Genomic DNA, 72,089 nt, shown 5'->3' on the forward strand with positions numbered 1-72,089 from the left:
TAATTCTATCTATCTATCTATCTATCTATCTATCTATCTATCTATCTATCTATCTATCTATCTATCTATCTATCATCTATCTATCTATCTATCATCATCTATCTACCTACCTACTTACCTATCTACCTACTTTCCATGTTTCCCTGAAAAAAAGACCCTGTCTTATTTTTTTTTTTTGCCACCAAAAAAGGCACTAGGTCTTATTTTGGGGGATGTCATCCACTGACTAACCTCACTTGTGTGCATCTCCTTTTCACTGTCAGAGGCCTTCAGGAGCTTCTTCTGCAGCTGGCAAGGCTTTCCTGAAGGCCTCTGCAGCTGATACAGAGCTCTGGATTGATTGGGAGCTTTGTTATCAGCTGCAGAGGCCTTCAGGAAAGCCTTGCTAGCCTTGCCAGCTGCAGAAGAAATGGGCTGGCAAGGCAGGTATCAGGGTGTGCAAGGCCTGGTTACAACGGTCCAAAGGTAAGCAATAGGGCAGCTCCACCACCACTCCCATCCCCACTGTAGCTTAATTTTTACCTGTGCATTCTGGAGTCAGTGGGATCTTAATTAGGGGAGGGCTAATTTGTGGGGAGGGCTTATATTGGGTGCATGTGTAAAAATCAAGGTAGAATTTACTTTCAGGATAGTCATATTTTCAGGGAAACAGGGTATCTAGCTATCTACTATCTATCTATCATCTAATCTATCTATCAAATTTAGAGACTTCCTACAAGTGATTCTTGTGATGTCATGGGACATGTGATTGTTGTGTGTGTGTATGCATGTGTGTGCATGTGTGTGTGATAATAGTGCAATTTTGTCTTTCCTGTGCTACATTTCTGTGTCATATACTGGAGTGGGAAATTTGTGGCTCTCCAGATGTAGCAGGATTATAACTTCCAGAGATCTCAGCTAGCATGACTAATGGTCAATAATGCTGGGAAATGTAATTCAGTAACATACAAGGACCAGAAATTTCTCACAAAACTCTATATACTATTCACATAAGTTGGTTAACTACCTCCTTTCCATGGGTCTGACCTGCTCTCCTAGTGGAAGAATTTGCCTGTAAAATTTCTTTTATGATCTCAACACCATTTCTTCACATGGAAAGGGCTTGTTAACTGTTTTCTAACTCTCCAGAGAGCTACATAATACTGAAGAAGACCAAAAATCTCTAGATGAAACAGCTCATGCCCATATTGAAATCCATGTGCTATCCACAGTGCTGCACCCAGCTAATTCTGTTTGGTCTTTTCTTGTCTTAGAGATCCATGTCTTGTCATGTCTACATCATTAGCCAAGTCAATCTTCTCCTCGCCTTCATTCTACTGTGATTTATATGCAGCATTTCTCATTTTCCAAAATAAAACAAGGTGGCTTCTGCAAGTCTTCAAAATCAAAAAGAGAATTTAGTACTCTGATTCACCTATTTGTTTTAGGGCATATTACCTCTTTCATGCTCCAAACATGACTTACCCAATCATTAAAGTTAATCTAAGATAGGTGGCTATACTATGTATACTATTTATACAGGAATGCGGTGGCTCAGTGGCTAAGATGCTGAGCTTGTCGATCAGAAAGATTGGCAGTTTGGCAGTTCAAATCCCTAGCACTGCATAACCGAGTGAGCTCCTGTTACTTGTCCCAGCTTCTGCCAACCTAGCAGTTCAAAAGCATGAAAAAATGCAAGAAGAAAAATAGGGACAACTTTGATGGTAAGGTAGCAGCCCACCAAAGTTGTCCCTATTTTTCTACTTGCACCTTCTGTATTTAATCATGCCGGCCACATGACCATGAAGATGTCTTCGGACAGTGCTGGCTCTTTGGCTTTGTAACAGAGATGAGCACCACCCGCTAGAGCCAGAAACGACTAGCAGGTTTGTGCAAGAGGAACCTTTACCTTTACTATGTATACTTATTCTATCTGCAGTTTGGAACATTATCAACCCACTTTTTGCAACATTTTAAAAGGGCAACATGTTTTTAATAGCAAAACTTTTAGGAATTATAGCCCATTTTATCATATCTTCTTATGGTTGGTTTTGGTCACTTTGAGTTTTAAATCCTTACATCATTATCTATTGCAATTCTTTGAAACAGTTGCTTGAAAAGTGCAGTGATGATGTAGGGAACATACCAGGATCATTCCTGCTTCTCTGAAAGCAATAAAAAATTGAAAATTCAATATGTAGTGCAGCTCCGTTCATTTAATTGACATTTGTTTCCTCTATAGAATATGATGTTCTTACACAAGCAATGTGACTCGGCCAGCCTAACTTTATGAATGCTTTTTTTTGTCCCACGTTTTCTCTTGAGAACATGAAACTCTACTCAACAGGAAATATGTGGTTTGAGATGAAAGAGAATGGATGAGCTACAGTGGGCTTTGAAATCAAATGAGGACTCGAACATGGGATTTTCCAAGCTAGGTTTATCACTTGGGACCACTATGCTACACTGGCCTTATCTAATAATCTAGCATCTTGCAAGGAAATCTAATCCCTGAAATCGCTGCAGAGAACTAGGCTCTTTTCAATATTTAATATTTCCCCTGTGTACTCTTCCTGTAAGCTCATCCACATAGGGGTATCCACATACACATATACTTATAAAATCTTGTTTAGGATTTGATGTCAAGAAATCATGTTCATTATAATGTCCACATCTTGTGTATTTTTGAGTTCCAGATTTAATCACTGCACTTACCCTGGGGATCAGCATATCCTAAGAAAGTTACCTGACCCCGATTTTTATTTTCATATTAAAAAGTTGGTCTCAAAGTTGCTTTTTTTTTTTTCTTCAAAAGGCAACTGGACTGTTTTTACCTAGAGGGAGAAGAAAACATTTTCATTCTCATCCCAAAGCTTCATCGGTTCTGATGACAGGGCTTCTTGACGAAGCTTCATGGATGAGAAGCTAAATGTTTTCTTCTTCTTCCTCAAGGAAAAAACAAACCAGTTGCTTTTTGAAGAAAAAAGCACCTTTGAGGCAAATATGACCTTGTTGACTGATAATCTCCAGACATTAAAAGCTTGGCTTTTCTCTGGGCCCTGTGACAGGAAGCCTATTGGGGGTGGGGATGTAATGTGGATATGTGGACTGTCTAATGTACTCAGTTTCTCTTTTCTTTATTGGTATTTTCAACTTGCTATTTTTCATCCAAAGACAAATATCATGAGGGTAGTCATACAAATGAAATGAAATAATGAAACAAAACAAAATGAAACAAATGAATGAATGAATGAATGAATGAATGAATGAATGAATGAATGAATGCACTTAGATGCTGAAGCAATCTGCCACCCTTATATAAACTGGTGTGTTTGCAATTGTAGCAAAACTAGTGTGTGATGATTCCCCTGAGAATTTGAATTGCACACACTAGGAACCGAAAGGATAGTAATGAATTACTTACTTTCTATGAATTAAAATAGTCTTTCTGCACAAGCAAGTTTCCTTATACAGATTTCTGTTAAAAAGAGGAAAGAAAGAAAAAAAGAACCCACATACCAATCTCATTATAACCAACCCATAATAGTGGGAAGGATCAAAAAGAAAAAAAAATTGATTATATTGGTAGAAACTCAAACTTTGAAAATACATTATATCTGCTTCCTTGTAAGACTTTAATCCACCTTCTGACCAAGGAAAACTTTTTCAGCTTCAAAGATGAAATCATATCGATGTTCCATCCGGTGATTTCTATAGAAACTCTAAAAATGTATCAAGAGTATGTGAGCAATCATGAGTTAAACAGAATTTTTTATCTTAGATTTTTTTAAAAAAACTACTTTCAGGTCAGAGTCCCCCAAAATCATTGTCTCAGCACTTTTGCATAACAGTTAATGACCATTTTTAGTGTAATCATAGGTGCACTTACCTTTGAAAAAACTATGGTCCTCAGGGAAATTTCCTTCTGTAAGTGTGTGATAGGATCAATATAGTACATTATTGTATTGCAAAATGTCCTGTGAAAATTTGGTTTTGAAATACAAATACAATAGAATGCTTCTATTGGCTAAGTGTGATTGGACACACAAGGAATTTGTCTTGGTGTAAATGCTCTCTGTATACATAAAAGAAAAGATACATTCATCAAGAATCATAAGATACTATACTTAATAATAACAGTCATAAGGTACAATAAGCAATCAAATCATACTAGGAAACAGTCAATATAAATCATAAGGATACAAGTGACAAAGTTACAGTCATACAGTCACAAGTTGCAGGGGAAGGGTGGTAAGGAGTGATGAGAAGATTAACAGTAATAGTAGTGCAGACTTTGTAAATAGTTGGACAGTGTTGAGGGGATTATTTGTTTAGCAGAGTGATGGCATTCTGAAAAAACTGTCCTTGTGTCTAGTTGTTTTTGTGTTCCTAGCATAGTTTTGAGGAAAGAGTTGAAACAGTTTATGTCTGGGATGTGAGGTGTCTGTAAATATTTTCACAGCCCTCTTTTTGACTTGTGCAGTATACAGGTCCTCGATTGAAGGCAGGTTGGTAGTAATTGTTTTTTCTGTAGTCCTAATTATCCTCTGAAGTCTGTGTCTCTTCTGTTGGGTTGAAGAACCAAACCAGTAAATGCATTATAAATATTTTTTTAAAGCAGGCAATGGATGGATTTTCGTGATTGCTTTGCTATAAAGGGATTCAGGTCCGTATTAGGTTGAGGACATTAAAAGTAGGGACTCTCAGCCTTAGTAATTGTTCTCAAATAGACAAGTTGGATTTCCTTACTTTAATACTGCAAACCCCTCCCAATTCATTTTACAAACATATATATCTGGAAGATCCCAGTGTCAACTTCCGAAATGGCGTCAGTCGAAGCCATGCTTATCTGTGCTGTTTCTTAGTTGTCACACATGTGGAGTGGAAAGTGGGCCAGCAAGAGAGATGAGGGATGAAACACAGAGGGGTTTGAGGAGTAGGGTGTATTGCCTAGCTGAACGTAATAGTGACCAGTTCCAGCACAGAGAGCAAGGTCATAATGCCAAACAGCTGCTGGTATCGAAGGAGACATTGTTATTGATTAACCTATGTGACCAAGAACATCTAGAAGGGACGGGGAGTTGCAAGCCTTGTTATGTTACTGAAGGATGGAAATCCTGTAGAGCTATGGTAGCTTCACTTCACTAAATGAAGTGCCAAGCCTATGTACTCAGTAAAGGGTCTTTTGAATCTACCTGGTACATAAGAGTCCTGATTGAATTGGATACATTGCTTAGAACAGTGACACCCAGGTTCGGAAAGCCTAATCTAAATGCTTCTATTAAAATAGCATGTATAATTTATTTCTAAAATCCATTTGCCTAATTGTTGATATCAAATTTTTTTGAATGGATGGATTGCTTTTAAGAGATCGCATAGATAGATAGATAGATAGATAGATAGATAGATAGATAGATAGATAGATATCCTATGGATGCCTATCCTCTATCATTCAGCAGTGTCTTATTTCCCAACCAATTACCAACGTGATAGGTCATTCCATTACTTGCTGGAAGAGAAAGGTTTGCCCACCAACTATCAGAAGTAACAGGGACTCTTCTCTCAAACTGATGCTCTTGCTCTTGATCTCAATTATGAGTGGACTGGAAATCTGATTGCCTCATGCTTTTCTAGGACATTGTATGGAACATTTTGTTACAATGAATAGATGAGCTCTTCTTGGATAGAGGCCAGTTTGCACAAGTTGTTTGCATGAAAACTGATCCTGTTACAAAGAAAAAAAGCCTACCCTAACAAGTAGTTACAATATCAAAATAATAGTAATACAATGGTATGCTCCAAAGTTACCACAGGACGATGTTATTTGCCACACCCTTATCATTCCAGCTCAAGGTGTACACACCTCTGCCAATCCGAACAGCCCACTCTTGAAACTTCTAATCAAAGAGATTAGAAATTAAGAAGTTTCTTCCTTTGAAACATGATTTATGGGTAAGCCATATTGAATGAGTTATTATTTGCAAGGATAATTCTTCTTTCAGCCTAGGATTTCCAGTGAAGATATTAACTTGTCTTCCATGGAGATTAAACTGATATAAAGTAGTCCTACATTTAATATATTCTTCTTGGATTGATGGGTAATAACAGCTTCTCTCCAGCTGTAGAAAAGTCCCCAACCACCCCAGGAAAGGTAAGGACAAGTCAAACTCATCTCGCCTTGTGTCAGAAATGCAGAAACGTGGGAATTTATTAATTTAAATTTAAATAGATTAAAATTTTTAATACAACATAAATTTATACAGTTCTAGCCCAATGCTGGGCCACATTGATGGTAAGGATATTTCAAACCAGCAAGTCATTCTATATGCATCAGTCCCAGGGGGCCCTGTAAAAGATGGATAGTTGTTTGAATAGTGCCATATTTACAGTATATATCCTTGTCCTCTGTGTTCTAGGCAAAACACTGTGCAGTCTGTTTAAAGATCTCCAAATTGTCCATTCCTCCTCTGAGCCTCCGGGCAACTCCTCAGTCGGTTCTATCCAATTAAGAAGATGTTTAACTAGAATTTTCTATCTTTGTAATTGTTCTTTTTGAACATCCCCTTATCTTTGAGGTGTTTTGTGGTGTAACCATCTCAAGTTCCTTCTTGATTTCAATCTTTTTGTAGGGGGTACTTGGCCAATAATTGGTTTGCTGGATGATGTAATACCTTTCCATAATCCATGTTTTGTGACTTATATAGGAAACCAGCTTGTTGAAGAATAGTGCCTGGCAGGGTCATTTTGCCAAGATATATAGTTTGTCAACTATATATGGGGAGGAATGCAGGAATGCGGCATGTATCCTAAACATCCTATCCACCTGTGTAAGGTGTGCAAACTGGCCCCAAACAGGGCAGGTGTATTCTCCCACCGAGTAACACAATACAAGGGTGGCCATTCAAAGAGTAATGGTGTGGGTACCCCAAAGAGTTCCAGCTAGCATTCTGAGGAGATTATTACAGGTAGATATATTGTTATAAATTGCAACAACGTCTTTAAAGGTTAATGTTTGGTCCAATGTAGCACCAAGGTAATGTGGCTTTTTATAATGTGCCACTCCATCCCAGATAATATTGAGCCTCCATCTGGCCTGCCTGTTTTGGGGGATGGAATGCACAGTCATTTCTTGATTTTCGGTAGTTAGGTTTTAGCCCATTCTCATTGTAGTATTCTGACATATTCTTAAGAGCCAGAAGTTAGTTCCCTGAGCAGTAGGTGCCAAATCATCAGCACAAATGAAAGACAATGTATCAGGACCAATAGGTTGATCATTGGTGTGTATATGGAATAACAGAGGGCAAGAACATTCCTCTGTGGAAGGCCATGTTACTAGGCTCTCCAAAAGTTCTTTTTTCCCTAGAAGGTAATGAAAAATAATCAATACATTTAATCAGAGCAAGATCATGGGCGATATTATATAATTCCAAGAGAAACTTTCTGTGATCATGTCATAGGCCCCAGATAAATCCAGAAAAGAAGCTCCCATGATTAGACCTAACTGAAAGCCATCCTCTTGTGTGCTGGATGAGTTTAAATATCTGGCCTGTGAGGAAACCAGCTTATTGAGGAATAAGAGTTGGTTCAATGACAGGAAATATTTTATTTAATAGAACTCTCTCATAGAGTTTGAAGGAATGGCAAAGGAGGGAAATTGAACAAAAAAATCTGTGGGTCGTTCAGTTCTTTTCTGGGTTTCAGAAGTGCAATAAGCTGGGCTTCCCTCCAAATCTTCAGAATATAATTTGAGGCCACACATACATTAAAAAGTGATAACCACCATTGCTTGGCAAAATCTTTATTTGTTCAATATGAATATCATTTAATCCCACAGCTTTATCATTCTTCATATCATGAATTGCTGTTTCTAGTTCTTCTCTATCAGAGTGAGGTCAATATACTAGCCTCCTCTTCCACTGCCCTTAGGAAGCTGTCACATCAAGCTGACAAGTCAGGATCCTAAAGGCTATAGTTGAAAATTTTAGTTATGATTTTTATTTTCCCAACATTTCCCATTATCAATACTATAGATATTCAAACTTAGAAAGCTCAGACACGCTAACATTTTTGCTTTAAATTAATTCATTGCAATTGCATCATTCAAACGCATATTGCTGTTTTTGAAACAATCAGCTTCAACTTTCAAAGGGATCTTTAAAATATTTTTAAGGGAAAAAAAAACCTTGAGTCTTAAAATGCTGCCAAATTTTAAAAGCCATATAATATAATATTAGCTTTAGTATGAAGGAAAATGGCAATTCATGAGATACATAAAGTTTCCTAGTTCATAGCAAGAAAGTTGGCTCTCCACTTCAATTTACAACTCACCATCCTTTCTTTTCAACTAATCTGACAGCCTTTCAAAGAAACGGCTTTAGCCACAGGTTAAGTTTGACAACACAACATAAAGCCAGAGAGTAGCATCACTGGCCATCCGGTGTGGCCCATCATCAAGATCATTACTATGATATTTCACTTAAAGACTTTTTGTTGTTAAAAAATGGGTTGTGTATTAAATTACTGTTGTCGACTCCTCCCTTATAGAGTTTTTAATTTTTATGAGTGCACCTGCCAGTATTGAGATAATAAGCATGTAGCAATGCATGTCAGCAATTTTGAAAACTTCCCACACAAAAGAGAACTTGCCATATGGCAAAGCCAAAGATGTAGGGAGGACAAAGAACTTAGAATAGAGCTAGAAAGGGAGTGATCAGCGTGGCTGGTAACTTCAAGAGAAAAGCCAGACTCCAACCAGTATTTAAAGGACAAACATAGATGCTTCATGGACATGCTGGGAAGGCATAAATTAACTTTAGAATATGGGGATATAATCAGAAGAAATTTTCCTTCAGAAGAAACCTGAAAGGCCTGGAGACTTATTGAGGAAACTGATTTAAATAAGGTCCCAAGAGGGAAAGAGATGCGACATTGTGAGTGCTTGGGTACCAGTCAAAAAAGCTTTTATTTGCCTTGGCAGGACATAAAAGAATAACAACAACAATGCAGTGTGCTATTATTGAGTGTTTATTGTTGATTTTATTGCAATTTTCAATTTGCAACTATTGTAATAGACATATTTTAATCTGTTGCAAGTTAATTTGGGAGATATAGTTTGGTGTGTAGTGATTAGGGCAGCAGGTTGGACACTGGGAGTTCACGGAGTTCTAGTCCACTTTAGGCACAAAGCAGCTTGGTGACCTTGGGCCAGTCACACAGTCTCAGCACTCAGAAGAAGGAGACAAAAGCAAACCACTTCTGACATCTTGCCAAGAAAACTGCAGGGATTTTACCAGACAGTTGCCAGGAGTCAATGCTGAACTTGAAGGTGCACAAAGTAAATCTGGAGATCCATTTGATCAAAAGTGGAGTATATACATTTATAAAAGGGTCAAATGGAAGTACCTGAATATTTGGACTCAATATATATATTACTGTATAAGTAAAAATGAAAAAAGTATGCAGAAAAACCTTTTGAGTTGTTATTCTATAGCAACACCACTTTACATCAATTAGAATAGAATAGAATTCTTTATTGGACAAGTGTGATTGGACACATAAGGAATTATTGGCTTTATAATGTACAAAGGCTATCCCAGGCCTTCGAAGTGGTTGTGGAATGCTAAATAATCAATTTCCTTACTATTGTTTTATATAATCGCTGCAAATTTTTTTAGTCCTCATAATAAACACCAAAAGCCGAGAATGTGAATGACTGGCGTGGAAGAATATTAACGAAGATAACTGAACTGAGAATAAATGGAAATTCAATTCCCAATGAAAAAGTAGTAATAACTATATATCAGGCACGAGTGGATTGTACTAAGACATCTCCATTATATTAAATTTGTATTTCATTCCACTGTGGATGCTCACGTATTTCAATTGTCATTAATTTCTACATTGTAGAAATTATTTTATGAAATATTAAGCCTCATTTATAAACAAGAAGGTAAATTCTGTAAATGAAGAGCAATAACAGAAAAACACTCTTTAATTGCCCAGATTTGACCAAAGCTAGTATGGTGTAGTGACTAGAGTGTTACAATTCAAGATGCTATCAGCTTTTCAAATGCCTTCAGATAGAAGGCAAGTTTTCCAGTCCCTGGAAGGTGGTGCAAGTGTTTTACATAAACAAAATCTGCACTTAAAATAGCTTTTTTGCCACCTTGGTGCAGATACCAATCAGTTAAATTTAAAAGTGCAGAAGGCAGAAGCAGCATGGGAATCACAACAACATTGGCTCAAATCCAGGAACATTTTATTTCTCTGGAATGGAAACAACTCATCCACTCTGAACATAAACTGCAGGTGGTAATTGTACATTCTCTCTCTTTAAAAAAGAAAAGCAAGTGTTTAATTCCATAAGTTCCTGTCATAAGAAACCACCTTTTAAAAAAAATGTACAACTTTTTTTTCCTTTCCTTTTTTCTTTTTAAACAAAGCATCAATGTTAAAATGGGTTCACCGGCTTCTACCACATTGTCGTCTGTGTATACCATGCAAAATGCTACATCTGCTTAACACATTTTACACATTAGCATTACAAAAGATTCAAAGGTTCATTGGTTGATTGATATTTTTAAGACATGGATTGTGACACATTTCGTTCCTCCCCACCCCTGGGAACTTATAAAAATAATTTAGTTCAAATGGACTAAATATGGGACTGTGTTCTAGCTTTGTACTTCAGTCAATTCCATAAGCAAGCCAAGCCATTGGCCGCGAAGACCAGCTTGTGTGGTTCTTATAGTCGTAAGGTCATAGGGTTAGAAGTACCTCGGGATTTGTAAGAAGTCCAGCCTCCAAGCAGCAATAAGGAGTCTCTAGACTTCAATGATCCACCATACTCAATGCTCATCCAGTGTCCTCTTACAGATCTCTTTAAAGGAGAATATTTTGTTCCTGACATCAGATGGTTCCTCTCTGTTATTAGTTCCATTTAAATCAGCAGATCTGCAGCAACTAAGAATTAGTTCTGGCTGAGCTCTAAGAGTAACCTACAGCTGAAGAACATCGTTTCAGTCTGGGCCAATTTCACATGGATTTAGTCCTTTGTCCTTGGCTTCTTTGTACATCCTTTGGAAGTCTTTGAAACGTGGGGCACAGCCTAACCTGACCTCCCCAAAGTGCATACTGCCTGTGAAGAGGAAGTCTCCCTCTCCTGGTTTTACCCCACATTGAAGCAGAGTCTTGATCTGTCCTTGCCACCGACCGTTCTCCTCAGCAGAGTTGAAGATCCTTGTTTTCTGCCGGTAGATTCTGTTGATGTTTATACTTATAACAGAATCTTGCTGATCCTCCTCATTGATTACACTTTGGATAGTACCTCTGACAACTAGGAAGAAACACAAGCAAAAAAAAAAAAAAACCACACAATTAGATACAGAGCTACCCTGATATCTACTTTTATGTGAGCATTTATCATTGTCTTTAACAGATATGGGATTCTGGTTAACAAAATATTTACTCAGTGGGATCCTGGAAGAAAAAGAATAGCAGGATCAGATGTTAAGATTCCTACCTGAAAATAAGCAAATGCTGTTGTGTTCTTAAAATTAAATTCAAAATTAAATACACCATTTATGCATTAAATTATACATTACTGCATTGAAACCTTAAGTTCTGTACATATGATTCTAAGTTTATGCACATAGAGTAATATTTTGAAAGGTTTTGTTCCCTGTTTCAGGTACCTAAAACACATCCAGGAAAAGCAATTTTATAGTTTTATATGAGTACCTCTTCAGCTTCAGCACATTGTTTGTTATTAATGACTCCCCAAACTACAACGTATTAAAATGAAAAACAAAGATGATGCAAAATTGGATTAAGAAGTCTGTTTTAAATCAATTTTTCAAAACTAAACAAAAACGAATAATGTTGCCAAAAATATTGCATTCCGAATATATGAGTTCCTAACTCTCATAATCTCCAGCCAAGATCTATCTTACAGTAATGCACCGAACCAAAGTTTAACTAGCTTCATACGTAAATATCATTAGATATTTCAGAGAATGTTAAAAAGTTAATAATTAGTGCTGATTTGTAACCTGATGTCCAGATCACAATTTTTGAAATGTAATATTCCTATAGCAGCTTTCCTCAATGTATTTAACTCTAGGTGTCCTGGGTTACTACTCTCCCAAATCAACCAGATTGAGAGCAAATGTGAGACATCAGTTTGGGAAGCAAGGGACACAATGGCTCAACAGTTAAAGACACTGAGCTTGTCAGCTGGAAGGCTGACAGAGACCCGAGCACTGTGTGACAGGGTGAGCTCTTGTTACTTGTCCCAGCTCCTGCCCACCTAGCAGTTCAAAAACATGCAAATGCAAGTATGTAAATAGGTACCACTTTGAGGGGAAGGTAACAGTGTTCTATGTGCCAGATGACCATAAACATCTTGGACAACACTGGCTCCCTCTGCTAAGAACAAAGAGGAGCACCACTCCCTAGAGTCAAAAACAACCAGACAGGGAAAGTTTTACTTTTACCAGTTTGGGAATTGTTCTGGTATGGCTATCTAATAAGACTTAATATTGATGTTTGGTATGCATCAATCTTCCAATGTAAGTCAAATTATCTCTTCAGTGGAAAACCAGAAAAATATTGGGAAATTTGGCTCTTTTAGGAATTGTCAATTGTTAAATCATCAGAAAAGAAATATATCATAAACTACCCTTCTTCATTTTTTTGCTAACCAGGTATGTTGGACTACAATTCTGACAAAAGCTGGAAATTTTGGGAAGTGCTAGTCCAACAGATTTGAAGGATTCACAATTGAGAAAGGCTATGATCCATGTTTAATCTACTAAGGCCTACTGCAATCATCTTGGGGTTTAGAGCCACATCAGTTCTTGATTTCAGTTGTGTCTAAAACAACATTCAATCTATCCACTACAAAAGATCACAAAATAGGGAAACGAGTATTTTCTTCATTAAATGTTCAATCTATGCACTGCAAACATTGACAAAATACAGAAACAAATATTTTCTTCATTTGCATAAAGTTAAGAATTCATCTGTGAAACAAGCATGAAGAAAGGAGCAGTGTTTAGCTTTTGGGAAGTTTCAGAATACAATTGCAAATATCCATGTGTAAAGGAACCTAAAAAAAACGAACCAAATCAAAACACCTGGAGGGGGCAAAACACCTGGAGAAGACCAGTTTGCCTATTAGTTAAACAGGATAAGCCTCACTATTAAAATAAATAAATGCCTACAACCAAACTTACCCTAGAAATTTAAATCACATTCTATTAATGGCCAGAAACATTTACATTGAATTCTTTGGCATTCTGCCCTGAAGAAACACACACAGCAAGCTACCACCTGTCTAGGCAATATTTTCCATCAAGACGGAGCAAGAGCAATCCCACCACAATGTCTGGGTGTTGCATCCTCCTCCCTGTTCAGAATATGCCCCTATTATATCCACAATACTAATAGACTGTATTTATATCTGCAGCACATGTCCAAGACCAGACATGCCCAGCTGTTTCATTACAACATTTACTTTGGATTCCAAGTGTGGGAAAATTTCTTTAATGCTATTTCACTACCATAAAGAGGAAAACAGTTACCCCACTGGTCATACTAAGGAAAACCACTTGTCTCTTTGGGGGCAGACGTAACAGAAAAAAGGATACCTTTTGCTGGCACAGATCACCGTGTTTATGTCTATTTGAGATCTGAGCATTTCAGGCAGGCAATCTTTGCAGGCAAAATGTACTTGGAGAAAAAAAAATACATAATTCTACTGGATCTCTGCTAAGCATACTGATAAAGTCTAACCGTATTGTAGCACTTTCTATCCAGAGAGTCTACAGAAGATTTCTATTGGATATCTACGTGTCAAACTATTTTTCTTAATGACTCAGAGAAGGTTATCTGAATTGACTCTGTTTTGCTTTCAGGTTTTATAAAACCCTTCTCCCCAAATGATATTTTTAAAAAGTAACCCTTAATGAAAAATTAATCATTTCATTCTGTACATTTTGAGAAATTCCTTCCTTTCTTATAGGTCAGGAATCCAGTAAAATAAAAGACCCTGTTGTAGTTATTTCCTACAGAACCAAGTATAAACTTCATCTTTAAAAGCAACAGCTTCCACAGAAACAGGGATTTAGTTTTTATCAAGGGTCTATTTAGAAACATCAAGAGGATAATTCCTATTACTCGCTGCTAAAAACCTTTGAACTTCCACCACTATTACCACAGCCCGTCTCTTTCTTTGTCCGTGGTAGAAAAGAACTAGCCAAACACAATGATTTAATTGAAGCTCTTCAGAGCTAAAACCCCATAAAGGCTTTTCCTCCCTTGTCCCCTTTGTACTTCTTGGATACACTTTGTTTACTCCAAAATGAGCAGAAAAGGGCTCCCTTGTTGGTTACAATCTGGGGCTTTCAGTTTGTTCACTGTTTGGTGAAGTTTCTGTAGGCCAAATCCAGCAGATTATCACAAGGGAAGAATGGGATTTTACAGAACAATGGTGAACTCAGGAGTTATCCAGAAATCAAGGAAACTTACCAAAGTCACTGGAGCAGACAGCCAGGAGAACTTCCGTGTCACTGCAAGGTCGGCAGGGGGCTGAGAATGAAACAAAGAAGGGCATTTTAGTATCTCAAGAAGGATAAAAGTTCTACCCAGGAACATCTTAAAGGTCAACCATAATGCACCATTCAATTCAGTCAGCAAATGTGTAGTCTACTTCTTCAGAGCAATATTTTCTATGAAAATGTCCATATTCTGGACATTTCACGTAGCGTCATATCCAGAATATGACATTTGCTCTTACAATAATCCTTTGATATCTATCTATATTCTACATTGAACTGTATCTCCTGGCAGAAGAATTCCCTTAAATTGGCAGATATTAACTTGTCAGGATAAACTTTTAAAATGTAATTCCTCAAGATTCGGCACCCAAAAATTCCTGCAGATTACATATACATTCACAATTCAACATCTTTGATTCTAGGAATTTATTCCAATTATCAGAAATCGCAATAGGAAAAATTATTCCTCATTATGCCAACAAAACTGTTTAGTCCATTTAAAATAAGAACATAAATAAAGATGCAGCTGATAGCCATGCCTTAAGATGTAGTTGAGCCTAGAGGAGACTACAGAGAGGAAGTTTTTAAAAAGAGAGAGAGAGTCATCTAGGAAAGAGACAGCAGCTGTTTTGTGCCCTTACACAGTAGCCTTTATTCATCAGCAGTTGCACCACAAGGTTGTGGGACAAAGCCAGAGGCAGTCTACACCTGCATCCCTGGTTTGTGAAGCTAGGCAGAGGTCTGAAGGTCACACTATACATTAAAATACCATGTGCAGCTCCATGTTTTTCCCTTGGACTTTGTCTTAAGCTACAAAGTAAAGACTGTAGACCTGATACAGTTCAGTACCACCGCATAGTGGGACAGGGGGGTTAACCTCTCTTGCTTGGGCCACAGTTTCTCTGTGAACGCTGCCTCTTCCTTCAGCATAGTAATTAGTGACTGAAACTAAAGAACCCATTCATGCTTACTTTCTGGCTTAAAAAAGACCAGTCAGCATACATTTTATGCATTTCAAGCCTCTGAATCCTCTTCCCTTGTTGTGCTGCTTAAAGACTGTTGGCCTAGAAATCAGGAGCCTGTGAGTTCTAGTCCTGTTTTAGGCATGGAAGTTGGCTGGGTGACTTTAAGTTAGTCTTTCTTTCTTAGGCCACTTACATCAGAGAGTTGTTATGATGGGGACAAGAGGAAAGAATAGGAGATATAGTTCCTACCTTGACTTACATACATACATACATACATACATACATACATACATACATACATACAAACAAACATACAAACATACATAAAATAAAAGGTGGGATATTTAATTTATTTTTTATTTGTGTGTTTATTTAGCATATGACATATGGTGGGATAAAAATAAAAAAATAAACTCTGAGTTGTTACTGATTTCTCCTCATTTTTCTTCTTTAGGAAATCAACTTTGGCTCTCAATTTATCATACTCTATTAAATTATCTTGTGACCACTTCCTCCATTTTATTTTGGAAGATTTGGGGTGAGGGTAGAAATACAATATATTTTGTGAGAGTTTACAGTATATTTTTTCCTTCTGTTTGTCCCATTTGTAATGTGACCGTCAAACATGAATAACCAGATCCACATGTATAGATGTTGTGATTCGCTGGCAGCCGGTGCGGACAGCAGAGGTATTGGACAGTGAGGACGAAATGAACCAGTCAGGGAGTCTGGTGAGGACTTGGATGAGGGTCCTGCATCTGATGCAGGGATGGGGCCAGGACCATTTGAGAGTGAGGTGCTGCCTTCAGAGCTTTTGGAGTCTGGCAGCAGCAAAGCAGAGGGCCCCAGGGAGCCTCTTCCCAGTGCGCATGTATGCAGAGCTACTAGAAGGCGAGAGCAGAAGGGGCAACTCAGGAGTAAGGCTGGGAAGTGATTGCCCTTCCCATAAGGGATAAAATCCTCAGTGATGAAGAACTTTGCAGGAAGCAAAGCAGTTCAGTAATTTCCAAGTCCTTCTTGAAGCTCTGTACTCTGGTCGGTTTTTGTTGGGTTTTTGGATTGGTTTATGTTAAGCCTTAAGTGGGCTTCTGTTTTTTAGCAGCATTCTACAGCAATGAAACCTTATCTGGAGGAACTGTGCATAATTAGTTTTGGCTGGGAATGCAAGTAATTCCCAGCATCACATTAAAATAGGTTTTACTTTTAAAATCAGCTTGTGTTTTATTAAGTTTGATGAAGCCTGGGTCAGAACAGTAGAGCTCAAACTAGCTACTTTATTGTTCTCTGTTTATAGTACAAGAATCTTTCCAGACTGGCAGTTTTCTTATGGGAAAGACTAGAGAAGGCTCTAAGGCATTCAAAGGGAGGTGGGGTCAGACCCAGCCTTCTTGGGTTTCCTTGCTTGAGCCTCCCTCCCATTAAGGAAGGTTTCTCTCTAACAATGAACCTGGCTCTATCAGTCCTTTCCAAAGGAGTTCATTGGTATTAATAACTACAGAGTTTCTCATCTGAATATTTGTGCACTTCAACTACCAGAATTTGGGAGGGCTGTGGAATTCTGGGAGTTGAAGTCCACTAGCCTTAAAAGTTGCTAAGGTAGAAAAACACTGAAATACAGAAATATTGGAAATTGTCAGTTTATAGGACTGTAATGAAATAACAGCTGTAGAGTGAGATTTTTTTTTAATCAAAGGCTAGAAACCACAAAAATACATACACTGGGAAGACTCCTGGATTTATCATAAAGACATTTATTTGCCAAGTTCCTAAATTCCATATTATATTTTATGGCTGCATAAATTGGGTTGCATAAAGATTGGTAAACATGCCCTTCATCAGAAAGATTTTAACTATTTCTGCTGGGAATTCAAAGCCAAAACCTCAAATGAAGGATCATGTAAGGACTTGTATCATGTAGAAGACAGTTGGTCTGGTGGGACCTATTAAAATGTTTAATGGAAATCAGAGTTGAGAACTGGCTCGTAAATTTATCAGATTGGTTGCCTAACACTAATCCTCCAATGTTAGAAATAAAAATTAGCTTGAACTCTTTATTTTAGAAAAAAACCAAATGTGATTTAATAGACATAGTAAATACCTGATGAAGTAACTGGAATATAGCAAACAAAGTTATATTTTAATTCAAAAGGACAAATTTCAAGGATGTTCAGAATGTTTTATATTCAGAATGTCTGGAGCCTGAATCACATTGTTTCAACTATTCCACGTTTTGAATTAGGACTATTTGAAATTACAAAGCACTGAAAAAAGTGATTTATGACCAGTCCTCACATTTATGATAATTGCAGCATTCCCCCATGGTCATGTGATCATGATCTGGGCACAGTTGTGGTGTCCCAGGATCACGTGATAGCCAATTGGGACCTTCCCAGTTGGCTTCTGATAAGCAAAGTCAATGGGGAAGCCAGCAGGAAAGTTACAAGTTACAGTCACCTAATGTTTCACTAAATGACCAAACAATTTATCAATGAATTGTTTATCCCAATTGTGTTGGCAGTTGAGGCTCATCTATAAATAGTCCTGTTTCAAGCTCAAAACACTTTTCAACCTTGATAAACAACTGGCTTAATAGCTGTTGTAAGCTTTCAATCTGAGATGAGACATTTTCAAGTTGGGAAAATTTCAGACTTAAAATAACTGAACATTTCTAAACAGCAGTAATAGTTAGGGATGAGAAGTTGCGTTGTGTATTAAAAGTAACATATCTGCTAAGGAATTCAAATAAATTAACGTGGTGATACTGCAGAAGATATCTGGGTTTAAATAAGCAGAGGGGTGAATATGGCAATACTATTAGCCTCTAGTATAGCTTATCCAACCAAAGAGATATGGATGATGCTTTCCAGAAGCAAAGTGGAATTCTTTCAAAGAGGCACGAGGTAGCAGCAATAGGGATTTAAATCACCATGACATCATCTGGGAGACAAATTCTGCCAAGTGTTCTGGGTATCTGATTGTCTTGCTGATAATTTTTCTTTTTCAGAGGGTCAAAGAAGGCACAGGAGGATTCTGTTATCTATGATTCAATACCCAATAGTTATGGTGCAGACAAATAAATAGTCAGAGCAGTTGGCTGAACCTAATCTTGCTTGGAAGCCAAACAGGATCAAGACCTGGTTAATGTTTGGATGGAAGTCTATCAGGAAATGCTAGGACTATAGATTACAGTGGTGTTATTGCCAGGAGGGGGACAAAAACACCTATTCATATCCATAAAATTACCAGATTTCACCTAGTCAAAGAGATGGAAGTAGCAAGAAACACAAGGGAAAATGGCTGCTTTGTGATGTTAGAAATAGCTGACACATACATCTGAAGACAGGAAGATCAAGTGTACACTCAAGACCAGATCTGTTACAACTTTAAGAACTGTGTAGCCTGGAAATAGTAGAGACACCCCACACTAATCTAATCAAGGAAATAATGTAGCTGCTTTTTATATTCAGCCAGCTATTTCTACAGAGAAGGTGGTGCAGATGTTTCTATAATGCCCTATTCAGCTATGGAATTCCTTTTCACTCAGAACTCTGCCCTATCTAGCAGCAGGCTAATTAAATCTACCCACTGGAAACCCAAAAATGGAATGGGTGGAAAACTACAACTTCCTTTGTTATCCCAGCAGGGCATTTACATTCATCATAAAAATGAAAAATCATCAATTTAACTAAGCATCTATGCTCAGTGTCACCAGCGAACATGACAAGATGGCACTTAGGGAGAAGAAAATTGGAAGATTCTTGCTTTAATGAATTTAAATCTTCATGGTTCAGATTTATGTAGCAGTTATTTAAAACATGAATAATTATATCTATATTTAGATGCTTTTTTTAAAACGTAGAGACTTTCAAATAGAGTACAGCAATAACAGTTTGTGTGATGTCATTTTAACAGGCATGTTGCTAGCTAAAAGACCCTTCTGTTTTAAGTAGCAGGTAATTCATACAAGAGAAAAGAGAAATTCAACTTATTCTCTAAGTGTAACCTTGGAAATAGGTACACTTTTTATTCACTACCATTGTTGAATAACAAAAACAGTAGAGCTAAAATCCTTTATTACTTTCTAAGAAAACTTGAGCTTGCAGGTGCTGTTGCATAAGAAATTAGAAGAAATACCAACTACAGATATTCTAAAAGAAAGTAAAGTCTAAAGACATTCTGATTGTCCAAGATCTAGTTGCTTGTTAAGCAGCTGCCAAGGTTTATACAGTCATGTTCTTCTACCATGTTTCTCATATAGTAAGGCTGGGTCTTATTTTTTTTTGAGCCCCCCAAAAATGGCTAGGCCATCTTTTGGGGGGTGACTTAATTCCCCCCCCCTTGCATGTTTGGGCGGGCATGCGGCAACGGCTTGGATCTTGACCTTGGCGTTGGTGGGGCACTTTGTATCGGGGTCAACACAGGCAGCACCATATCTGGATGTGCAAAAAAAGTACTTCCTAACGGCAAGCTCCCCCACCATTTTCCCCCCATTTTGCATGTTTTAATATAAGCCTTAATTTGGGGGGAGGGGCTTAATTTCATTTCATGCCTATAAAACATGCTGGGACTTCCTATTGGGGGAGGCCGTATTGTTGGAGAAACAGGGTATCAAGACATTTACAAGTGAAATAAAATTTTATCAGTAGAATGTTCCTACACCTCCATATTGATTTTCTAGTTAGTGCATCCATCTCTTACTACTACAATTTATGAGCAAAAGCTGTCTAATTTCCTCAACATTGGACCATGTGTTAAGGACATATTTTACATTAATATTAATATTAATGGGATATCAGGGGTTTTCAATTCAATGTGTGGAGTGTGAGGGATATGTGTTTGTGTTTATTTTCATAAGAAGATGGCATTTAATTTCATTGTATGAGGTGCAATGACAATAAAGTAAATTAAACTATTATATTTCCTGCTTCAAGTGATCCAGGTGGCTTAGACAATCTCAGTGCACAGGACTTTAAGCCAAAACAAACAAACCTCACAGATGTTCAACAATAATATCCGAAAGTACAAGAGAGGAAGAGCAGTTTCAGTGTGCTTTCAGATGCCTGGATGTTAAGGAGGTTATGGCATATTGCTGTCAACGTAGTGACTCAATGTTAAGTCAGGTAGGAGGAGTTCCTCTGATGGGAGTATCATGACCTGAACTAAGTGTAGATATGCCTTGCCACCTCTTCACCTTTACTAGCTAGGGCATCCAAAGACCTTTATGGAGTGGTAGGAAGGGAGGGGAGAAAGGTGAATTTTTATATTGTCACATTATAATGAGCATTGGAGGTCCAGGTGCCTCCTTTTTCTGCCTTATCCATTTATACTTGAAGAAAGTCATGGAAATAATCTCCCCTGCAATGGTTAATAGATCAATTTTCCTTTGAATTCTTCTCTGCAATTTCCAGAGAAACTGGATATGAAATTCTCACAACAAATTTTTTAGTGGGCATTAAAAATGTTTTGTCTTCTGAGAGTTGTTTTTGTGTCTTTGTTGGGATGGGAAGAAGCCCTAAACTTCTTGAGACTGGACTGCTTTTCTCCTAGAACGTTCTCATTTTGCTTTTATTATATAAAGATATGCCATGGGGAGCAGAATTAAAGCATCCAATCCATGCAAGAGAATGTCCCCAATCTGCCTTTGTGGAATAATATAAATTATATCTAATGTCAAAATTGAAAATTTGAAATTAAATGCAGTTCAGTCATTCTAGCATTCATCTTTAGAATGATTCTGAAGCAGAATATGGAGCAGAGTCTTGTTTACAAGTTTCATTAAAATCAAATTATTTGATACTTCTATTATTGTATGGGAGTGACTATTCTATAGGGTTTTGCAGCAACATTTTAATCCACAATTTAGACAAAAATAAACTACTTGCTGAACTATTGGCAGCTACTTTGATAGTAGTGGTCAGGCCTTGATTATATTCATTGTAGAAGGAAATCTGTTCCAACACTAGTAGTTCTTCCATAATTATATATGGGCTCTGAATGTCAAATTTTCCACAAGGCTGACAACAATTATGATGAAATCTGACTGGACTGAAAACTTTAAATGGGGAACTAGGAACAGCTGGGAATTGTTTTCAGCTAAGAGGTCTTCAAGGGCCAAACAACCACAACAGCGGGAGGAGAAAGAAATGCTGCTGCTACTCTAATAAGTATCATACCCTTTATATTTGTCTTTAAAAAGAAGAGGCAGAACTGCTTTTAATATATAAAAAGGGAGTGCACCATTTATTACTATTTGTCATCAACTGAAAACAATGCAATTATTGTATTAATATATTGTTTGTAATTCAAGTATTTCCCAAACAGGTTCCATCAAATACCTGTTTTTCAAGCCAATTAAACATGATAAACAAGGAAATAAAGGCTGCCCACTAATTAGATGTTATAGCTTTTGCAGCTGGTGCTTCCCGTTGAATTTCTCAGGCTAATATATAAGATACTAGTAAGGTAGGCTAAGTGACAATAGCAGCAAAAGGTTACTAACACTCTTCTTATAACTGCCTCTGAATCTTTTACTTTAGAAAAAAAAAAGCAATAGGTACCCTAATGCCTTCCATTATGTTTTAGATTACAATTCCCATCAATCCGAGTAAGCATGGTCATTGTAAGGGTTCCTCTTTTTTGAGGGAGGAAGCACTCACATTTGCTTGGTGTTTTTTTATTACAGCTGTCTGAGTAAAAAGAAACTCCGCTTAATTACTGAATTCACATTCAAGCATCAGACAAATTAGCAAGGGAAGATTCTGCGGTTCAGGTATAAACTGTGGTGGGAGAGGAGAAATGCACTCTTTTGTTTATACTGAATCTCCTACTCATCTACTTCACTGAATTAATACAAGCAACAGGTCTCTATTCATCACATGATGGATTAGATGTAGCCTTCTTAACTTCTGGTGTTCTGATTTTAGATTTTTTTTAAAAAAACAACAACAGTAAAATAATACTTTATTTCAAACTCTTCAAACTTCTCCCAAAGTTCCAGAATGTTCACATTAGGAAGAAGTTATCCCCTCAGAGAAGGGGACCCCTGAAGATTTAGTAGCATATAAGAATACCAGTTGTTTTGGAGAAGAAGTGAATCGTATCCCTTATCCCACATTTCTGACATGACTCATAAATCAAGTCTTTAACACTCTTTGTCATCGGAAAGGCTCTTCCTCAACATATTCATATTTTAGCAAATTAATCAGTTCAAATCTGGGTCAGATAGAAGTTCTGCACGAGAACATAAGAATAAAATAAAAAGTTAAAGGAATGACAATGACCACCACAAGTAACTGAAAATCCAAGCTCTGCACATCTATAGTGAAAAGTTTTTACTACAGGATCCTAGCAATTTCTATCTACAGCTGAAAAGAAAAAAGAATATACTATTGGACGACTCTTGATGGTCTTTTCCAACTAACAAATACACAAGCTTTCGAAATATTATGCTTTTAATAAAATGAAATAAAGGAGCCATCAGATTCCTTCTGATTAGCCTAGCGTGGCTTTCCTCCTATGGAATATATAAACGAAGTGTAAGTGTTCTCCTTTTTTTAAAAAAAGTAGTAATATGTACAATTTATTAACCTCAAATTCCCTTTGATTTTTGATAGTTTATTGCAAGAAAAAGAAATCATTAAGGGAAAAATCCACTTTCTGAATACTCAAAATGCATAAAACTGTTTCAAAGGCAGAACTCTGCGCTTCCTGGGATTACAATATTTTTTATTAAAAGTGTTTATGGGTTAAACTGTATTTCACTACCATGGGGTAGTAGCTTGGTGTCTGACAAGAAGAAGAAAAAAACCAAGCCTTATGTGAGCTAGCTTTTCCCACTTCCAACTTAGGAAAAAAATAATCTAGCTTCTTTAGAAATGCAAGCTAACTCATATTTGCCTTGATATTAGAAACCCAGAAATCATCACACGTAGGGAAAACACAGGAAACCCAAGCTTGATTCAGTGTGCTACTTAGGCATGTCTCTTAAAAGTGTTGCTCTAGTTTGGGGTGTGTAATCTGATCCTCCTCCCCCCCCCATTCTCCTGTGCTCCTCTAAATCACAGTTGTGAAACACTGGTAGTATAAAAGCTGAAGCTGGCAGTGGAATCCAACCCTTCTCAGGCTAGGTGGAACCCCTTATGTAAATGCTACAGAAGTGGCTCTCAACTGTCAGGTGAGGAAGAGAATTGCCAAATTCCCATTAATTTGAAAAGGGCTTCATTCCTAGGGTTTATGTATACATGTATATAGCAGTGATAGCAAACCTTTTTGGCACAGAAAGCTGAAAGTTCACGTGCATACCCAAAATTCAACACGTGCATGCGTCCTATGTATGTACACACATTCCCCCATGCCTGCATGCATGCCATGCATGCTCATACCTGCACATGCCGGGGGGCCCACGCATGCGCGGCAGAGGCCCGAAGACCAGCTGGCCAGTGGGAGGCGCATGCACAGTGGAGCTGAGCTGGGTTGACAGTGCATGTGCCCACAGGGCTCTGTGTGCCACCTATGACATGCGTGCGTGCCGCAATAGGTTCTCTATCATGGGTATATAGGCTTTGATTTCTATATTGTACAGTAGGTGCATTTTATACACAGAAATAACTTCTAGCATTAAGCAACATTTAAAACTGACTGTATCTATGAGCTTCTACTGGAAGCAAATTCCTGAAGTATATGGAAAACTAAGGTGTCTTACCATGTCGTGCATAAAACTGACAAGTACCATAGCTCACTGCTTAGTATCTCACATAAGGATACTCTAGAATTTAAGCTCCAAAATATGTTTAATGTAGTTAACATATGGGGGGGCGGGGGGATTATCAGAACCACTCCCCTCCAAAACATTGTGAACATTAACATTAAGTAAAACAGAAATCTTACTCCTGTCTATCATATGACTTTACCAAATACAGGTAGACCTTGACTTAATGACCACAACTGAGACCAAAATTTATGCTGTGAAGTGAGAAATTTGTTAAGCGAGTTTTGCCCCATTTGCAGACTTTTCCTGCCCCAATTTGTTAAGTGAATTGCTGCAGTTGTTGAATTAGTAACCTGGCTGTTAAGTGAATTCTGGCTTCCCCCTTGGCTTTGCTTGTCAGAAGGTTGCAAAAAACGATCACATGACCCTGGGACACTGCAACCATCATAAATATGAACCAGATGGCAAGCTTCTGAATTTTGATCACATGACCATGGGGGATGCTGCAAAGTTTGTAACTGTGAAAAATGGTCATAAGTCACTTTATTCACTGCTGTTGTAACTTTGAATAGTCACTAAATGAACTGTTCTAAGTCAAGGATTATCTTTATAGTAGAGCCGTGGTGGTGCAGTGGTTAGAATGCAGCACTGCAGGCTAATTCTGCTGACTGCCAGCTGCCTGCAATTTGGCAGCTCGAGTCTCACCGGCTCAAGGTTGACTCAGCCTTCCATCCTTCTGGGGACAGTAAAATGAGGACCCAGATTGTTGTGGACAATATGCTGACTCTGTAAACCACTCAAAGAGGGCTGTAAAGCACTGTGAAGCAGTATATAAGTCTAAAGTATACACCACTGCCACACCCACTAAAACCCCTGACCTCCCAAAAGCTATCCTGTCAACTGTAACCCCTGGCTACAAAAAAGTGCATACTCCTGGTCAAACTGAACATCGTGGGATAAACCCTGCACATATAGCTCCTTACAGGGCTATAAATGAATGTAAACTCTTTAACAGTGTAGGGGGAATTAAAGATCCTGTTGACGTCTAACTTGGTTTCATGTAGTTTCTGTTAAATTATTTCTGGAAATAATTAATTTAAAAGGATTAGACCCGAAATTTCAATTAGGTACAAGAAGTACTCAGGAGATGCATCTGGCAACTCTAAAAAGACCATAGAAATATGGAGTACAGTTTGGGGTAGAGTTTTTAAAGCAAAAGCTCACCAAAATCAGGTAAATAAGCACCAGCTATTTAGATGGTCTGTTCTTATCCACCTCTGTCATCCACCACAATTTATTTGTTTATTTTTGTGACATCAAAAGATACTCCAGGCATGGCTCTATCTGAGACTCAAACACAACTGTTCATGTTTGCCCACTATGATTGGATAAGCTTCCTGCTTCTGCTTCCTATTTGACACTGTAAAAATACAGGGGGCAGGGGGAGAGACTGGGTTACACATCAAAAGGCTCCAGTACGGAGTTAGTAAATCACAGACATTCTGCAGACCTTGAAGAACGTATTGCCAGTTTCTCATAACTTCAGTCCTTCTTCTAATTGTAGTTTGACACACCGTGGAGAGATTACTACAATCTCCTTGGCTCACCAATTATTTTTAATTGGCATATCCTTGACTTCTGAACAGTGAAAAGAAATAAGCTTTATGAAGCAAGCCTGAATATGTGATCCTTCAAGTGTTTTGCTTTTCCCACAAGGATTGCAGCAACATTTTTCTTGTAGACTGCTTTGTGCAAATTCCTCCAAAAGACAGGGTAAGAATCATCATCTGACTATCCGGTGGCCCACTGCTATGGTTATATGTAGTCCACTATTACTTTGCTCTGAAAATCAAAGCAGATATATTGTTTTTCATCTTGTTCAAATATTTCTGTGGCTAAAACAAAAAAAGAACCCGAACAATAATCACACCTGGCAAGAGAAAAAGAAAGCACTGAGGCATTAATAGTGCCTGGGGCTTTAACCCTCTGTCATTGTGATTGGAACTTTGTCCATAACAAGAAAGTTGTAGAGGAGGCATTCCCAATGGTAAAATTGCTCATATGCAACCAGTGCAATATTGGTTTGGAACCATTTTGTTTATGAAGTTCAAAACTAATAATCTTAATTTGCTAACCTCTCCCCATCCCTGTTAATAATCCATTAATAGATGTCATTTATTATGACATCATACCATGTGCCAGTGATGTAGCCATCGATGTGCTCTGTACACATGTGGTATTGTGGAACAATCACATGAACTAGTGGCTCTGAAATTGTGAAAACAGCTTAGATAACATTTTCCTCAGGCTACTGTGAACCCTCCAACGCTTGAGGGCATATCTTATTGCTTCCTGACTCAAAGAACCTTCGTTTCAGAAACTAGGAATTCCATCTAAACTACCATAAATACTCTTTTTTGAGCAGAGGGGGAAAGTCTTAAAATGCAAGCGGGGGAGAGGTACAACAAAATAGCTCACCACAAGTTTCCTGTCCTTTAGTACATAAAAGTTCTTATCTGGTATTCTGCTCCAGCACAAAAATAACTTTCCATTGGCCTCTGATACCAGGACAATAACAGCAAGCACTGTATATATTAACCCAGGCTGGAACCCTGCCAGTAAAATGTCTCAACTTCATATGGAATCCAGATTGGAGTGGAATTGAATTAAATGACGAGAAGCTGGTTAAACTTAAACTTGGAGAGCAAGCTGGTGAAAAAAAGATCAAAGTGTAAGTAAGCCTTAAAGGAAGCTTTTTAAAAGAACCTAAGCAATATTTTATATGTTGTTTCTAAAAGAAGGAATAGGTGTGAGAAGGCATAGATTTGGGCTCAGTTCAGATCTGTGTCAGTTCATTGTGCAATTTACTGTAGCATTTAAAGCCATAGTCAATGTTCAAAATAGTCCAGGGCCACGGCTGACTAAAACAGACCAATCAGAGAGAAGAAACTCCTGGAGTATTTTCTTCCAAAATGGAATGAAAACTTCATGACAAAGCGACCTTAAAGGACATACTCCTCTGGGTCGCTTTGGCAACAGAATATTCTTGACAACAGAAAGTCAGAAAACTCTGCCACTCTTGTATTTATCTCAGTGTTATTTGGCCATTCTAGTGTGGTTAGATACTTTCTAGTTGTAAGCAATCGGGTAACTCAAGTTCTGGCAATTTAAATTCTAGAACTAAGATCAATTAAGCTTACGCTGATATCCATATAAGCTTACAGAAAGAGCTGCAGTAAGCACTGAACCTCTGGCAATTCTGCTCAGTACTTTTCTAATAACAGAAACTATTGTGTGTTTAATCACCATCTTATCTGGATTCCTGGATAAGCTTACAAAGAGCTTTACAATAGCTTATATTTCTTTCAGGCATCTGAATGAAGTGCATAGAGATCTCCATTAGCATCCAAATACATACCTGGGGACAGGGCTTGTATATGTCCTGTTCCTCTCCATTCAACTCTATTCAAGGGCAGATAAATGTGTTCAGTCTATCATCTTCACTGGAATATAATCCTAAACCTGTTTACTCAGTTTTAAGTCCCACTGAGATAAGGACTAAGATATTAAATTTAATAAACTTATAAGTAAATTTTATATATCAAGCCAATAAATGGGACATGAGGCTCAGCTTGAAGCCTATATGCCCATCCCATTTCATGCATAACCCCATCATCTTCAGATAACACAATGTGACCGTTTTTTTCTCAAGTCATTATGTTCCATAACTTTTAGTGATCAGATATAAGCCTTCACCAGGGTGATCTGCCCCCAGACTGATTCTTCAGCTGTACCAAGCTGTACACACTACAACTGTAATTGAATCCATCTACCTTATCTCTAGTTGAATGTCTCTGTGATGCTTCCTTACCATAATGATTTCAAAAAGCAGAAGGTATTTACTGCCTAAATATTCACTGATATTGATATACACGACCTCTTTCAATCTATTTACTACCGTGTCGCGCTTCAAATTTGTTGGCATTCTTCAGTCAGAACCTTTACTTATTGTTCATTTGTTGCTTTACATATTTTTGTCAGTATTCCACTGATTTCTCTAGCCTTCTCACTTGGTAATGATTAGAATGGTGATCTAAGTTCCAGTGGATCATTTAAAGAGGGAATAGGTCCTTTTCTAATGTATCAAGTAGACATTCAATTATTTTAGGGGGCTTAAATTTGGGGGCAGAAGAAAAATGGTGAAAGAATATGAGAGGATAGAGTCAGTTGCTCTAGTTTATTTTAAATCAGCCTAGGTCCCTAGAACCAGCTTTGCAGAGTTTTGTGAGCCAAACATAATGATCTTTTCCCAAAAAGTGGTGTTTTTAGCTTCAAAATATGTTATACCCAAATGCAGTGGCAAAAGGGTAGGTCTCCCTTTCCAGTGATGGATCAGAAATCAAATATTATAATCCGTAAAAGAGGCCTTTCTTTCTTGTACTAATCTTCCACATATACTAGCTGGTTCTGCTAGTATTTGGAAGAACATGATACAGATTATTGAAAACATAACCCCATAGCCTTATTTAAGAAAGAAGTCCAGTCAGTTCTAAGCTAGCACTAGGTTCCTGTATAATTCTTGTTCTTTTTGGGTTGAATTGGATAAGGTGATTTGTTCTCCATACAAACATCCAGGAAAGAACAATTTTAAGAAAATGTAATCCTACGGAATTATGCAGCCAAGTGGTTGATACTGGGCCATAGGCATAATAATTGGAAAGAGACATAGAATTTCTACATTTGTTATTTGAGAAAGAAATTGGACACATTCATTCAGAAAATTACACTGTTTACTGCTCGAGACATGCAATTAATAATTAAGCGAATCTGGCTTCCCCCATTGACTTTGCTTGTTGGAAGCTAGCTGGGAAGGCTACCAATGGTGATCACATGACCCCAGGTAAATGCAACTGTCATTAATACAAGCCAGTTGCCAAATGCCTGGGTTTTGATCACATGACCAGGAGGATACTGCAATGGTCATAAGTGTGAAAACTTGCCACAAAGTCACCTTTTTCAGTGCCGTTGTAACTTTGAATGGTCACTAAATGAATGGTTGTAAGTTGTACTTGAACACAATATGATCAGTGACAGAATAATATCAATTAGACTTCATGGAAAATTCATTAATATAGCAGTTATCCAAGCGTATGTTGATGCAAAAAAGAGACAGGAGTTGAATGAGTTTTATGGTAAAGTTCAATGTGAAATTGATGGAACAGGCAAACAAGTTGTGCTGCTTATAACTGGAGCCTAGAAAAGTTGAAAAGGAGGAAAATGGGGTTGGATTGTATGGCCTGAGCAAATATATTGGTTTCTGCCAATTCAATTGTTTTTTTATTGTTAACACAGTTTTCAAACAATCAAAACAACACTTTTATCCATCAGAGGGAGAACACAAAACTCAATTTGACTAATTATTGGTATAAGAAAGCGGAAGAGCTCTATTATAACAGCAAAAATGTGTCCTAGAGGTGACGATGGAAGTACTCACATGCAAGTTCCAAATCAAGCTAAAGTGGAAAAACAAAGCAAACAAGTTTCCACAGGATGATCTTTAGCATTTCTACGTCATTGTCAAGAAGAACACTATAAGTTTCTTTGAAGTTCTGAATCTCATTTGTAAAAAACCAGGGTTGTTAAGAATGAACGTGAAAGAGATCAAGAAATAGAAGAAAACAAACTGGATGTCAGAACAGTGGAGTTTGCCAAGAAGAGAAGTCCAAGCCAAATGCAAACCCAAGAAAGACAAGGATCTCAAGAACTTAGCAAAGAATTTCAAGAGAGCTGTTAGAAGAGACTATAAACAACAACAACAACTGTAAAGACTTTAAAGATAGAAACAAACATGGAAAAACAAAGAGGAAAAATCAAGTCTACTTCAAGACCAAGGCAAATCATGACTCTTTAAGGTCACCTAAGAACTGTTCAAATGGCATTTCTTTGCTTCAAAAATCCTGCCCTTCTGGATTTTTGCTATTGGAAAGAGGATTACATTTAAAGGAAAATGTGAAAAACAAGAGAATCTGGTCAGGGCATATCAGCTACCCTTTTAAGCCTAATTAAAATGTTGGTGTTGGGCCAAAGAGTTATTTCTCATCCTGAAAATATTGTACTCCCTGTTATGGACATTACCAGGGTTAGGACATTCACTGTAACCATCACTAAGTGCTGGCAGTTCTGTCCTGAAAGGATTAAATACCTTGATTCATATCCAAAAAGGCTCTTAACATTTTCCTGTGCACCTGAGCCCACAATATTTTTAATGTGAGACCTGTGAAAAGCTAAAAAGAATTTATAGTTGTTTTTATTATAGCATGCAATCAGAGACACCTACATTTCCTTGCTAAATAATCACAGTGAAATTATCAGGGATTTCTAAGATTGTCAATTTTGACAGGGAATCAATCCAAGAAGCTGGATATTGATTGGAAAAAATATTTTGTTTGGTAGCTTAATGAATAATCCCACCCACTGATAATTGGAATTAAAGAGTCAGCATGACAACATTTTATAGCTGGAGCCCCCATAACAATGCCATTAAAGGGGTTTTCCCATACAACTGATAGGAAAACAGTACAGAAGGACTTAATTTAAAAAGAAAAATCAAAATAAAGCAAATCCAGACATCAGCACTTCAGAGGAATTTCAAAGAACACTGCAATAGCAGGGAGAAACTATGAGTCATAAGACCTTCCTTCATATAAATCTTCTGTGTAAACATTAAATATGCCATGCTAACTATAAAAATTGATCACCTGCAGTCAAAATTACTGGGTAATAAAACTACCATGTGGCTCTTATGGAGTGCATTCTTTACTAAATAAGGAAGATAAGGCATTCTGGTTAAATTTCATAATTATATTTGTAGCCTTTTTTGAACAAGCTTGTTTATATAGCAGGATGTGCTAAACCCAAATAGGTCCCAGGTTCTGTAGCTGATAAACTACTACTTATGTAGACTACCCTTTTGGCATGTCTTAGAAGAGTGATGGCAAACCTTTTGGACTTAGCCTGCCACACATTCAGAAGGTGCCTAACTTGTCTGCCTCTGAGCAAAAGAGAAACAATTTTCTGCTTTCCCATCCATATAAGCTACCCTGAACAGCGGTATGCAACTGTGCATGCAAAGGTAGGTCCCATTCCCATTGCATTTTCCAAGCGTCTGGAGACTTGCGCAGTCTCTGCGGCCTCTGAAAACCACATGAAAGCAAGCCCAGTCCATCTGCAGATGCTCTGGAGGCCACACAAGAGCCCATTCCATTCTTGGCCATGCTTTCACCTGTTGGATGTTGGTAAATGATGGCATGTGATAATGGATCATAGGTTTGCCATCACTGACTAAGGAGAATGATAGTGTGACATTTATGATTAGACTACTATGTTGTTTTAAACAATATACAATTGGAAAAAATAGTTATACTTTTCTGTTAGGAAGTAGAATTGAATCATAGGATCAAAAGAGAGCCTATGCAGCTGGTAGGGGAAATGCTGTTACACAGAAACAGTCTAAAATTTATCACATGCAGATGTTTGGAGAGACCATCTCATCACCACCCCCATAAATCCTTACACCACACCTGAAGAAGTATTATACCCAAGGGCCATATTCCTTCAATTCAGCAAAAATCGTATGGGAAATACTTGGTTATTATCCCTTAACTTGATTATGGTTGAATGTTGGCATTTATAAATTCCTACAACTACATACTGGACATTAAAATATAGGAAACCCATTAACCAGCAGAACCAGCTGCCTTATAAGAAACAGATCTCATCAAGATAGAAGAAATGTTTGTTAAAGTTTAACTTGCTTTTGTAAAAAAAAAAATACATTAAAAACCCTGAAGGTAACAGGGCTTTATATTTCTGAATTCCAGTAAATTAAGTTTGCAGACCTTGGCTCTGGAACAGGAATAGGTTTTCAGGGAACATTTTTAAACACTTAAAATACATGGAAAAAACCTGCCACAAACTACAGTTCTTTTTTAAATGAGTAAAAGGATTGGAATCCTTGATGAACAGCTGTAAAGGAAGAATATTCAAACTCAGTAAGGGACCCAAACTTTTCTTCCTTTCATTAAAAAACAAACTGAAGCAGAACCCTCTTAAGGGTATATATATATATATATATATATAAAACCTTTCTTCCCTATTGTATAAATATCTTTAGATAATTTAGAGTCCTGCTCATTTGCTTTTCCTGCCCAACTGCTTACAAGACTATTACTACAATAATAATAATAAGAAACTATTGATGAAAAAGCAGAAAAGCGCTTTAAGCATGGCATTTATCCGAATGTCATGCTCATAGGAAAGACTGACAGAAGCAGCAAGAGGGTAACGTTCTCTTCTCCCTTGCAGAATTTCTGAGCAACTCTTGCATTAGTTCTTCCTAATGATGTAATTCTAACCATAACATAGCAAACTTCAGGAAACTAGCAGTTCAATTCCTAGCTCTTGAACTGATGAGATTGTTGGTATCTACCATAGAGGAACTCAAGACATCACCATAACAATATCGTCTCAAACTCATCCCGGGATAAAGTGGGATAAAGTGTGATGAATCGAAGAAAGGTACAGTTGCTTCTATCAATCATAAGCATAAGGATTTGTCATCATGGCAACCAAGTCAGCCTACAAAAACTGTAGGAGTGAGTAAATCCACCATGGCTTCTTCATTCAGAGTAGTGTCTCTTGCTCCAGTTCTGTTTTCAAAACTTTCCAAAAACTGGACAATTTGGATAGATAATGTTATATAGCATAGCTCAGGATCCATTCGTTTACAACACAAAATTCATGTGCTGCTAATTCACAGGCAGTGGTTTTCACAGCAGTTAATTGCAAAGTGCAGACTGAGTCAAAAGACTGTCAAGTAATAAAATGCTAGATGTATCAATCAAAATCCCAGTTCTCCACCAAATACCGTTTGCTCACATATTGATTTTTGCAACACTGTTATGACTAGGGACACAGCAGGGCCTTAAAGTAAGATAAGATGACACATGAACTTTGATCACAGCTGGATTAGGACAAGATCAGAACAAAAATAAAGGCAGATTCCAATAATATATCCAAGAGTTTGGTTTTATTTTTTTAAAGCAGTCAGTCTACTAAAAAAATAAAAACATTTAGGAAAAGAGTAGATTAACAATTTTAAGACTTCTCAAAGCTTTAGAGCCAGTTCTATTAAAAAATAACATGCAGTGATGGGGAATAGCTGTAGCTCGGGTGTAGGATGAGGATGAAAGGTCATTCTGCGAGCTTGTGGGCTGGTTTCCAAATATTTTGTTACCAGGTTAGTTAACATCTTCAGCAGAGTTTAGGGGATATCAGCATCAGTGTTCTTCTGTTTATAAGGGCTTCATGCGGTCAGTAGGTCTTGTGGTGAGATCCAGCTTGCTCTACTTGAGTATATCCATAAAAGGGGACAAAGTGACCTTTTTTCTCATGTCAGACTAGGATTTATGCAAGTCTGACTTGGCCAAAAAACAAACAAACACCCACAATCTACTTTCAGTTCCTCAAAGGAGCAGCTTAAGGTCACAATTCTATCAGCATTTACCTTGGAAGAGAATCTCATTTAATGGATATTAATATGATTGCACTATATAGAGAAAATGGGACTTCAATACCAGGGGAATTACTATGGATACCAAGTTACACATCTGCATTCCAGGAAATGAATGCAAATATGGAAAACTAAACTAGAATTTGGATTAAAAACAAAACTTTACTTCTAAAGAGCAAAATATTTCTCATTTTGTCATTAAATGTTCACAATAAAATGAGCTGATTAGCTGAGCTAATGTTTGGTTCAGACATCCCAAATAATATCCAACTATTAAAATGACTGCCAACTAAAGAAATATAAACATATTCTAAGAGGTTTAGCTAGCTAAGGCAAATAACAACGAGAAATGCTGCTGAATTACAAATGTCTTTGAAAGCAAGGTGTCTTAAGTTAGTAATAATGGCAAATGCGCCACCTATCAGCTACTAAGGGACATTACAGTTTTATAGCAGTCAGAGGTCAAGACATGAAGGTCAATACAAAGCAGACATTTCTAATACTTTTTGTTGAACCAAGTCAATCTTACTAGGGAAAAAAATCTGTACAAGACATTTTTGCTGCAGGGATGAAAAATGAAGCCTGTTTAAAAATAAGGAAAAACATGCCAAAAACTAAAAATAAGTTGTGTTGCAATCATTATTAATATCTGTAGTACATGCTAGTACCCTGTTTCTCCAACAATACGGCCTCCCCCAATAGGAAGTCCCAGCATGTTTTATAGGCATGAAATGAAATTAAGCCCCTGCCCCCAAACTAAGGCCTATATTAAAATATGCGAAATGGGGGGCAAATGGCGGGGGGAGCTTGCTGTTAGGAAGTACTTTTGTTGCACACCCGGATATGCTGATGCCTGCGTTGACCCTGATACAAAATGCCCCACCAACGCTGAGGTCAACATCCAAGCTGTCACCGCCCGCCCTAAGATGCAAGGGGGGGGAATTAAGTCACTCCTGAAAAGACGGCCTAGCCGTTTTTTCGGGGCTTAAAAAGAAATAAGACCCGGCCTTATTATATGAGAAACACGGTAGAAGCAAGAGATAATTGTTGAAAATATCAATTGTTAGCTCTAAAAGACTATTGAAGTTAACGGTTCTTTCACCTATCTGCATATCAGTGATGATCTTTAGGAAGGAAGTAGCACTCACAAGTGCCCTTATTTTCCTGGTTTGCTTTCAGAGAAATCAACAGTAGATGAATTATTTGTTAATATCTCAAAATGATTTTCAACTGCAAGGCACTTATAATGTGTTTAAAGAAACAGTTGTGCCCCTCTCCGTATATAGGAGCTGAATCAGCAAAATTCCAACTTACCACACCACACAACAAGGCACATATATCACTGTATTGTGGCCCTCATAAAGAGAGGTGGAAGGAATAGCTTCCACAACTAAGATTAAATAGTCCAATATAAGAACAAAAGTAAACAAATGGAGAAGGGAACGGGTGAACAACAACACCCCAGGGTAAATTGCTGGACAGGATGCATGAAACATCATGCAATTTTAATATTTGGATACCAACTTCTTTTTTTGGAAGCAAAATCTATGTAGACAACCAACCCATGTATAAAGAAGCAAGCCTACAAATAGGTGTACCTCTCTTTTAAGTTATTAAACTGGGATGAAGCCTATCTCACCATCTAAATATATTCATAAGGAGAACAGGAAATGGAAGCAACCTCACAACATGGATAAACCGGTATGTGACTCGCACCTCAAGGTAACAATTGCAAAGCAAACAAGTTCGAAATTTGGAGTTGAACAAGCAAAAAGTTGCATAGACGGACTTGGGAGGAGGTCCATTAATAAGTTATTTATATATGTTGTTTATGTTTAAACTTTTCAACATTTTTCCTTTGTAAAAAGAATTAAGTGTGGAAGACTGAACAGCCCTGGGATTGAGCAACACTGCTACCTTTCAAGTACAAACAGAAAAATCAATCAAACTGTAAATCAGATGCAAGGCCAAATAGAAGTAAAGTATCACAACTCACCAGAAATCATGTGCAAATCAGATGCCATCCCCTTGCTTATCAGTTCATACTGGAAGCCTGTAATCTTCCTACTAATGTCCTGCTGAGGGGTAGCCTCAACAAAAAGCCCACCTTGGTCAAAGTTGAAGCAATACACACTGGTAGGACTATGATCTCCCTCTTGGACCAGTAGTTTTAGTTCTCCAGTTTTTTCCAAATAAATATTTGCTCCTGCAGAGTTCTTATAAGGTTTTATGCAAACAGTCCAATGTTTGTAAGAGGAAGAGATAATATTGGGTCGCAGATTGACGATCAATGCTCCGGTGGGATACATCCATTCTATGGTTCCTTCAGAACAACGGAGGTAGACTTGTTCAACATCTTTTCTGTGGGACTCGTGAGTTAATCCACTATGAAAAAAGAAAGATAGAGACATTATAATAAAAGTGCCTTGATTTATTTTACAAGAATATTATTTGCACTCAGACAAAAGCTACTGCAAAAGGCTTGAAAGACGATTGTGGAAAACTACAATGAAATAATGGCTTCAGGCTTTTTTAAGGGTTTAGAAAAGCTTCCAATTTTATTAAGTTGTACTGGCTACTTGCCTCAAATAGCCAAATTAATCAAGTCTGCTAACATCAAGTCCATTCCAAACCATGGAGTAATGTTCAAATTACGTCCTTCCATAAAATAAATTAAGCAACAAGACCAAACTGTTTATGAGAAAAATGGATTAGATACAACTTTCAGCCTCAAGTTCAACCCTATGTGACAATCCTGCCAACCAACATGAGAATGCATTTATGTACCATAATCAGTCATTAGATTTCCAATAGATTGCATTAAAAAGCTGTCAATGCAATTTTAATAATATAAATGTTAAGGTTAATCTTCTGCATAAATTAGCTGTGGGAGATACAATTTGGAGTGTTGGGGAGAAAACAAGGGACAACATACAATTATTATTTGAAATAAAATGCTTGCCATACTGGAGATGCAACAAAATATACTGTTCAGAGGTTTCATGGGAAAACTTCAAGAAACTTAAATTTTAATCATTAGCATCATCATATTATAAATTTATTGGCTGGAAACTAACTTTGTCAATCACATCAAGAGCTGACAGCTTGTGGAAGAATGAGCTAGTTCTTGATCTTCATGCTCCTCTCTGATTTCAGAAATGCAACTCTTAATAGAACATCTGAGATACCGCCAGTTTTAAGTGTTAAAAAAAAGTGGTGGGTCTGTTGGTGTTTATGGTTACAGATTATAAGAATACTCTTCTCAAAAAGTCAATGCATTGTTGTGGCAGCAAGTTAAACTCAGAACTGAATCAAGAACACTTCTCAAGGCACCAACTGCTGGTCCTACCAATTCTGGTTTCCTGATCACCTCCATTAATCAAATGAGAATTATAATTCAACCAAGCCTGTAGCACTGTTGCATGGCTGAATATTACAAGAGCTACAGTAAAGTCGTACTTGAAAGTGTGAATTTGCTATTTCTTCACAATAAAGTCAATGCATTTGGCTCAGAAACACACTGTTTGTTCCAAAACACAAAAAGCTTTCCAGTGCAAAAAATTGAGTCCTGAAACTCATTAATCCACAGACAACCAATACTTTATAGATGGCCTTAATAATGTAATTTACTGAATGGAAGAAGTTCCCAATTCAAAATACCATGGATTATTTGAAACGTCTCCAATGCCAAAATGTGACCTTTCAGTTTGAAAGAAAAACAAGAGAGTACTCATGCTTTGAAGTTTTTAGCAATATGTGACTCTGGAACTAAGCACACAAGCTTTTCTTGTGACTAAAAGGAAAGAGTGCATTGTTTTCATTGAAGCTAATAATATCAAAGAAACTATAAAGGAATAAAGCAGAATTAAAAAGACAAGCAAGTCAGGATACAAATCTACCAAGTTCCGACTGGATAGATGATTCACAATACTGAATGCATTTCAAGACAACTTGAGTTGACTTGGCTAAAAGCTCATGACCTAGTTAAAACTGTCAAGAGTTGGTGGAGATAAGAGAGCTCTCTATGGCTTGAAAGATTTGGTGGAGACAGAAAACATCTGCTTAGACAGGGGTTAGATGATTCATTACCAGAAGGTGTTAAGAGGTCTGATGGACTAACAAATCTTCCCTTTCCGGATAAATATGGTGATATCAAATGTCTGAACTAAGAACAAAGCAACTTCTCTAATCCACATTTATATATAGCCAGTTCCAGGACCAATTGCCAAATCATCTCATGTTCCTGTTATCTGCTGTATGTAAAGAATTATTCAAAGTATTAAACCAAGCAAGTTAAGTGCCCATATTTTGAAGCAAACCTGCATTGACTTTCAGGGTGCAGAAGAAGCTATGGATACTCACCTTGAGTGTTACATATATAAAATGATGTTGGTTTGATTTCAAAGCAAGAATAAATGACCAAAGTTCTTACACAAACAAGACAACCAAAAATCATAACTTACTTCCTTTCCATTTGCTGGTAGAAGACTATTAATCCATGCAGTATTTTAGTTTTACCTACATATGTAAGGTAAAACTGTAAGGCCATATAATTCATTTTAAGGTAGTTAGCCTTAATGGAAAAACTTCAGAATTACCTAATCCCACCCACAGATAAGAAATTGCCTGGTTTACTTCCAAACCAAACCGAGATATGTCAACAGTATTCATTCTTACAAAGTGAAACCTACATTGACAGAGACAGTAGTTATGAATATATATATAAAACTGTGGTTCCCCTTTTTGTTCAGAACAATGTTATTTATATCCACTAATGGGAACTTCAGGCCTTTCTAAGACTAGCCTGCTATAGGAACAGCTTGACAACTTAGAAAAAACAGGTTTGGTTGTATTTTTTTTTAAAGAAGAACTTACTTTAAGTGGAAGGCCTGGCTGGCATTTACACCTTTGTTATCATTCAAATCTTTTAACTTTGAAGGCCGGATACCACAGATTAGTGGCAGCTTGTACTTTAGACCTCATCTGCTGCCACAGTAACAAATATAACTTCTAAAGTTACACAGCCAGAAAGAATAGGCTGTAATCCTTCATACAACAATGGGATAATCACTGTATAAAAACCCTTAGAGAAAAAGTGCCAGCATTTTGAAGATGGGCAATTAGGGCTGGACAAAAAGCCTTCAGAATTCAGAGTTGTTGTTGCTGGCCAGGGGATACTGAAAAGTGTAGCCCAGTGCATCTGCAGGGCAAACAGCTATCCTAGGATATGAGAAGCTCAACTGCTTGATTTTTTTTTTAAGTCTAATTTTAAAAGCTAACCATTCTTAAGAATTCTCACGTACACATTAATGCCTGTTTATTCATCGCCAGTCTGGACAGATTCTAAGCAGAGACACCAGCTCATGTTAGATAGAAGAAAGAAACGCTATTTTGCAGCATCAAGTAATGTTGTCAGAAGTTTGTGCTCCTCTTGAAGAAAAATGGTGAGTCCCTCTCATCACTGGCCCTGCTGAACTTGCCTTTCCAGAAGGCCAAGCTGAATTTGTGACCTATTTATCCCTTCATATTCATTAGCTCATTCTTGTTTTTTATTTATAATAGCAGCCTACTGGATTTTAATAAAGGCAATCTTGACAACCTGAAGTTGTGTGCAGTGGTGTATTAACCATTAAGCAGACTAAGCACGTGCTTAGGGCACCAGGCCCAAAGGGGGCACCACAAAGTTGAGAATATGGCTTTGTGTGTACAGTATGTACAAAAAAGGAGGGCACCAAGATTTGTCAGTGCTTAGGGCACCCGTGAGCCTTAATCCTCCACTGGTTGTATAAATTTGAAGTCCACACATCTTCAAGATGCCAAGGTTGAGAAACACTGGATTAAGGACACATTGGCAATACTTTGGGGATGGGGGGATGTTTTTGAGAAAAGGGAGAACAAACACACACAGCACTTGCTGGAACTAAACCAAACTTTTTTTTCTCCCCCAGGATCACAAAGCTGCTGTAAAAGGCAACTATGTGATATTAAGAAAAACACAACTATTTTAAGGAACTGCTGAGAAGGGCTGGATGAACCTCACCATGAACACTGTAGCCCCTTTAAGCCTTCAATACTGAAGTATTGCAAGGCATTATCATTATCAAAGCCCATGAGTAAGATATGAAGGCAATAGTCATCTTCTACTATTGCTCCTTACTGACTAGGATTCAGAAACATATGCCTATTGCTGGACATTATGCATCTTAATACATTTAGAAAGATAGAAATAGCCATAAGGAAAAACTTCTGTACAGCTAAATCCATACAGCAGGAATCCAAAGCAACGTTCCTAGTCCTACCTAGAGGTGCCTGAGATGAGACTTAAAAACATGAAGCTTAGATTGCTATGGCCAGCAGAGTATTGTGACTTATACCACAGCCACCTGTTTGGCCAATTCCATCTATTTTTCAGACATCTGATGTTTTCTTGTGCAATTGCAAGTGTCAGCAAGCATGTGTCATTCCCAGAAACTAAAATATTAAATGACAGATTGGGGAGGGGGGGGGAAGTGTTGGGTAAGCCCCATTACAGGGAAGTGAGTCATGCTGCTCACACACATCCCTTGTGGCTGGCATTCAGGACACTGACAAGCCCAGAAGAGAGACTTCATTCATCAGTAGGGTAATATATTAATGGTTTAGTGTTGCAGCTGAGAGACAGATATAAATCGGGAATACTGCCTCTGTCCTTTATTTTATGAAGTGAGTTAAAAAGCAAGTCGTGCTCTTTTTAGGTTGCTCCTCCCCCAAATAATATTTCCATTTTATGTTATGGAAATATTGTGCCACTAATTTTAGGAAGAGATAATTCAGACAAGGATATGGCCTTACCCCCACACAATCTTGTTAATAATCACACCCGAATCAAATGTGATAGTATGACATTTTAAAAAAAAGAAGTCTTGGGAGACATCTACAAGCCAATGCCCATTTTCAAAAAAGGGGCATATATGTGATCAAATCCATGCATGCACATTTATGAACTTCAATTAAAAGGAAAATCAGGCATGCAAGATATTGTTCATTCAATACATGAGCAAATAGAAAATGGTTCCAAGAATTTTTGGTCTGGAATATTTTTGGTCTAATAAGGACACAGAGGCACAATCTCTTTAGCATACTTTCAACATCTATAATTAGAGATATACAAAATAAGTTCAGGTAAATTTGTGAATCATATGAAGTGTAGATTCTTGATTCAGTGGCTACAGCAAGTTTTGTGTAGGAGTCCACAACTTATTTCGAGCAATACATCATACTGATCTTGAGAGAAGTTGGTTCTACGTTGATTACAACTCTGCTGCCAAAGAATTGTTTACTTTGTTACACCAAGCAATTGTTGGTAAATCATACCAACAGGAATATGGCAGCAAAACTTTAGATGGTTCCCTATATTAGCTGAACTGTGTTTTAGGTACAAATTATCTGATGCCATTCAACAAGTGTTCCCTGTTTCAGGGACTTATCTTTCTAGATAATGGAATTATTTTGCTACAGGGCATGTGACAATTCTTAACAGGTGAGATAATCTGTGATAGCTAGAGTTCAATCTTTCCTCAAAGGATTTCCAAAAATAATTCTCTCTTCCATAAAACAAAGCAAAACACACATGCACACCTGAAAAAACTGATCCTCACCATTTAAGCCTGGGGCTACTGCCCTAATATTGCCTTTTCAGTTTGCATAAATCCAAAGAAATCATTCCTTGTCATTCTACTTGTTTAAAAATAAGTTGCTTTGTAAACGTCAAATACAGGTTGCAGCCATGGATTAATGACTAAATGAGAGCCTTTTCAGATCTACAGCAGATTTCTGAAAACCATAGGACAAGATTTAAAGTACAGGTAGTCCTTAACTTATGTTCACAACTGAGCCCAACATTATGTTGCTAAGAGAGACATTTGTTGAGTTTGCCTTGTTTTACGACCTTTCTTGCCACATTTGTTTTGAATCACTGCAGTTGTTTTCAATTAGTAACATGGTTGTTAAGTGAAACTGGCTTCCCCATTGACTTTGCTTGCCAGAAGGTTGCAAAAGGGGATCATATAACCCCACGATACTGCAACTGTCATAAATATGAGTGAATTGCCAAGCCTCTGAATTTTGATCACCTGCCTGTAGGGATGCTGCAATGGTTAAGTGTGAAAGAACGATCCTAAGTCACACTGTTATTTGAACATTCACTCAACAGGAACTGTTCGTTTTAAGTTGAGGACTACCTTTATTACTGAAAGGGGTGGGAGGAAGGGAGTCAGATGCAGAGAAAAATGTGGAGGCTAAGGGGATTTAAAGATTTCACAAGCATGACGATTAACATAGCTGGGACAGCTAAGGAATTATGGCCAAGAGCTTTCTGTTAGAAAACCTGATTAAAATTTAAAGTAGCAGGGGTGACGTTATGCCACAGGTGTAAGAGACAGAGGCTCAGCTCGGAACATTTTATGAGATCTGTGTTATACAATATAGCAGGTGAACCCCAAAGGAACTCAGGAGAATGTTAACTATCCTCTCTCTGGAGACCCCCTTGCCCACACATAGACACACCAGTTTTACGGTTCCCAGGGAACAACTTCCAAATGTACACAGCAAACATCCAGGTTTCCAATCTTAATAAACTATCTCCCCACCAAAACAAAAACCAACTTCAGTAATCCAAGGCGTTTTGAGGAAATAAACAAGCCCGGGTGCTAAGTCAGGTATTAATGAAATGGCAGGTCTATTGAAGAAGGGCTATATGCTGGGAAAGGAGAAAAAAAAAACCAAAAGAAAGCCCAGCGTCACAACTTTGATAAGGGCGAAACAATCTTTACACATTCGCAAACACGCCCCGATTATAAACCCTTATCCGTTTTTCCCCTCTCAAAGGCGACTGGCAAAGCCTCCCCGAGTTACGCTGAAGTTAGTACAACAAACAAAAAAACAAACAAAAGGTAGCAGGTCACCAAGTTTAAAGTATGTTATTCCGGCGTTGAGTTGCACAGATGTGGAGGGTGCTGCGGTGGCCAGGAGAGAAACTCTACCTTTGTCTGCTGAGCGCTCTCCGGCTTCCCTTTCCCCCCGCCCCCTCTCCTTCGCTCGTTGCTTTGGCAATATACTCATCCTGAACACTCCTGGAATGTTAATCAAAGTGTCCCTCTCCTTCTTCCTTCCAATAAATCAGAGCAAACAGCCGAAGAGGGGGGGAGAAAAGATTTCTTTTATCCCTCTTGCAACAATCAAATCCATGTGTCCCGGAGCTTCTGGAGCTAGCAAGCCCACGCGGAACTATACGCCCCCCTCCTCCCTTCCCTTCCCGAACGAAACTTCCCCGAAGAAGCGGTTTCGAAGACAGCTAGGATTCAACACCCACCCCCTACTCCCCCAACGCGCACCCCCGACAGCTCTGGGATGAGGTGGGGGTGGGGGTGGGGAAGCGGGAGTGGGGAGGAAGAGAACCAGCTCTCTTGGATCCAAGATTCCCAAGCTTGGCATTCGTTTCGCTGTGAACCCCACTCAAACTCTCCGATCGCACAAGAGGGGAATTTTTTCCCCCTTTTTTTTAAGGAAAGAAAAAGAAAAAAACCGACCCTTTACAAAGTAGAGTTTCGTCTCTCCCTCCCTCCCTCCCTCCCTCCCGCCCCCCAAAAGGAAGGAGAGATCCTCAAAGGGTCTCTTTAAAAGCAGCGTTAATCGCCTCCGACTTAGCAACGCCAACCCAGAGAAAGGGAAAATGGGATCGAGCATGAAAGGGGGGAGGGGGGGTGTCCTGAAGTCTGGATTCCGCAGGAGCGCACCTTGCTCCCAGGAGCTGGGATATGCCCGGACAAAGACTCAACCTTTTTGGAAAACACACCTTACAGCGGCGGCAGATCCGCCAACTTCACGCAGCCCCCCTTGCCCAGCGAGCTTCTTCTTACCTTCCTCTCCAACTACACAAGTCGCTCGAGTATTGCGCCGTGCAGCCCCTGTCCAGTACCAAAAAACCCAGCAGCAGCAACAGCGGTGACGGCGGCGGGAGCAGCAGCCCGGGCGCCGGGGCTCTCCGCATGATCCCCGCCGGGCTGCCCTTAGAACGGATCCAGCAGAGGAGGGAAGAGAGGAGGAGAGCGCCCGTAGCCTGCGCTTACATGGCGAGGGAAACTCAAACCGCTAGCACGAACCCATCCCCGCCGTCCGGCCACTCGGCTCAACAGTGCCCTCGCTCTCCTAGCCGGCGCTCGCTCCGCGTCCCAAGCTTAGTGGAGGGCGGGGGAACCGCTGCGCCTCGGAAACCACCCACTCCAGAGACCGCGGCTAAAACCGGCACTGGATTTCTTTGTACGGAGCGGGTTCCGTGCCCTCCTGGCCTTCTTAACTTTGCTTTTCTAACTAAACCCGAAAAAAGCTCGATCTCCGTTTTGGGAGTGACGGCAGCCAGTTGAATACAGCTACCGACGGCTTTCCTTATGTGGGGACCTCGCAGGCCTCGAGAGCGAATTTTAAACGTTTACTGCTCGGGTTTTGGGTGTTTAAAGAAAGAGGAAGCTAAGAATGTTGGAACTTCTGCTAGGAGTGTTTCTCTTTTTTTTTTTTTAATTGTGGATTGTTTAAAATAAAATTCAAGGCGGCCTGTGATGTGAGAAGGGAGAAGCTTTGACATTAAAAAAAAAAAAAAAACAGAGAAAGGACTGTGAAGAGGGGAAAATGCAGCTGAGGGGGAAATGCATGCCAGCTTATAGCTTCCCTTGGTACAAGAAGGGCAAAACTGAGGCCAAAATCCAGGTCTGCACATCACAAATGTTCACCACAGAGAGCAGACAAGGATCAGGAGCAAACAAGTCCATCCCAGCCGTACAAAAGCCCAGTAGGGTAATGCTAATGATCAAAGCTTCAAAGTTATTTCTCTTTTAGTACTTCTGGATTAACTATACAGTATAGAATGTACCAAAAGTTAGGCCCCATAGACTACTTGTTATATAAACGACATTATGTATTTGAATTAGTTGCCACTTTCTTTCAAACATTTCCTTACTTGTTAACATGTGGCCTTTGACATTTTTAAGTACAATAACATTTGCTCTGAAAAAAGTTAATAAATATATTACAATTGGCCTATGACTGGTGTGACAAGCTCATGTTGTCACAGTGGCGCATGTGACATAGCGTGATTTTTTTCCCCTTCGTTAAACCGGGCGTGGGCGTGACCAGCGTGTGATGCATCTGGTCTATGGGCTGGGAGTTTGACAGCCCTGGTCTATGGGGACAAAGGATTTGGTACATCCCTTATATCAGCGGTAGGTAAGCTTTTGGGGCTCCTGTGCCAAAAATTGCATGCACGCTTGCGCTCGCATGCCAGCACCCAGAAAGCAATGCGCACGTTGCCCCCTGTACATGCAGATGTGATCCTCCCGCCCCCTTGCTTGTACTGCACCTCCCAGCTGATTTTCCACCCGTTTTTCAGCCTGCCGGAGGTTTGAGGGAAGCCTTTGCAGGCTGAAAACTGGGCCTGTTTCGTCACTTCTGGTATTTCTGGAAATACAGGAAGTGACAAAACGGGCCTATTTTTTGGCCTGCAAAACCTGCAGAGGCTTCCCTCAAGCCTCTAGGAGGCCGAAAAAGGCCCCAAAATCAGCCACGTGCATGTGCAGTGAGGTAAGTTTGCCCAGGGCTTGCATGCCCGCACAAAAGACTGCGTGCCATAGGTTCGCCATCACGGCCTTATATTGTTCCTTTTTAGAAAAATGATTTATTGTACCCAAGCAAATGTTTTAACCATCAAGGCTGCTGCAAATAAACTCCTTTCTAACCCTGAAGACTTATGGTGCCATGGTTAAATTGGTATAAAATATGAAATTGCACCTGCTCAATGACTTTCTTTAAACAAAAAAAAAGTGGGGGGGGGGGTTGTACATAGACATGTAGAAGCAGTTGTAATGCTGAGGAGACTCCCAGACGGTTCCATATCCAATTACAGATAGTTCTTGACTTACTACAGCACTTAGTGACTGTTTGAAGTTACAACAGCAATGGAAAAAAGTGACCTATTACTGTTTTTTGCACTTATGACCATTTCAAACTGACAGGCTCAAAGTTGACTCAGTCTTCCAACCTTCCAAAGTTGGTAAAATGAGGACCTATGGAGCAGGATATAAATGTAAGTGCTATTGCTATTGCAGTATCCTCATGGTCATGTGTTCAAAATTGAGGTGCTTGACTCAGATTTATGACAGTGTCCTGGGGCCATGTGATCCCCTTTTGCAACCTTCTGACAAGCAAATTAAATGGGGAAGCCAGATTCACTTAATTAACTGCAGTGATTCATTTAACAACTATGGCAAGAAAGGTTGTAATATGAGAGAAAATTCACTTGACAGCTGTCTCGCTTAGCAACAGAAATTTTGGGGTCAGTTGTGGTCTTAAGTCGAGCACTACCTGCATTAATTAAACTGATCCCTCTTACAACCACTGTGATCAAATCCCAGTAGAGGGTTGCTTCCACTGTTCTGTGGCATTGCAAAGTTTGTTGTGAATACTGAACTTCCTATTTGCACTGGGAGACTTTAGATGTTCGCTGGGGGAGGGGAGGGACAATTGATTCGGCACATCTCTGACCATTATATCTGGGCATCAGCATGCAGTTAAGGAGAAGTGGCTTGACAAATTGCCATTCTGAAAAGCACCAGCACTTGAACACAAAACTGAGTGGGAAGAATGAAACTTTAGTGGAGCAAGTGATGATGTTTGTTGTGACATCGTCATGCAAATTATACTGATAAATCTGATAAATAAATCTATGTACTTACCTTCGATTCGATTTTATAGCATGACTGGTGACTTAATGCATTGCTGAATGAGGCACATTTGATGATTGGCAGAAAAGTCTCAACTTACTGAATCTTACTCAGATTAAGATCTTCATTTTAAGAAACGCAACTCTGGGTATCTCTCAGTATACTCATGTACTACCCAGAAATGTCAGTTCATCAGATAACATGTTCATTGGTATCAAAAGTTGGTGAGATGTTAGATTAGAATAAGCAGAATTGAATCTTCCGGTCTTTATTTCAGCAATTATTATCCATCAGGGAAAGGAAGGCAGGTTCAATACCATATGGGATGGCATTAGAATAAAACAGATTAAAACAATTGGTTTCCACTTGAAAGTACTATATTCCACTATAAAAATCATATCTATTTACAAAGAAAGTACCTGCTAATTGAATCTATTTATAACGCTTGCTAATCAAATCAACCACAAGTGGCTGTCCTCACTTATTGTACTAAACCATATCATATTTCTTGCTTAATTTTCATTCAGAATATTGTGTCATCCCAATCACCGTGATTCATAAACTCAGCTAATTGGACAAACTCTTTTTAAACAAACTGTAGCTTCACGTGTGCTCATCAGTGAACAGATATTGATCTCTGCAGGAATAATTTATAAGTGGTAATCTGCAAAAAAAATCTGATTCACCAGTGAGGCACATTCTATTTCAAGCTCACACAGTAAACTCAATTTTTAATGAAAAACAGGCAGGTACAGTTTCTGGGTCCATTTCTTCAAGGTCCACTTCTTATTTGTGAAGTGTATACAGTTTCTTCCTGGATATTTTTGCTTATATTTTACTTATGTTTGTCCACACACCTATACAAACAGCTTCCTGATGTAAATTGAACTACAAGCCCAGTTAAAGATCTGTTTCTGAACCTGGAGCAAGAAGAGACTTAAAATAATGTTGATGTGGAATCTGAAATTATGCAGTTGTGACTGTTTAAAGTGTTAATTGTGCAATTAAATAGCATCATCAACATGCTATTTAAAGTTGGTCTTAATTTGTGACTCAGTGCATCACAGAAAAAACCTGATTGGCACAGGTATTGTTTAAAAACATCCCGATGGATTCAACATACATGTATACTAAACAAGGAGTCAGAATTGCATGGCAAAAGAAGATTGGTGGAGATGAACATGTATGGCCAATTACACAATACCATTATAAACCTTAACTGCAGAAGGTCACCACTATTCTGACTTTTTAACAGTGCTCTCAAAATGGGTTAAAAGGAAGTGAGAACCACGCATCAGTTTTTAAAGAACATTATATACAGAGGTCCTTTAGAGGTCTTTGGAAGGCAATCTTATTGTGGAGCAACTGCTCACTAGGAAATGAAACCCATTGCATATATTTAGAAATGTATACATTGATATCGCCATAATTAATATGTCTAAACTGTTCCTTGTTGACCAGATTGCATCAATTCTTAATAAAGTCACTGGAGGAGAAAGGACAAAGTATTTGAACTCTTTTTGTGCAGTTGGGAGAATGGTCAGGAGGAGATTCTTACATTATTTTTAACCTTTTTGGTGTTTTAAATTATCTACATGTTTTCTTTTGTTTTCTACCAAATGTCTGAGAGAAGCTGCATTTAATTCCAAGCATTTGCTGCCAATTTTCAACACTGTGATAACAATAGCATTAATTATATATCGCTCTATGGTGCTTTACAATCCACTATAAGCAATTTGCAATGTCAGCATATTGTTCCCAACAATCTGGGTCCTCATTTTACTGACCTCGGAAGGATGGAAGACTGAGTCAACCTTGAGATGGTCAGGATTAAACTCCTGGCAGTGGGCAGAATTAGCCTGCAATACTGCATTCTAACCATTCTAACCACTGTGCCACCATGGATGTTGGAAGGTGTTGCAGAAACAAGGGAAGTGCTTGTAAGGAATGAAACTATTATTATCTATGTCACTGTGGCATGAATGCTGAACAACTTTTTGTTTTAAAATCATACTAGATTGTTCAGAAAAGTGGTGTTTAAATAACTGCAATAAAAAGAACAATAACTACAATTCAGACTATAAATCCCATTATCCCTACCTGGTGTTTTCAGTGACCTGCCAGCTGTGGATAATGAGTATTGTAGTCCAGGAAATATGGCAGGCACCACCTGAAAGAAGAGCTGAAGGAAAATCAAAGATTTATTACCAGTCCATAAATTCACATTTGAATTTAAATAAAACAGTGCATGGCTTAGTATGTTTAAAATTGGAAAGGTCCCTCCCAAATAATATTTTCCAAGACTTGTCTTAAATTAGCTATTTCCAGGCAACTATGGAAATCAAACTATCTTGCCCTTAATACTGTATCTTATTCTCATAGTATTGAAGTAGCAGTTGGGAATACAGGGAGACCTTGACTTATGACCAGAATTGGGACCAGAATTTCTGTTGTTAAGCAAGGCAGTTGTTAAAAGAGTCATGCCTGATTTTATCATCTTTTTTCGCCATGTTTGTTAAGCAAATTATTGCAGTTTCTACATGAATCTGGCTTTCCCAATTGACTCTGCTTATTAAGTCAGCTGGGAAGGTCGCACAAATGGTGATCACATGATCTTGAAATACTGCAGCCATCATAAATTTCTGTGCCTGAATTTTGAACACATGACCCTGGGGACACTGTAAGGCTTGTAAATGCAAGAATCTGTTAAAGTCACATATTTTTGTTAACTTCAAACAGTCACTAAACAAATGGTTGTAAATTGAGGACTACCTGTATTACTGCCCCACCACCGGCAGCACACAGATATATCAAGTTCGCCAGTAGCATCCTAAAGCTCATGAATACAGTGGAGGGGAAAAAAACCAACTGCAAAACTGTAGTGTAGTTCATCAGCACTGCTGCTGTTTTGTAAAGAGCCCATTACACTCCTGGTGGTATTGTTAATACTTGTGAAATACAGGTTACTCTCTTCTGGTTTGTGGATTATGTTCCCATAGTGCTTATGATGGAATAGGCTTCAATTTTATAATTGTATGACCATCTATTTGTGGATTTTTTTTCCATGTCAATTTTGTATTGCAAATTATGGTTTTTGTTTGTTTGAAAAACCAAATCAGTTGATTGCATAGTTCCAATGTGGCTTACATTTAATTGCATCAAATGATAATGCAGTAGATGAAACATCTAATTACCAGACAAAAACAGTATCAAACAGCAGCATTCTGAGAGATGAAATATTGCACAATACTTTGTTTTCTTGGGCTTGTCTCATAATGTGAGCTTGCCTTCTCAGGACTTTAATTTTCTTTTCAAGAATGCTTTATATCCACAATAATCTGGCTGTAACTAGGAGGAGGAGGAGGAGGAGGAGGAGGAGGAGGAGGAGGAGGAGGAGGAGGAGGAGGAGAAGAAGAAAGTAAGCATAGTTTTTTTTAGTTACAAATATTACATATGTATTTACTTAGGGCAATGTTTCAGAGTTCACTTCTAAAAGATTGCTTATTACAAACATCAGCCTATGTCATAATTCCAAATATTAAATAAACAGACCAGTTTACTTGAGTAGAATGCAAAGGAACTCTCCTACTTTGATTTATACATGCTTCCTTTCTTCAGTTTTCTGTGAAACTTTAATGAAATGAAGAGGGGCAGGTCTAGAGATGCCTAGTTTGTCAAAGTTTCATAGAATCTCTTATATGCCTCTTATATTTTATACAGTAACCCTCCTGTAAGTAAATTACTTGAGCTTAAGAGCACTTGCTATCTGTACTTTTCCTGCATTTTTTTCACAAGTATATGTACAATCACATAAAAACAAATGCACACGAAGGAAACTCAGCAAAACAGTAGTATCCATGACAAAGAGTGGTGTCTCCAAAGACTCTAAGTACAACATCACAATCCAAATTATGGCCTTTTCATACCTGCAGATATCCAGACAATGAATGGGATGTATTCCAAAGGTTTGGCTTACATGCCAAACTAAGCTAAAGAGGGTAAATTAGCTCATTGGGAACAGTGAAAGTTTTACTTTAACCACAAATATTTACAGAAAGAAAAATGGCTGATTAGCATGTTGCCACTGTTGGAAGAAATATCCTTCTGGGTTCAGTTCCAAGTGGGGAAAGACACTGGAATCATGTAAGTTGCTTGGAAAGAAGGTTTATTGATGAACAGGATTACATGCCTTGGAGCTCTTGGGTGAAGAAAAAAAGGAAGGAGATGCTGAGAGTCCCTGGGTTTTATGCCCTCTCTAGACTTTGAACTTCCAGGGGTACAGGAAGTGTATCCTGATTGGTTGCTGTCAGAGGTCAAAGCTAGCTTTGTAGGTTGTCTGTGTGCTAAATTTGGTTGAAAGTTCAATGAAGGGCAATTCAATGGCTCTGCCTGAAGGAAGTAGATCTTTGTTCTGTAGAATAGACTGGCCCAGGCCTTAATGGCCCATTAACAACGGTGGGAGGGCTGAGTTTCTGCCTCTCTGAATTTCTACTTCTCTTTTAGGAGAAATATTCTGCCCTTTCAATATTTCCTAAGATATTTCATTTTTCTAGGAGCAGGGTTGGTTTTAACTTCCAACACCACCTTCTCTTTAACAATAGGCTGGCATGTACCTACAGTAATTATGTTGGAGCAAGGAAAGAGGAATTGTGATTCACCAATAAGGAATAGGAAGCCGGGGAAATGATGGGACAGTCTTTCTGAAACATAAAGAACAGACTTTGGATTTCAAGGCCACAAATAATATAATTAAAGCAGCCTAATGTGCTCCAGATTTGTTAAAGTTGTATCTTTAGTGATTTATGCAAGGGACAATGGGTGTTATTGTTTAGCACATTAAAAGAGAACCAGATTGGGGAAGCTGAACATAAAGAATTTAATTTTTGAGGTTGCTTATAATAACTTAGAAATTTGAAGAGGTCACAGCTTCCCCCTTTACCAATGTGTGTGAGTCTTGTTTGAAGTGGACTGAGAATTCCAATTTCCATTGCTGCTTGTTTTAAAAGATGTGTATATTCAAGCATAACAGAGAAAGAGGACTTTGTGAATGGGAAGGTACACATTATTATTCTATTATTAGTATTGCACACTGTAATTCTTCATATATTCTTTTGTTTTAATACAATGATATTTGTATAGTATTAATGATTGACATCCTATTTTTAGAAATAATTTAGAACAAGGCTGTCAAACTCACAGCCCATGGGCTGAATGTGTCACATGCTGGTCACGCCCATGCCCGGTTTAGCAAAAGGGTGAAAAGTCACGATACATCACGTGACATTGTGACAACGCGAGTTTGACACCCCTGACTTAGACTATTAAAAACATAGAAAAGAAAAATATTCTGTCAGTGTTCATTACAATTTAAAGTATCAATGTTACAAGCATAGAATGATTTGACTTTTTCATATTTTTCATATAAAATTAAGCCAGCAGTTTGATCGTGACCTGCTCAAGGTTGACTTAACCTTCCATCCACCTACCTGCCTGCCTCTCTACCTGCCTATCTGCCTGACCTACATACTTACCTACCTGTCTGCCTACTTGTTTGATTTAGACACTGCCCAACTCCAGACTGACTCTGGGCAGCTCACAATATAAGAACAAGAGAAAAAAATGTGTGGTCTACACAGCAGACACAGTGAGAAAATGAATCTGTCCTACAACACACTCAAAAACCGTTCCAACTTGCCCTAGCCTGGGAGAAGGGCTAGGTCTTTTAACTCCCCAGAACATTATTATGAAGGGATTCACCTTGATCTCCGGATGGCGTGGCCCCTCATTCCAGAAGGCAAATGTGCAACATAGAAGGCACACTTCTTAGTTTCCAATATATGAAATTCCGTTGACGAAAAAGCACTCTTTGTTTGAACTGACCAGACAGAAAACATAGAAGACAGGCAGTTCCTGACATAACCAAGCTCTATGCCATCTGAGGTTTTATAGTCATAACTAGCACCTTGAACCATACCTGGAAACAAGATGTTGATCAGTATGGCTCACAAAGCAGGGATTCACATGAGCACACCAATGCATGCCCACACTGCCTGTACCACTGCACTCCACTCCAGTGGAATCTTCTGAATGGTCTTCAAGGCCAGCTCCATGAAAAGTACATTGCAGTAGTCCAGCTATGAGGTGACTAGGGCATGAGCTTTTTTTTTTTTTAATGGCTTCCTGATCCAGGAAATGGTGTGACTGTTGTACCGGATGAAGCTGTGCAAAGGTTTTCCTGGCCACAGCTGCCACCTGTAATTGAGGGGAGTTGTGAGTCCAGCGAAACCCCCAGATTGTATTGCACATTTGAATGGGAAAATACAAGCTTTTCAGCACAGGAAAATTGGTCTCCACTCCGCTATTTTGCCAGCTTTACTGGCAGTGATTTTGAAAGATATCTGAATCATAAGCAAGCACCATTTGTCTAAGACCAGCCACTTGGTTCTAAATGCTTGGTTCTTAAACCTAGGCATTATGATGGAAAAACTATTAACTATAGGTGGTACTTTAACTGTGATGTATTGGTTAAGCAGCATTTAAGGTGGCCTGATGTTTATCTGTACCTAAATAAATAGTTAGCTGATGGTGATGGAAAAATATTACTGCAGGAGTGGTACTAAAATGGTAGCTAACTAAATTAGTTCCATTTTAGAACTAATTCTTCACTGCTCCACTTTTGTGATTCGTATTTAGAAGCATACCAAAGGGAGGAGGCAAAGGATTAACCTTTCTCTATCATGTACAGAGTAGATTGATCTTGATCCAGCTGCTATATAGTTTTTATTTTGCTTTTTTCAGTTGCATACTAAATACATAAAAATAAATAAAGGAATAACTGGTGATCAACCTAGTAAATACAGCTAGCATTCAATTTGCTGTTTTACTGACTAAAAAAGATAGGGGGTTTGTGATCTATAGAAGAATGCATGGATAGATGGACAGATGAAATGACAGATAGTCAATCATCTGGATATATTTTCCAATAAGGATAAATCTGCTTTTTATTTTCTTTAGCCCAGATAGAAATGGATTACTCATGGTAGGTGAGCAACTCACTTAATAAAATCTTAGGTAAGAATGAAAAAGGTATTTGAATGTACTGCATGCCGTGTTTAATGTGTTGCATGAACTCAGTCAATACCTCGATTTTTACAAAATAGGATTGTCCTGAAAAATCATAGGGTTTTGATTGAATAAAAAGTAGCTTGTTAACCATTAATGATCATACTGATGAGCTCAAAGCCCCAGCTTTGAAAGTAGTTAACCATTGTTGGAAAAGGAAGGCTGGAATATGTGGAATCTGATCTGTCAGGATTTTACACAAATACTTGAATGTGCAGGCTAGTGGTTTGCTCAAATCAATTTTGCTTACAATTGGCAAAAATGGTTTGTAAGAAAGATCTATATTAGTCTCTGTAGAGATGTTAATGATTTAATTAGATGAGTATGTACATCTGTAACTCTGTATATATTTCATGTGTATGTTATTCCTTCCCTTGGAAACTTTCTTTCAGCAAAGATGACCTGTACATTAAAAACAAGATAACCTATGGTTAACCTTGCATCTAATAAACATTAATTTCCTGTTTAACAAACCATTTGTGGGACTGTTAAAACAGATATTTATCTTGATGCACATCCCCTTGGCAGACTTATTTTTTCATTTGCTGCAAAATATCCAGCCAGCATAGATATTGGCAATAAAACCGGCAGACTTCAGTACAAGAGTTCAAAAGTGTGGCAAATAAACAAGGTATTGCAATTCCAGATCTAAGCAGGAAGCTCTTATAATCAAAGCCCAAGACAAAGCCAGCTCATGAAGTTACGCTGAAAGCAAAATCCTAGGTAGGATTTTGACACAATAAAAGCATGAGTAAGCTAAACAAATCTGGTACTTAACCAAAATAGAGTCAGAATGCAGTCAGAACTGCGGGAGGGGGGGGGGGGAAACGACACCAATTCTATATTGTAACAGTTGCTATGTTATGAGATTGAAAAAAATATTTTTGCATCTAAACGGAATGTGGTAGAGAGAGAGAGAGGTTCCCTGAGGATGGGATCAAACACAAGTCCAAAATCTTGGAAGATTAAGGTCCCGGTGACTGACCCAAATTGGATTATGCCACATTATCCTGAGACACGTATATTTGCCTTCATTTGTATAACTTTTGGTTAAACAGCTTGGCACTGGTTTATTGGAAAAATTGCTTTCTTCCACTATAAGCCTGTCTGATCCTTATAGTCTCCAGAAAATGCCTTGTGGACTGCTCTGATCTGCTATTGAGTGAAATCTCTCTACTGAGCTTAAACAACTTTGAGGAGCAAGTATTTGCACATGAATTAAAAATAGTTTTGCCTTAGAGTATATTCTGCCATTCTGAAGCACACATTATGGCTCGTTAGGCTGTACCATTCCAGCTATTGTGGTTTATTCAAACTATATAATAAATTATGTTTAAACAATGATTTACCATGTGTGAACTCAGTCTGTAGCTTATTTGTTTTTAAACACAATACACTGCTTCTATGAAAATAGAATCCCATTTTCTTTTTCAGACCCTCTTTCACAGAGTTTATAGATGGAAGATAAATGAAATGTCTACAGTCTGTGAATTTTCGCCATTGCAAATGTTACATAATCCTTGGTCTAGTACTTCCCCAATGACAAACATCACATGAGCCATAATGACTCGTAAAACATTTCTGAAACAGAAGTTACAATACAATGATTATCTGTAAGGCAATGTTTAGATATCATAATGAAGGGTTGTTTTTCACCATGGGAGACATTTCTGCCTCAGTCAAGTCAAGATTAATTTATAGAAACCAGAAATATTGCTCATCTTTGTTTGCTGAGCATTGTCAGATTTTGTTTTCTTTTTCCATCATTTTCTGCTATAAAGGTAACTGAGTTATACTATATTTTATATGAAACTCTGAGGTTTTGGTTTTTGTCATGACCATTGCTCTCTGTTACATTCCTTTCCATTTGATTGTGCTGTTTTTTTGTTTTGTTTTAAGCATTCAGATTTCCAAAATCATAGAAGTTTTTTAAGGAGAGATTGGTCAGCCGCCCGTCATGGTTTAAATGGTTTTTCAGAATACTGCTGAGGGTTGGACCAGATGATACTTGTAGTCCTTTCCAACTCTACAATTTGATAATCTTTGTTTTTCTACACGTAACTACTGAATTACTGCATGTAGTGTTCATGAAAGGATTCTTGTGCATGCTAGAAAGATATCTTTATATGTTGTAATATGTAAAATGTAAATAAATGAGTGGGGTTAACCCAATAGTATGCACGCAGCACTTCAGATTCAGAGGCAAAATATCATGTTCTGAAACGTGCTAAAGCATGCTCATGTAACTTTTGACAAGTCTTTGAACCTTTCCTGGAACTATGCTGCTGTTGCTGCTATGGAACACAATGATGTGTGCCCAGTTTAAGGAGTTGCAGAAATTCTGTACATATTAGACTCCTCACTCTAGGGAGTATGCTTCAGTTTCCCAACTTAGATGGTTTAACACAGCTGCTAGGCTGATTTCTCTCAGTCACAGACACCTAGGTAAGCATCATTATAGCAAACAGGAATGAAGCAACATTGAATGGTTAATTGGCCTCCATCGGCATGCTTTTTAATGCTAATAGTCTTCCCATCCTTTCTTATCTTTCAACAGTCTCTTCATTCTGTGCTTCACTGGCTTTGAAATAGATTGGTTAGTGGTTGACATAACTGATATCTCTGCCTTGAAAACCTTAAGATATTGGGTTATGTCTTATACTACACAATTCCCTTATATATTACAGAGTGATATTTGCCTTCATATCAGAAATACTGCATCAACGGACGCCTTCAGCTCCCTCTCTTCCTTCCGAATCAACCTCCTAGAAATAGTTTAGATTAGATTAGATTATCAGAGTTAAAAGGGACCTTGTAGGTTATCTAGTGAAGTCCAACCCCCTCCCCACCCCCCAAACAGGGAACTCTATACCATTTCTGACAAATGGCAGTCCAATCTCTTCTTGAAAGCCTCCGGTGATGAAACTCCCACAACTTCCAAAGGCAAGTTGTTCCATTGGTGGATTGTTCTCACTGTCAAAAAAATTTCTCCTTATTTCTAGGTTGAATTTCTGCTTGATCAATTTCCATCCATTATTCCTTCTCTGGCCTTTGGGTCCTTGGAAAATAGCTTGACCCCTTCCTCTCTGTGGCAGTCCCTCAAATATTAGAACACTGTTATCATGTCTCCCCTGGTCCTTCTTTTCACTAGACTAGCCACGCTCAATTCCTGTAACCGTTCTTCATATGTTCATATATGTCCCTTAATCATCTTGGTTGCTCTTCTCTGCACTTTTTTTAGAGTCTCAACATCATTTTTATAGTGTGATAAGTTGTGACCAAAACTGGATGCAGTATTCTAGCTGTGATCTTACTAAGGCTTTATAGATCTTGGTTGTATCCTCTGTTAAGGCAATTTAGGATTGCATTGGCTTTTTTGGATGCCACTGCACACTGCTAGCTCATATTTAACTGGTTGTCCACTAAGACTCCAAGATCCCTCTTACAGTTACTGCTATTAAGCCTGATTTCACCCAGTCTATATGTGTACTTTTGGTTTTTCTTGCTTAAGTGTAAGTAAGACTTTACTTTTTCTACATTGAATTTCATTTTGTTAGATAGGGCCTAGTGTTCAAGTCTGTCTGTCATATGGATCTTGAGCCTATCTTCTAGGGTGTTAGCTATTCCTACCAGCTTAGTATCATCTACAAATTTGATAAGTTCCCCTACTATTTCCTCATCTAAGTCGTTTATAGAGATATTGAGAAGTACTGGGCCTAAGATGGAACCTTGTGTTACCTCACTGCTTACATCTTTCCATGTAGATGTAGACCCATAAGGACTACTTGTTGAATATGGTTTGTCAGCCAGTTGCTGGTGCTATCTATCTATTTTTTCTAGCTTACCAAGAAGTAGGTTGTGGTCTACTTTGTTGAATGCCTTTGCTGAAGTCTAAGTATATTTCACTGGTCTACTAATTTAGTTACTATGTTAAATAATGAAATAAGTTTGGCATGATCTGTTTTTAACAAACCCATGCTGACTACTAGTTACTACTTTACCCATTTCTAGATGCTGGTAGCTCTGTTTTTTTATTATCTTTTCTAGTATCTTCCCAGGTATTGATGTTTATAAAGGCTGATTAGTCTGTAGTTTTCTGGGTTTGTTTCCCCCCTCCTTTTGAAAATGGGAACTACATCAGCTCTTTTCCAGTCCTCTGCTAGTTCCCCGGTGATCCAGGATTTTTGAAAGATGTGGTACAATGGGCCTGATATGACATCTGCCAGCTCCTTTAGAACTCTGGGATCAGGTCCCGGTGATTTGTATTCATGAAGATCAGACAGGTGTTCTCTTACTATTTATTTTGCTTATTTTAACTTTTATTTCTAATCTGTCTTTTACAGTTATGTTTTTGGTAGGTTGGGCCATAGTTTCTTCTTCCTTGAAGACTGATGTAAAGAAAGAGTTGAGCAGCTCTGCTTTCTCTCTGCTGCCTGTTATTTCCTTGCTGTCTTCTTTCTTTATTGAACTGACTGTTTTCCTGATTTTTTTCCTTGTTACTTATATGTTGGAAGAAACCTTTTTTTTTGCTATCTTTGACTTTTGTTGCAAGTCTTTGTTCATTCTGGGTTAATAGTAATGTCTTCAATTTTTGTCTGTTGTAAATGGATATTTGTTACTGACCACAGCTAGTGTCAGTAATTTACCAAGACATAAGTTATGAATGTCAAAATTACCTGTTAATGGCAACCATTTTGTGAGTGCTCACATTATGTTTTCAATGATCTAAATATATCCAATTGCTCTAAAAGACTGCTTATTCTTGACTTGAGAGATTATGGCTTTGACAAAATTTCTTGCCCATCATTATATCTACATGAATCAGTATTTGGATATATTACTCTTCATACTATCCTGTACCTAATACAGTATAAAGGAATAAATCTTGTTCAGCAAGAAGTGTCCTCATCAAGTAAAACTGGCTGGGAACTGTAATTCAATGCCAATGGAACTATGAATGTATAGAGAAACAAAAGTATTTAATATCAAGGCTATCAAAGAAATAGAATTAATATAAAGTCTACACTGTGTAGGAGGCTGGGTTTGATTACCTACAGGTTAATACCCTCTTCCAACTTTACGATAATAAATGGAGCATTTTCTTGAACATGTCCTTAAGAAAAGTATAATCGATTTTAAAGTGAACTCAGTACACTATCAACTGCATTTGTGCTTTAATTTAATCTTCATCTATATGACTCATTCAAAGCTATTTACAAAGGAAGGCAGAAAGGGTGAGTGGAGGTTGGTAGCGCCATGGTACATGACTTATTCAATCATGTTCCACTGAGAAACAGAAATGAAATGCATTTCAAAGGAGAGGCTATTGTCTTAATCAGCCATCTATATAGGAGGCTCCCCTGTTGATATATGTTGCATAAAATGTAATTAGCTCTTAATTAAATTGAGAAATGGGAGGGTTGATATAATATGGTTACAGACTGTATAATAAGCTTGGTAAAGCTCTAAAATATTGTCTAATAACAAATATTTGTGCCTAAAGTAATTAATTTATCTCATATGCACATAACTTAATAGGTCAATGCATATAACTTCAATTCATAATTTTATCCTATCATCGTTTTTGGAATTAGTCATTTATGCAAGAGAAGTCATTTAAGACAAACAGCATGTGATCTCAAATGGCCATGCATGTTGTCAGGATGAGATCAGCTGGAGATATTCTTGATATTTACTAATCTGACAGATTATTTAGAATCAGACAACACTTTAAAAATAGGAACAAACATCACTTTTATTTAATTAATGTTACTTGTACTTTATCTGTACTTCTTTAAGTGTCCAATCATCTGCAGCTATAATGGGAAAACATCTAGTTTTCTAATATTAATTCAATGAATGATGCTCACAAACCCTTTTTCCTATTGCTCCCCACAGTTATTAACTGAAGACTATCTTTATTGATATAATTCAAGCATTTTATTCCACTTGCAAGCGCAAAAGGTTTAGTGACTAACCTCAAGTATACAATTTAAAAGAACTTTAAAAGCCCATTCTGATTCAAATGGGAAAACTTCCATCACTGAAGGTGCCTCTTCACCTTCACCAGTCTCTTTCTCTCTCTCTCTCTCCACGCCTCTCTCCTCCCCCTCTGAAAACCTGTTTATTTGGATACCTTTTTCATCCTATATCAGGAAGCCATAGGACAAACATTGTATATCAATCATTTCCTGAATGATAAAACCAACATAAAGCATTTCAGGTGTGTTTTGACAATTGCTGGTCTGCCATTTATCTCCATGACTTATTTGCTCTGAGCTGGGACAAAGAGGGGATGCCTTAGTAAATGAGAGAAAATGTTTGCTTAGTTCCAGCAACCTCTTACTGAGGTAAGAATGTGTAAGTTGAGGATTATACCCAACTAATTAGAAAACAACCTCAGGAAAAGTATATTATTTGAAAACAAATGCATGTATTAAATAAGGATTCTAAGGATGAGTCAGCTGTGCTGTTCATTGGCTTAGAATTCTAACAGTGAAATTAAGATTATTGTGATACTCAGTGGTTTTTCACATACACACAAACAATTTTAAAAATCACTTATGAAAACAATTGTAAAGTTTAATGGAAGATAAACCATTATTTCCATCATTATTAGTATTAAGCTTTATTTTTAACTGCTTTTATAATACTATAAAACATACATTGGCAAAGCTGTATCAGAATTTTATTTAAAAGTCCACTACCTAGTTACCCTCATTAGGAATTCTAAGAAAATTGCAGTGTTGGTGGAATGTGATGAGAAGAGAAATACCAACTACAAATAAATAGTGTATTACATGGACAGGGATATTGAATTGGAATGTTTACATCCTGGATAAAAAAAGTGAAAAATTGTCCCTCATGAGAATATTAGGATTGGGGTTTTTTTTTGTTTTCTTTAAAGAAGCCTGACTTCTGCACCTTTCTTTCAGATTAGGCAGGTTTCATGCTTATTAGAATCTATGCTCACAAATGTTACTCCATTTTGGTAAAATATATATATATATATATATATATATATATATATATATATATATATATATATATATATATATATATATATATTGTTTTTCCACAGTAATCATTGAAAAATAGGAAACTATAGATTTTAATTTCTGTAAATCTGTGGGGTGCCCAGAACCCCCCAAATTTTAATCCTATATATGCTATCCTGTGGTGATAGATAGATAAAAGATAGATAGATAGATAGATAGATAGATAGATAGATAGATAGATGGAAGGAGGGAGGGAGGGAGGGAGGTGTTGTGGTTCACTGGCAGCCTGTGCAGAGGGCAGCGGAATCAGACAGTGGGGAAGAACGGGGACCAGTCAGAGAATCTGGAGAGGACTCAGATGAAGGTTCTGCATTCAATGCAGCAATGGGGCCAGGACCATCTGGGAGTGGGGTGCTGCCTCCGGAGCCTCTGGAGTCTGGCAGCAGCAAGGCAGGGGACCCAGGGGACCCTGTTCCCGGTGCACATGTGCGCAGAGGTGCTAGAAGGTGAAAGCAGTTGAAACAAAAGGGCAACTTGGGAGTAAGGCTGGGAGGTGATTGCCCCTTCCATAAAGTATAAAGGACAGGCCAAGATGATGAAACCTATGTAAGAAGAAAAGTCTTTCGTTCAGTTCAGATTCATTCTTGAAGCTCTTTGTACTTCAGTTGGTTTTTGTTCTAGTTTATTTGACACTTCTGTTTTTGGCAGCACTTCACAGAAAAGAAAGGTGGGTGCTTATCTTGAGGGACTGTTTGAGATTCATTGTCAGTTGGAAATGAAAATAATTCCCAGCGTTGCTGTTATGTCCCTGGACCTTGAAGAAGTTCCCACCCAGGTCCGTTCTCGCTGCAGGGGCGGCTGCCCCTTCTCATTGGCTGGGTTTCCCCAGCAGCCTGCTATAAAAGCAGGCTGCTGGGTCCAGCCCTTTCGCTGTTCGCTGCGAGCCAGTTCCAGGCTGAGCAAGCACGTTCAGTCCTTGTAAATAAACCTTGTTGCACTAAGCCCTGGTTCAGCCTCTTATTTCCCATACTTAATACTGGCGACGAGGGTGGGATGGCTACCAGAGGCAAGCTGCAACGCTGAATCACTAAAACGCTGATCCGCAGCCCAGAGAGAGAGCGATCAGCCAAAATAAGGGCAAACGCTGACCGCAACCCAGAGAGAGCGATCAGCCCGAAATGAGAACGAACGCTGAATCACTAAAACGCTGATCCGCAGCCCAGAGAGAGAGCGATCAGCCAAAATAGAAACGCTGATCGCAACCCAGAGAGAAAGCGATCAGCAAACAAGCTAGTGAAAGTGAGAAGCGCCTGTAGCCGCTTGTTAGCATAAGCTACAGAGGAAGTGTAGCGCTGCGAGCCGCAGCCGCTCGTGCCGTTTAGGCGCGAAATTCAAACAGCTGTCAGCTGAAGCACATTCAAATGCAACACAGCGTTGTATTAGGAAATCGCTAACGCCCACACAGGCGCGAATTTCAAAAGACGCTGCCAATGACCGTTGCAGTCTAAACACCTTCTGATCCCCAGAGAGAGAGAAGGGAATTGCGAAACTTCCCCAGAGCTGAAGTCACTTGCCTAGCACAGGCACTAAACCTCTACTGCTACCCCAGAGAGAGAGAGAGCACTTGCCTAGCACAGGCACTAAACCTCTACTGCTACCCAGAGAGAAAGCATTTTATCCAACAGGTTAACCAGTAGACCCACAACATGAACTCCAATCCAGCCTTCCCAGCGTTCAAGCCAGATGAGGAGAAGTGGGAATCATACAAGAATCGGTTTAATCATTACATCGATGCCATCGGATTGGCTGATGCAGGGGAACACCGAAAGAAAGCATATTTCCTGACCTACTGTGGAGCCATCGTCTTCGATACAGCCACAGCTCTTGTGGCTCCACGTGAGTTAAAGAATGTCCCCTGGACAGAACTGTTAGAAATCCTTACTAACCACTATTCTCCTAGACCTTCACAGATTGCCAGACGCTTCACCTTCAGAATGAGGAAGCAGGGGGACAAAGAGAGCATCAATCAGTACATGGCTGCTCTCAGGACTGCAGCACTCCATTGTGGGTTTGGCAGCTATCTTGATGACATGCTCCTAGACCAGCTGGTCTGCGGGGTCAAGGACCTGCACCTACAAAGACGGCTGCTCGCCAAAAAAGACCTTAACCTCGCTCAAGCCATCGAGGTAGCCCTGGCAGAGGAGATGGCATCTCATTCAGCCACCGAGATCCAAGGTCCTGTCACCAAGCAAACAGCAGTTCCCGTCCACTCAGAAGAGGTGGTCAACGAGGAAGACCCAAGTGACGAGGCCGACATTCACCGCCTCACAAACGCCAGGCGCCCGCAGGCAGGAACCAGACAAGATAACACCGGGCCATCCAAGCACATCACCCTGTGCCTTTCCTGTGGTGGACCTCACCTGAGGACCACATGCAAATTCAAAGGAGCCACTTGCAACAACTGCCATAAGAAGGGGCACATTGCAAGAGTATGCCAAGCCTCACACAACGTAGAACAAAGGGCATCTTCATTCGCACATGCCGGGCCCCAAAGGCAAGTATTAAACTGTCGCACACACCTCTGCGCTAATCACACTTGCTATTCTATTAGTAAAATCTCTCTTTCCGTCTTATTAGAAGGTAAACCTTGCAACATGGAGGTTGACACGGGTCAGCGCTCTCCATTATTTCCTGGAACACCCTCAAGGAGCTTCAACCCAGCCTATCAAGAAACCGACTCCAGAAGTGCCAGCTTAGCCTAAAGGACTACCAGGGAAGACCATTCCTGTAATCGGCAGAGGCAAGTTTTTGTTAATTTTAAAACCTTTAAGGGCCACCTACCTCTAGTGGTAGTGAGCGGCAACCTCCCTACACTTTTGGGACTTGATTGGTTTCCCCACCTCGGTTTAGGGCTAACAGGAGTCCATGCTACCTCAACCTCTGACACGGACTCCCTGTTTGCTGATTACTCAGACGTATTCAGTGATGAGTTAGGGTGTTATAACGGCACCCCTATCTCATTTTCAGTCGATCCCCAGGCAGTCCCAATTCGGTTAAAACCTCGCAGAGTTCCATTCGCCATTCGGCCTAAATTAGACCTTGAATTAGATAAATTACTAAAACAAGGGATCCTGGAGCCTACAGACTTCGCCAAATGGGAGACGCCCATCGTCACACCCTCAAAAAGATGGTAGCCTGAGAATTTGCTCAGACTACAAGACCACAATCAATAAATTCTTGCAAGTTAGCGCTTATCCAGTACCTGTCATTCAGCATTTATTACATACTTTTGAACCTGGCACCATCTTTGCCAAATTGGACATGTCTCAAGCATATCAACAGTTCCCTGTTGATGACCAAACGGCAGAACTTCAGACCATTGTCACCCACAGGGTGCCTTCCGTGCAAGCGTCTCCAGTTTGGCGTAAGTGTTGCCCCAGGCATTTTTCAATCCCTCATGGAGCGGATTTTACAGGGCCTTCCTGGAGTAGTACCCTACTTCGATGACATCTTAGTCTCGGCCAGGAACAGACCCCAACTCTTCCAGAGAGTTCGAGCAGTCCTAGAGAGGTTCAGGCAGCATGGCCTCAAGTTAAAAAAGAAAAATGTGCCATTGCCACTAGACAGGTGGACTTTCTGGGTTATAAAATTGACGCCTCAGGCATTCACCCCTGGAGTCCAAGGTTAAGGCAATACACGAGGCACCCACTCCAACCTCCAAAGCGGAACTGCAGGCCTTTTTGGGGCTCTTGAACTTTTACGCGTCGTTCCTGCCCCATAAAGCCTCTGTGGCAGAACCCTCCACAGACTTCTGGATAAAAACGGTTTGGCATTGGGGACACAAAGAAGACTCCGCTTCCGCGCAGTCAAGTCGCTACTCACATCAGAGGCAGTGCTTATCCAGTTTGACCCCAACCTTCCATTAGTACTGGCAGCAGACGCATCTCCCTTCGGAATTGGGGCAGTCTTAAGCCACAGGCTCCCCAACGGCTCCGAGGCCCCTATCGCTTTTTTTTCCAGGACGCTCTCTGCAACAGAGCGCAATTACAGTCAGATCGATAAAGAAGCCTTGGCAGCTGTTGCAGCGGTGAAGAAATTTCACGAATTTCTCTTTGGCCACTTTTTCGAGCTAGTCACGGACCACAAACCGCTCTTAGGGTTACTAGCAGGTGACAAGCAGACCCTCAAATTCTGTCCCCCAGAATGACCAGATGGACCCTTTTCCTAGCAGCATACTCAGATAGACTCGTGCACCGCCCAGGTAAAACATTGTCCCACGCAGACGCCCTCAGCCGCTGCCCCCTGCCTGCCCCAGCTGAAGACCCTGCCCCGGTCAACGCCATTTTTGAAGTCACCCAACTGGACCTCCCAATCACTGCCCTTGATATTGCCAATAAATCCAAAGCGGACAAAACGATCGCCCAGGTACTGGACTGGGTGAGGAGGGGGTGGCCGGGCAGTGACATTGAAGCTAAATTCACTCCATTTAAGACCCGCTTACAGGAACTATCGAGCTTACAGGGCTGCCTGCTGTGGGGCACTCGAGTGGTCATCCCGACATCTCTGCGTGACCGAGTGCTGGAGGCGTTGCACGAGGGCCACCCGGGCATCGCCAGAATGAAGGCGTTGGCGCCGGCTACATTTGGTGGCCCGGCCTCGACGAGGACATCAACAAATGGGTAAGCTCCTGCCATCCCTGCCAGGTCTCCCGTCCATCCTCCAATTGCCACCCCCACCAAGTGGGAAAGTGCCAACGCACCCTGGTCCAGGATTCACATCGATCTCGCAGGCCCATTGCATGGCAAAATGTTCCTCGTGGTCGTAGACTCTTACTCAAAGTGGATTGATGTGGCACAACTATCCACGACCACTTCACAAGCAGTCATCAAGGCATTGACTCGCCTGTTCGTTACGCACGGTCTACCAGACTCCATTGTTTCCGACAATGGTCCCCATTCGCGTCAACCGAATTCAGTCGTTTACGGCCAACCTGGGCATTCGCCACATCTTCACGGCCCCCTTTCATCCTGCCAGTAACGGGCTGGCAGAGAGAGCCGTTAGGACCACTAAAGAAGCCCTGGCCAGGTTCAACAAGGATGACTGGCACCACAGACTATCCTGTTTCCTGTTAAGCCAGCATTCAACCCCTTGCACGGTAACCAACAAGTCCCCGGCCGAGCTTCTGATGGGCAGACGCCTGCGAACTGTATTGGACAGGCTTCACCCACATTACTGCCCTGACTCTCCTCTCGCTTCCACATCGGGAGTAGGCATTTTGTCTTGCAGGAACCCGTGTTCGAGAAACTTCGCTGGCGACCCATTGTGGATCCCGGGAGAAATCGTAGCCATCACAGGACCCAGATCATACCGGGTTAAGCTGGAAGATGGCCGGGTCTGGAGACGACATCTGGACCAGCTTCGGAGACGCCAGGGCACCCTCGTCAGCCGCGACTCGTGGGCACAGACTGGTGAGAGTCCGCTGCAACTACCACACAGCAACATCTACCCCGATGACCTGCTAACACCTTCAGCCGGACCAGAGAATCCAAATGCTGACTGCGGCGACCTAGCGCCCAACCCATCCGAGCCAGACGGCGTGAGGACACTCCCAGCGTCCAGCCCTTCTAGCCCCGGACCTGCTCCGACCGAGGGTGGTACTCAGGACTCATCATCGAGCCAACAGTCACCGACGGACTCTGATCCACCAAACAGCACACCAGAGTTGCGCCGCTCTGGACGTCAGCACAAACCTCCCGTATACCTCAAGGACTATGCGTGTTCGCATCTGGGGGGAAGGGGTGTTATGTCCCTGGACCTTGAAGAAGTTCCCACCCAGGTCCGTTCTCGCTGCAGGGGCGGCTGCCCCTTCTCATTGGCTGGGTTTCCCCAGCAGCCTGCTATAAAAGCAGGCTGCTGGGTCCAGCCCTTTCGCTGTTCGCTGCGAGCCAGTTCCAGGCTGAGCAAGCACGTTCAGTCCTTGTAAATAAACCTTGTTGCACTAAGCCCTGGTTCAGCCTCTTATTTCCCATACTTAATAGTTGCAATAAAATAAGACTTGTTTTTAAAATAAGTGTGGGCATAATTACGGTTTCAGAAGCCTTGATCAGAACAGGAAGGAGGGAAGGAGGGAGAGAGGGGGGGGAGAGAGAGAGAGACAGAGAGAAAGACACAGACACATACACAGACAGACAGATATGGTGGTGCAATGGTTAGAATGCAATATTACATTCTGCATTCTGCTGACTGCTGACTGCCAGGAATTCAGCAGTTCGTTTCTCACTTGCTCAAGAATGGTTCAGCCTTTCATCCTTCTGAGGTCGGTAAAATGAGGACCCAGTATGTTGAGGGCAATATGCTGACTCTATAAACCACTTGGAAATGATTATAAAGCACTATGAAACAATATATAAGTCTAAGTGCTATTGTTATACACACACACACACACACAAAACTCAAGGTGGTGAATTCACCAATACTCCTTTCTTCTCCTATTTTTCCCCACAACAACAAGCCTATGAGGTGAAGTTGAGAGAGAGTGGCTCAAACTCTCCTAGCCAGTTTTCATGCCTGAACTCAGAGGAGTGACTATAATCCAGATTCTCATGGTTTCAAGGCCAGCACCTTAACTACTACACCAAACTGACTCTGTCCTTGGAAGAGCTAAATTTTACTCAAACTGAACCCTGAATAATATAATAACTACTTTGACTTCACATATACCTATTTTAATTAATTAAATTAATTGGTTGATTGATTTATTATTAATAAATAAATAAAATTAATTAATTTGTAGGTGAGGTGGAAATAATTTGATTTCTCTAAGGCACACTTTGTGTTCTGTTTGGGCAGAGATGGACAGATGTGTTAGGCTCAAATATCTCTCCTTCTCCTTGTTCTAATATTTGCTAACAAACATTAGTTTTCTTTTGGGATGTCTTTCTTTCTTTCTTTCTTTCTAATATGCCTTCCCAGGACCATGGTATCTTGCACTGCATTCCTATATTTCTCAATGTCCACATTCTTTGAGTCATTCTTAGTGATGTCTTCAACTTGCTTTATTGACTATGGTTTGCTCATTCATTGCATATTGGCTCAGCTGGGCATTAGAAAAATGTGTCTTTGTTGTACTGTCTGACAATATGAAATCACAATATTTAAACAGTACACAGCTGACTATTTCATTTTCTGGATGATCCTTTCGTTCTCCAATAGATGCTAAATAAATGAAAAAAATTACATAGGAAGTTTCTCTCACACACATAGATGCACACAATATTTTTATTGAATCAGAGAATTTAACAATAATGTCAGATTTGGACTGCTGCACACTGTATTGCTTTACATTTTTTCAACATGTCCATGGAGAGTGAGAGAGTTTCTTTTGGATTATTTCATTTTATTTCACCATTTTAAATGAATAAGAAAAATATATACAATAGCATTAGGAGTAATACAGTCTTTGAAGTGATACATAAAACATAATAGCTTTAAGACCTTTGACCCTGTTGCTTGCCTGCACCTGTATCAAAATTAAACTAATGCAAATGTCAACATAGAACACATATCAACATTCATACAAACTGGAAATAGATTTACTTTCCAGCATTGTACCATCATTCTTAATCTTGTCTATGACCATAATAAAGGTTTCATTTGATTTCTACAATCACTCTTTCAGTTAAACCCCATGTCTGAAATATCCACAATTTTTGATATGTTGATTGATTCCAATATACTGGAAGAACAAATGTCTGTAACATTTGTTAACATTGTGGAAGGTTCAGATTATTTAAATGACTTTTGAGATGAGGTTTGTCAAGCTTTGCCATTGTCTAGCATTATAGTTGGAGGTATTAAATGTCACACTTGTACTGCACACACATTTCTCCTTTACTTTGAGGCTGGGAATATATTGTTTGGATTTGTTCATTGTTTTAGATTATCACATGATTTGGTTTCGTTTAGCATGTTGTTTGAACATCTATGAAGATTCTCCTGTTTACAATGCAGTCCTTTCAGTAGTCCCAATGAGGTTCCACGCCCATGTATATTCTGATACAGGTGACCTGAGAATACAGATAAACCCCATGGCCTCAACTACTTTCGGAGAACTAATGACCTGATCCTCAGAATGCTAATAATCAAATGACTGCAAAGAATATATTTTTTTTCCCATTCCCCTCCAGTCAGTTAGAACTGAAGAAGCTTCTTGGATGAGAAATGTTTTCAAAGAACCCCCACCCCTCCACACACAAAAGCACCTTTGGGACATGTTGTGTGATCCCAGACTTAGCTTTTAATAAAACATGGCTAAATAAATTATGCATGTTGTGATGATCTCAGACTTAGAATGTTATCTTCTCAGTCTTTAAAAGAGAATGACACAAAATGGAGCAATGAAATGCAAAGACACAAGTTTTAATTACATATGAAATTAAGTTCAATCTGAAATATAGAAAATGCACAGGTTGCGTTTTTTCAGCTGGCTCTTAATTTTATGTACATGCTGTTCTTAAACCATTCATGCATTTCCTGTATACATATATTTAAACTTGAATTATATAGAAATGATACATTTTTAAGAAATGCTATTCTTTATGAAAATTCACAAGTGACAGTCCAAGAGATAATATCAGTAGTTCTAGCAAAAATGACTTCTGGTGTTGAGAAAGAACACCCAATCCTATTGTTACAATATGCAACATCCCACTTAAAAGAGAAAAGCTAATATAAGTGATAATATTGTAATGTCACTACATTAGTAGTGCATATTTGATAATGCACAGTACTGCATATTTGATAACAAAAGCAGGAAGTGTATTAATCTCAATAGTAATTAACTGTGAAAGACTTTATTGCTGCATTCATGTTTTACATATATAAATCTTTCTTCCTCCCAAGAGGGAATTGGCAATGGTTTAATTAATTAAGACATATATACATACGTACATAATGATAACTTACATTCTTGCTTGTTCATATGTGATCCACCTAGTTAGGAATAAGCTGACATTATCCAGCTGTATTCTTCTGTGTCTGTTTTGGATGATGTGGTGCATGCTTCCTTTTCTGATTGTTTTGATGAGGCCTTTAGTTGGTTTGTTCTTATCACTTTAAATTAAATCTATACAATACTGAATTTACTGTTTTTCATTCTGATTGTTCATCCTCAATCTTTTTCTGATTCTTGCCAGTTTAATGGTAATGAAGTTCTTGATTATCCTGAGAATTCAATCATTTACTTATTGAGAGAGCTAAGCAATTAGTGCATGGTTCGTATTTTGCATGGACTGTTGTAACAGAGTTTTGGTAGATCTTCCTGCAGTCACTTTTCAATCTTTGGTGAAGGTTCAGAATTTGTGGATCATGCCATCTCTCTCAAACTATTGCTATGTCTGCCTTTTATCAGTCTTTACATTGGGTGGGTCTCCTAGAGATGTATCACTTTTTAATTGCTGGTGTTTGTTGTCTTGGCACTGAACAGAGAAGCATCTATTTGTATGTGATTGCACTTCATGTTCCTGTATTTTCAGTTTCACTATTGACTGTTCAATCAGCATCAGTTAGTTTTTCCATAGATTAGAATGGCTCCTTTAAGTTTCAAGACCCTCTTTCATTCACAACTTATTTGGTATTGAACACCTTACATATTACATCTAGAATCTGATGTCCTGAAATTTAAAATGACACTTTTCTCAGGATTTGTTTGAAGTTGGAAGAATAATGTTGCTTAAATTATAGTAGAGTTGTGATTAGATAATAGTTTTAATTTCTGATTTTGGCTAATAAGTAGAGTCAAAGGTAATATATAAATAAATAAAATGTGTCTCTCAATATCAATTGCTCAAAAAGATGACTCTGGATATGCTATTGACTTCTTGTTCTATTTGATTGATGCATTGAGCTATACTAGGTGTAAACCAGCAGAACACCTATGTTCTTTAGATAAATATTAGTACATTAAAAAAAATCATGCAGAATTATTTTATGTTTAAAATATTTTATTGCACAGAAAGTGATTTTTGGCTGCAACAGAAGTTGATTTCTACACAGAAGCCCCCCCCAAAAAATGACCTTTGATTTTTAGAATGTAGGCTATCTTAACCTTATGAAGAGATAAAATTAAGAACATAATTATGCATAATATAATACGCATAAGAACAAGCATCTTTTTATTTATTACCAGGGTAGAAATCAGCTATATTTTAAACAAGCCAGCCAATAATTTATTTCCTCTTAGACAGAGTTAGAGTCAATGTGACTACTGATTTTCCAGTCCTTGTGGCGTACATTAATGTCAAGCCCAGTGAGAATATCTATTTGTGGGTCTTATTCTTTGAACTCTCTTTATAACATATCTTCTTTTCTTCTGGAATAGCATATAACACTGCATGTGCAATTTATCTTGCATGACGTCTGGTATGGATTTTTTCCAGTTGTGTGTACATTCCTTTGTCAGATTATGATTTATTTCTATAAGCACTTTCCCATTTTAAGTTGTCAGATGTTTCCTGTACTTATAGAACAGAATGTTTAACTTCTCAAATATAGTGTGGAAAGCAAAATTCAAACACTGTAATACTGAATTCATTTATATATGGCTGGCCAATTGAAGTCAATGGTTTTTTTCTCAACTAGAGACAGAATCTATGAACAGTCTTACTAAGATCTTATGATATTGATATTTAGAAGGCACATTAAATTACAAGTACTTTCTAGTGTTTAATAAATGGCTTTATATGATGTAAAGATCAAAGAAGCCACATGCCCATAAAGAGAAAAGAATTTTCTTATTTATTCTATTACAGCTTTATTTCATTTCATTGCAGAACTGAAATAATAGTTCAATCATGCACCTAAGCAGTTGCCTTCAGTGCATTCTGTTCATTATTTATGAATATATAAAGACATTCGTTATAATGTACCTTTATATTTTAGCTTATGTAACTACAGTCCATATTTGTTTAGAAATATAATCCAATAAATTCAATAGGGCTTACATTAAAAAAAATGTTTAATGAAAATACTATCCTATTGCATTTTTTAGCGTAGCAATGTCATGCACGTGATAACAAATTTGTACAGTCAAGCAAATGTAGCAAAATAATATGGTTAGCAACTTCATGTAAATTGGGGTAAGAAGTCTTCCCCCCTCCCCATCAAACCTCATATTCTCTCAAAAGTAGTCTATTAAAGGCTGCATGCCAATAGTGGACATAATTGAAGCAAGTGGGGAGTAAAAATAAATCCAAGAATAGGTGACATTGTTTTTCACTTCTTTCTGCATCACCTGTCACTCTTCTTCTGGCTGATACTGAAAGACTTATAGACAGTAGTTCAAGGATACAATTGTTTGAAGAAAGTTAGAATTAGAAAAACTTTAGAGAATAAGAATTAAATAACTTTTATTTATTTAATTCTTATCGATGCACTGTTTGTA

The 72,089-nt window shown here is 38.8% G+C and overlaps 1 protein-coding gene across 1 annotated transcript; it reads right to left on the minus strand.

The window, feature by feature from the left end:
- Nucleotides 1-10,220: 10,220 nt before the first annotated feature.
- METRNL (meteorin like, glial cell differentiation regulator) lies at nucleotides 10,221-43,983 on the minus strand. Its single transcript, XM_026702133.2, has 4 exons — nucleotides 43,677-43,983; nucleotides 35,777-36,165; nucleotides 14,509-14,568; nucleotides 10,221-11,314 (listed from the first exon to the last, which is right to left on the minus strand). The coding sequence occupies exons 1-4, from the start codon at nucleotides 43,805-43,807 to the stop codon at nucleotides 10,998-11,000; spliced, it is 897 nt and encodes a 298-aa protein (XP_026557918.1). The 5' UTR covers nucleotides 43,808-43,983; the 3' UTR covers nucleotides 10,221-10,997.
- Between the last annotated feature and the right edge of the window lie 28,106 nt (nucleotides 43,984-72,089).

This window comes from Pseudonaja textilis, chromosome 2, assembly GCF_049901715.1.
Source record: "Pseudonaja textilis isolate UNSWEBS1 chromosome 2, rPseTex1.2, whole genome shotgun sequence".
NCBI classification, from domain to species: Eukaryota; Metazoa; Chordata; class Lepidosauria; order Squamata; family Elapidae; genus Pseudonaja; species Pseudonaja textilis.

Bases quoted from the DNA above. Each gene is read 5' to 3' on its own strand.
- METRNL (XM_026702133.2), bottom strand. From the start codon at position 43,807: ATGCGGAGAGCCCCGGCGCCCGGGCTGCTGCTCCCGCCGCCGTCACCG. The intron at 14,569-35,776 runs GTGAGTTGTGAT...TTTCATTCTCAG, and splicing joins TGATTTGCACATGATTTCTG to CCCCCTGCCGACCTTGCAGT. The intron at 11,315-14,508 runs GTAAGTTTCCTT...GTTTCTTCCTAG, and splicing joins TGTCTGCTCCAGTGACTTTG to TTGTCAGAGGTACTATCCAA.